The 60,948-nt window shown below is 47.2% G+C and overlaps 2 protein-coding genes across 3 annotated transcripts in view; both read right to left on the bottom strand.

The window, feature by feature from the left end:
* Nucleotides 1–3,037: 3,037 nt before the first annotated feature.
* On the bottom strand, nucleotides 3,038–45,910 carry TYRO3 (TYRO3 protein tyrosine kinase). Its single transcript, XM_074909564.1, has 19 exons — nucleotides 45,370–45,910; nucleotides 41,704–41,887; nucleotides 39,356–39,456; nucleotides 35,104–35,274; nucleotides 32,265–32,351; nucleotides 28,070–28,185; nucleotides 24,979–25,156; nucleotides 24,270–24,412; nucleotides 22,814–22,958; nucleotides 18,596–18,725; nucleotides 17,687–17,787; nucleotides 16,540–16,635; nucleotides 14,141–14,221; nucleotides 12,337–12,429; nucleotides 11,552–11,673; nucleotides 11,139–11,248; nucleotides 9,533–9,692; nucleotides 8,330–8,466; nucleotides 3,038–5,491 (listed from the first exon to the last, which is right to left on the bottom strand). The coding sequence occupies exons 1-19, from the start codon at nucleotides 45,905–45,907 to the stop codon at nucleotides 5,116–5,118; spliced, it is 3,069 nt and encodes a 1,022-aa protein (XP_074765665.1). The 5' UTR covers nucleotides 45,908–45,910; the 3' UTR covers nucleotides 3,038–5,115.
* A 4,101-nt stretch (nucleotides 45,911–50,011) lies between these two features.
* Nucleotides 50,012–60,948, bottom strand: part of LOC141961770 (transmembrane protein 151B-like) — a 23,457-nt gene continuing 12,520 nt past the window's right edge. For both annotated transcript variants that reach the window (XM_074909085.1, XM_074909086.1), the window contains one exon: nucleotides 50,012–53,314. In XM_074909085.1, the coding sequence (XP_074765186.1) occupies nucleotides 51,884–53,314 (1,431 nt within the window). In that variant the 3' untranslated portion in view covers nucleotides 50,012–51,883. The remainder of the gene's footprint in view (nucleotides 53,315–60,948) is intronic.

The raw sequence follows: 60,948 nt of genomic DNA, 5'->3' as shown, positions 1-60,948 counted from the left end.
TATTCTCAATTAGATCATTTATGCATGCAAACCCTCTTTCCTCTTCAAGAATTCATGCTTCCTCACACCACAGGCTGGCAAGAGCCAGCTCCTATAAAGACTCTTCTGGAAACTAGTCCAATCCCATAAAATCCCTACTGAACTCAACAAAGCTTAAATCAACAAGTGCTGTCTATTTCCTGAGGTCAAGCATTTCTTTCAGTTCTGTTTTAAGCCAGTGAAAAGAAACTGGAAGAAACAAAAGCTGTTTAGATACTAGATACTTTCCAGGCTGTGGCTCGTGGCTCCTGCCTGGAAAGCTGGGCTCAGTGGGAGCCAGCAACCATGCGGCCGAAATACCTGGTTCCTAATTTCAGTCCTATTGTCAAACATGACCAAAAGATGTTCCATTTCCCCAGCCTAACCGCATTTGGGAACAACTTGGCTTGGCATGCCTTGAGCTGGAGGATCCACGGAGTAATTAGTAAGCGAGGAGTTGATCATCTTTGTTTTGTCACTAGACCTCAGTGCAGTGACTGAGGTCTGATTCATACTGACGCCAAGTTGCTTTTGTATGACAGAGCAAATGCAATCAGAAACCATGTCCATCAGTCTTTTCTGTTCTTGGACCAAGTAATTGATTTTTAGCTCAGTTTCCCATGGTAACAAGGCTTTCTGATCACCAGCTGCACGTGTTGGCCCTAATAGCTTTTGAATCCACTGCTTCGTTTCAGCCAAGTGGGATGGCAAGATTGAGGTCTGAAAGATAATTAAGTTTCTACAAGTTTTCGGAAAGCAGCCTGTGTGTGGCAGACCCTATCAGTGCCACATCGGTACCTTCACCTCATATGGGAATTCAATCGCTCCGTATTGGACACCAGAGATTCCACCAAGGGATAAAGCTCTTGTAAAGTACCTTAACTAGGGGCAACCTTCACCCGGGGCTTGCAATCACCCGTGGATGCAAATCCACAGGAGACCAGGCTTCCTTCACTCTGAGTGTTCATAGAACATCTTGCTATTTTAAGGGAGCATAATGGGTGTTAAATAACAAATCAGTATAAAATTAGGACTGAGTATGAGGGTCCATCACAGAAATCCCTGGTAAAAAATACAAGAATCTGCAAAAGTTGGTGGCTGTTGAACATCAGAGGAGAATGAATACTGCCAGCAAAATAGAACGTAAATCAGGAAAATATCCATGTGCAAATACAGTTCCTTTATCTGATCAGCCAGACTCAAACTTTTACTCAAAATTAATTGCGTTTGACTTCAGGGAGTGTTTTTATTGAGTCATGACTGCAAGACTTCCCCCCAAGCCCAGCCTAGGAAGGAAGGTGGCAGGTCCCAGTGCAGCTGTGCATTAGCTCCCAGGTATATCCACGCACTGCAAGCACCTGCTGAGCCGCCAGCCCTGAGCAGGCCATTCCCCGCATGGCGCAGGCATCGGATGGGGCCGGAGCACCCCCGTATCTGCCGGCTGAGCTGCCGGCACAGCCCGCGGTCTAGGGCCCATCAGTCAGCCCTGGCACTGGAGCGGATGGGAGCATCTTTCCTTGTGCACCGACGACCCCTACGCAACACAGACGGCACTGTGAGCTTCTGCTCTGCCCTTGCTGGGCACGGTGGGGTCACGCTGCCTCACAGCCAAGCTGGTAACTGCCCTGAGTGGCTTGAGCCTGTGTCAGAAAGAAGGAGACCCTCTCCCATCCTCAGGGAGATGTGGTCAGGTTTACCAGTGCAGGACAGAGGTTGCTCCAGCAGAAACGTGCAGTGCCTCTTGGCTGTCCCCCCGCAGGCGATGGGGCAAGGGCTGTTGCCTGAGAGGATGGGAGGGACTGTGCTGTTGTACCGGGCTGGTGAAAAAAAAAAGGGTGGTTGTGTGGGAGACATTTGATTTAGTTAGGAAACCAGTGTGCCAGACTGGTGCCTGAATCAGAACTGGGGTCAGGATCACAGCGCTGTCACTGCATACATGCAGAGCCAGGCCAGCTGCATACAGCCTCTTTACAATTTAAGAGCAACAGGCTGCAGAGCACCTGTGCTGGACCAGAGCATCTCATCCTTTACCAAAACACAAAGCCATCTCCCACCCCAGACCCCTGCCTGGACCCAGCTGGGGCAATGCCTTCTCGGTTCTGGGATTTCATATATAAATTCCCCATCTTTCGGATTCCCGTGTTTGCCGTCTTCACAGCTCGTCCCATCTGTCCCCATTTTAAAACCTCCATTCCTCCCCTCTTTTCTCACTAGCTCTTCTTCTGGTGATGCTTCTCCCACCCACAACACAGCCTCATTTGTACCTGCTCTGACCAGGCTTGCGTGCGAAAGGATTAAATCATCATCATTTGAACCAGATCCAAGGGACATCACTGGGCAATGGAACCTGAAAATATTAACTAAATCAGCCACTTCGTGCTTCGGAAGTTGTTTTTCCTGCATTGCAGATGGGGGGTGAGCACTCGTACCATTTACCATCACTCTTCCTCTCTGTGTGAGCTGGCAGGCAGAGGGCGTGCAACATGCTGTTTGCTGATGAAGAATAAAAACATGAGGTACACCTTTTCTTCTCTGTGAGCTGGAAATCCAGCAGCTCTTTTATGTTGTGCTTGGAACGTTTGACTCAGCAGCTGAATTTTACCCACCGCCTCCAAGCCTCTCTTCCACAGAGAGCACTGCCAGGAGTTGGATGGGTGCAGGTGATGGTTTTCAGGCAGGAAGTGATGCAGAGGTTTTGCACTCTCAGGTAGGATGCAGCATGTCCCAGTAAAGGCTTCTTCCCAGGCTCCCACACAGTGGTGGCCACAGAGCCCCCATCTCTTTGTGAACCACTGGCCTGTGCCCATCAGATTTTGGCCTTCAGAGTCTCAAGGTTGGAGCAATGCAGAGTAACTGCCATCTGGGGAGGCTAAATGTGTTCTTTGCCTCCAAGAAGTAGCTTAATCCTGCTTGGTGAAGGGAGAAAGTCATCTTTCCGCTGGGGCTGACACATACCCTGTGGCCCCATCCAGTAAGTGAACATCATCACAAACTCTGCCACAGATAAAGAGGCTGGGACTCAGACACAGTACATGTTTTATTATTAAAAAATGCATAAAAACTAAACACATGCTTCCCAAAGTTAGAGTCTATATGTACATCTGCGCTTCCCAGGCAGCTGCAGGGAGCATAGCCTTCTGCCCTCACTGCAAATGTGCACCGCACAGGTTTTTGTTACCCATTGTTAGGTGTTATCTTCTCACCTGCATTTACAGCATTCCAGCTAAATGAAGAGAAAACCCTGTACCGCCTGGGGTAGAAGATGGTGCAGTTTGTATCTGCGACTGAGAAAACTGAACTTCTGGAGACAGCTGTAGGACAGCGCTGTTAAGTAGGAAACTTTACGGAAAGGAGCCATGCCCAAGCCCCAGGCTGAAATTCCCCTTCCCTAGGAAGTGTTCTCACTAGGGGCTGAAACCGGACCAGAATTTTGTAGTTAGCCCCGAACCTTATAATAAGGAAATACTGGGCATCAAAGAAAGGGTGGAGTGTTCTGACACCAAGTCTGCAATCTCATTTGACTTATTTGTCCCACCTTTGCCAACTCAGCAAACGGTGACGTTTGTGGTAATTGTTTCTGAGGAAGAGCAATGTGGAATCCTAAGTCTTATGATACAGCCAAGTTTTCAGCACACTGGAAATAAAAGAAATTTAAATCTAGCAAATATTCAGGATAAGTAGAGTAAGAGGTAACTGCACTTCCTTGCTGGGAACCATTGCACAAAACAAATGCTGATTTACAGTAAAATATTAAATTATTAAAAACCACACAAGCACTTGCAGTTATAGTGAGCCAGACATGCTGATTGGAAAACAAAACAAAACCCGAAGAGCAAAACCATTAATTTTGCCCTGTCTGGAAGGCTGCAGTGATAACTAGTCTATGTTCTGATGTGACTTTTACAGTGTGCCAGAAGACCTCCTAAACAGGAAGGCCAGTGGTTCTCAAGCCTTTTCACCACAAGGACTCTCTCTTCAGAAAGAGATCTCCCAGTTGATCCCTTCCCTCCAACACGCACACTCTCCGTGTTCACACCTTCACTACAGCAGCTACAGCACTTGGTTATTTGAAAATGTCATAGCACTGTTAAAGAGAAAGATTAAACAAATCCTATTTTAAAGCAAATGCTGAATCCTGCTCCCGCTGAAACTGAAGCAAGTCTGCCATTCTGTATCTAAGCTGTCTCCTTCCTCTCCTGTAGGGCAGCACTTAGCATTAATTAGCACTGTTTCCCCATACTGCTCTTAAGTCCTCTCTACACTGTTTCCTTTCCATCCTTTTGAAGTTGGATTCTGTCCTCACACATGCCAGCTGCTCTCCCTCCCCTCACATTTTAATGCCAGCTGCAAGTCTGGTCAGGCCTGAACTGGCATCAAACAGAAGAAAAAGACAGACATGAAAGAGGTACGTGGGGTGAAGAGGGATGCTGGGTTTTCATTTTTTCTAATTTCACCACTCATCAGAACACCTGAAACTCTTAAAAGAGCCCTGGACTGAGGAAGCAGCAAGTATCACTGCATGAAATAAGCCAGATGTTCAAATTCAGTGCTGGGTAGAAGCAGCTCCGCAGATCAGTTTGAGAACCACTGAGGTAGGCAACAAGTCTAGGCAGTACTGCTGAGTGAACACAAGGGGAATTTTGCCCTCTTGTCCTGAATGACAGTGTAAATACCCACTAGTGTTTTCAGAGGTACCAGTCCCGAAGTCACGCAGCCAGGATCGAAGACAACATCTACACAAGAGCGAGCACTGACTGAACAGAAGGTGTATTCAGCTCTGCTCCAGCAGTCAGTGAGAAGGAGCAGAGCACAGACTCTGACTGCCCACCTTAGCTTTGAACTTTCAGCGGGATGCAATCAACCTGTAACCCTTCAAACCCCCTCCCCCAAATCCAAGGGGTCGCTGGGGTTGCGGTCGTTCCAAGCCGTCCGCCACTGCAGCCCACACAGGTGGTGAAAGCTAGAAAAGCTGCCCAAGAGCTCTGGCCAGTGCTGTTCAAAGCCATTCCAGATCCGGCATCAGAGCCCCAGGCAACGTGGCACTGCGGCTGCACACATCCCGTCCCAGGGAAGCAGAGTGTCACTGCTATGTACAGGCTAACAACTTTTCTCTCCTTCTGTCTCCAGCTCATACAGAAGGCTTTTGTCCTCCCCTTCCTGCCCATCTGGATGCCTTTCACCCTCAGCATCATCTCCAAGGCACAAGGGGCTCATGATGTAGCGATAGTCACTTGTGACAGCAGCAGCTGCCCCAGCAACGGTCTCTTCACCGTCCGTGTTGCCAAAGGAGGCGTGCAGGGCAGGGTCACTCGCAGACGCCTCTTTGTCCTTCCCAATGTTGACATAGAGAGGATCTTGACTGGAAGAGAGTGTGGACATCCTCCCCCGAATCATTTCCAGCTGGGACCGGAGTACTCCAAAGCTGGGGCGTAGCTTGGGCTCAGGATGCCAACATCTGCACATGAGATCATAGCTGCAAAATAGAGGGAGACAAGAGCACTGAGAAGTAGAGCAGCCACCCCCTGCACCTCCAAACAAGGGCTCTGCACAGCACACCTTAAAAAGCACAGATACTTTCCCCAAAACCTATCAGCCTTGGCCTTGCACAGGTGACAGCACGTGGGAAGCCATTATGGATCTAATTCCTTGTTCCTTCCCACATACAAAGGCATTCTCATTTTGGTCACAAAAATTATTTAGACAGTACCAGAAAATCCAAAAGCCCTGTCAAAGGATGCTGAACTTCTTGGTAAAAACTTTGTTTCACTGTCTCTGAAGAGCTAGAATAGGAATGAGTGTGACACCACTTCGTAATAGCTTTTGAATTTGTTCACCAAAAGCATCCCGACAACCTCTGCTGCAGCTGAAGCCATCCCTCCAAATTCTAGTTCAGGAGCAGATAAAACACAGGAAGAAAGAAAACAGAGATCCAACTGTGGGAGGAGCAAGTTCCAGAATATTCTTTTTTCACACCGTGCTGGCTCAGCGCTCCTGGTGCAATGGAGTCGTGCTGCTGTTGCTGTCCAACAGGTTGGCAGCGGGACTGGAAAAAGGCACAGTGGGTTTGTTTAGAGGGCTGTGGAGGAATGCACAACAGCTTCACTCCTGGCCTTTCTACTACAAAGGAACCACCCCTATGCAGAAGACGTGTTCAGTGCCATTACCAGCCTCAGGCCCCATCCTGCAGGGTTTCTCCTCCTGGCAGTCAAATGCCAGCCACCTCAGCTCTGGTTGCCCAAGAGCCAGTGTGAGGAGACACTGGTGGCTCCAAGGGCCTGTGCTCGGGCAAGGGGGGCAAGGGGGGCAAGTAGCTGTGCTCCCCTCTGGCCCTCTTCATGGCTGGGCGCCTGCGTGGGCCATCCTCCCACTGGAGCCCACGGGGCTGGAGTGCGGCCAGAGCCATTGTCCTCCTCCTCTTTGTGCATCACCCACAAGACTGGCAGCTGCATTCCTATGGCGTTATTGTTGCCAGTTCTGCAGGGAACAGGGACAAAGCACTGTACTGGCACTGAAAAACACCACAGACAAATGAACCTCAGTTACACTTGGAAAAAATTTGATATGGCCTTTTCTGGGAAATAAAACATTTCATGACGGTTTTTATTTTACTTTTTGTGTCCCTTGCTTGCTATCAGCTTTACAAGACTGTTTTTGATCTCACACTAGTTTTACAGAAAGCTTCTATGGATCAGTTGTCCTAATCCTGATTTACGTCTCTCACAAACAGTAGAAACAACTCTAAATGCTCCAGATAAAAATAGAAACTTCCTATTCTGTGGCACTAAATTATTTTCTTCTACCCGTGCTGGCAAACAGAAGAAATTCATTTGGAAAAAAGTTAGAAAACTACTGGCTGTACTGAATCAGCCCAAAAGTCCATTTGCCCCAGTACCCAGCCTCTGACAATGGCCACTAGCAGATGCTTGGGGAAAGTACGTAAGGTGAGAGGGAGCATGTAGTGAGATCTTTCCGTGTATTCTTTCAGGTCTCAATACCCTGTAGCTCAAGGGCCCCTCAAAATGGAGGCTGTACCTTCTTAGTAGTTTTTGATGGATTGTTCCTCAATGCCTAGTAGGTTTTTGAATCTCTTCTCTATTTTTGGCATCTGTAACATCCTATGGCCATAAGCTACTCCCAGCAGTCAAGATGCAGACACGTAATGAATGTAAGCAGTGGTATAACACAGTGTTTCCATTTCAACCCCGGAACAGTTAAAATGAACTGCTGAGAAGATAAAAGTGTACAGCTTTAATAACAAGAGTACAGATTATTTCCTATGGGGAAAAAAGGCTGGAGAAAGGAAACTACGCGAAATAATCCACCATCAGAGCAGGAAGGAAGGGGGAGGAAAGAGGACTTCATGTTATCCATTTTACCAACAAGGCTTGAAAAGGCCACTAAACTCATAGTTATGTCTTGCTCTGGGCACGACACTGAGAAAACAGAGACTTGTTTGGGCACTCAAGTGAAATGATTTCACCTTGTCTGGCCTAGGCAAGCTTTTACCCTTGGAGAAGTTATGGTGACACTCCCCAGGGGACCTCAGCCCCGTGTTTGGACTCCAGAAAACTCCAGCCACCAGCCATGGAGCAAGGGTTCCTGAGCAAACATTTCATGTAACCTGCTGGCCAAGAATGGCCCCTTGGCTGCAGGACTAAGGCAGGAGCACAGACTGCAGCATGTGGCTGCCTGCTCCCCCATGGGCTACCTCAGTCCTTCCTGCAAGTCTGAAAATGTCCAAAAGCAGTATCTGCAGAGTTGTCCTGGTTTTGTTTCACCTGTAATTTAAAGTGGGACACTGATCTACAGAACCTTAGATCCTATCTGCTCTCTTCTCTTTCATCCTGCTATTTCTGTGAGAGTAGTAGATCCAATTTTGAAAACCAGGTTAAGCTTTGAAAGACACATGCACGCCACTGCTTCTGCAATCCAGTTTCCTCTTAGTCTGGCTAGATGACTTTTCTATTCAGTCTTCAGGGTATCCCATGAAACTCATTTCTTTTCTCAGATGTTGGCCTGAGAAGGTAGGGAGCAGTGAGTTTCTGGAAACACAGTTATAGTTTCCACAAAGCCTAATGTTGACAATGTTCAAACCCTTGAGCCAAGTTAGCTGCTCGTGTAGCTACCGCAGGTTCCAGGGGGCTCTGCCAGCAGAGTATCTGGTAGCTAACCCAGAGACTTTCTAGTGAATGTCTCTGTGTACTGGGAAGTGGACAGATTCAGATCAGCATCCCAGCCAGCTGCCCCTGTTTCCTTCCATCGAGCCAAACTTCTCAAGGAATCACATGTCAGCAGGCGAGGAAGTACTCACACATCTTCCAGGCACTCCGGCGGCTGCTTCAGCCTGTTCCCACTGATGAGGTAGTTGTAGATTTCTGCATTCTCAATGCCAGCGTAAGGGGTTTGCCCTCGGGTCACGATCTCCCACATGGTCACCCCAAATGCCCACTGAAAGGGAACAGCACACAGAACAAGTGAACAGACTGTTCCCTGCTGGCTGGGGTGGGGTTTCAGTATGCTCAGACTGTGCCAGCCCTCCCAGTCTGGGGTAATATCACATGAGCAGCAGTTATGCAAGGACTATCCAAACTCTAGCTAGAAAACAAAAAAATGAGCCATCAGATGCTGCTGATGCTGACACATCATCTTGGGAGACAGCTAAAGGCCCTGTCTGGCCCCATTCTGCAGAGGAGCAGGGGAAGGTTTGTGAGCTACTGCTGACTTCCACCTGCAGACCTCTACCAAGCATCTCCTACTCACAGTTCTTTAAGGTATGTGCTATCAGTTTTGTGGTTCCCAGCTACAGGAAGATTCTGGGTTGGGGCTCACAAAGCAGTTTTGTAATTCATTGAGCCAGATTCTAAGTTACTGGAAACATACAGGCACAAATGAAAGCAGAGTTTAACCAATAAACAGGGCAAGGAACAAACCACTTACAGTGCATGGGTCTCTTTTTGCTCTACCCTGCAACAGCTGTACTTCTACATTTAAACTAAACTGCAAGGTTTGTTAGGTGCAAAAAATTATTACTTTCACAAGCCCTGACCAGTGTCTATTGTAAACTGGCTGAACTAGCAATCACCAAACACTACTCTACAGTGGTTACTGCACCTCTGCTGCACTTGTACATGACTGTGTGGGTTACATGCATTTCAAATGCCGCCTTCAAACTGTCATGCAGAAGAGAAAGGAGAAAGAAAAAGAAGAAACTGTTTAAAGAGAGAGGGAAAGGAAGAGGAGAAGGGGAAAGGTGAAAGAGGATGGGTATAAGCACTTAGAAATGAAGGACCAAAGGACAAGAAGAAAAGGGTTCATGACTTCTGCCATAAACAACTCGTATTTTTAGTCTTGAGTTCTGGCGGCACCCAAGGCAGAGGTAGCACTGTCCCTCAAACACAAGGCAAACTCCCTCTCTCGTTACCAGGGCCTGTTCCCACCCTCAATGAATACAGAAGGATTCCTCCACTTCAGTACAAATACAAGTGGTCCCCAAATGCACCAGAGCAAAACTCACCACATCACTGTGTGTTGTGTACAGATTATCCGCCAGACTTTCCAGAGCAAGCCACTTCACTGGCAGCTTGGAAGCACAGCCCTGACGGTAGTAGTCTCCACTGTAGATTTTCTTAGAAAGCCCAAAATCTGCAACACTCACGTTCATGTTCTCATCCAACCTAAGGGAAATTTTTAATGACTAAGAAAAGTATATATTGGCCACCTCAGGGAAAAAAAGAAAGTTATGTCCAGGGAACTGAGGTATATAGTTTATCAAGTACTACCCAAGAGGATAATGACCTAATCTACTCAATGACCAACGTGAAACAGTTTATTGGTCTCAAATCAGTTCCTTGAGACTAACAGGAAGATAATTAGGACTAAGGAAATGCCTATGGTCAGATGGTCTACTCTGTTATGCAAAGTGAACTCAGATACTTTCTGTAGTTTCTGAGATTATCAGAGGACATCTGCAGTACTGACTGTTACCACCAAGGCCTGCACCCTGTATAGGCAATCAAAAAACCAGAAGGTGCTTGCCTAGACTGCCTATTACAACTGCTCAGACTAGATCTGCAACACCTTCCTTCCAGGCCCGGTTAATGGTCTCAATTGCTCTGTCACCACTTAAAACCCAGATATGTTGGTAGACAGTGCAAGCAAAGCCCACAAAGACTTCATGTTCCCAGGACTCATAAAGGATTCCCTGCTTTCCCCAGAAGGTGTGCTGAAATAGGCATTCGGCTTCCTCTGGAGGCAGTCTGTATTTTTCAGATGTTTAAAAATAGGAAATCAGTATGGGTTTCTCATAAGTGTCAAAGTAGGCTAACCTATCATTTTTCATTATGACTATCAGACTCCAGTCTGTACACCTGGATGTTCAAATGCCTTTGGAAATCCGTGTCTCATTGAGGATTTTACCGGTTGTCGTGGTTTTGTTCAGAGGCAGACTTCTGTCTGCTGGAATGGGTTGTTCCTTACTCCATTCTCAGGGAAGAAGCAAAGTGGAAAGGATAAAAAATGACTTTTCTTCCTTTCAAAGCAGGCAAGGCAGTTTGGGGACTAGAACAGCATCATGGGATCATACAGTGTGTTCACCATGTAATTATTTCTAAAGGCATTCTACACAGGCTTTCAGGGAAATTCTACACTTCTTATATTGTGATAATCAAGTCCTCAAAATAGATACAAGAAATACAGACTTCAGGCTACAATGAAAATTCCTTTCTCCTAGCACAGCCAAACCCATTCTCTCCTGTTGGTTACATTATATTGCAGAACAATTAGCCCATGCTGACACACAGCCATTACAGTGACTAATTACAAACACATATTGTAATCAAGTCTATGAAACTATATGTGCAGACCAATGATGGAAAGGTTCGTTATAAATAGGGTCCATCAGGAAGCTCAGTGGGACATTAGGAGTTGCTCCCTGATGCCAGCACCACCACCACACACCCCCACCCTCATGGCCATGGCTCCCCTATGCCTACTGTCACTTAAACGCAAGGACCAGCATCCTTGGACAGGACTTCTCCCCACTTCTGTTGCACTAAAGGCTTCTCATCCCTCTCTCACTCACTCTGGTCTTTCTTTTCTCTAAAAAATCATGGGTCACTTACATGCAGTTCCGAGCTGCAAGGTCCCTGTGTATGAAATTTTTTGAGCTCAAGTACTCCATCCCGCTGGCAATGTCAATCATGAACTTGAGGAGTGTCTGAACAGGCAAGTTCTGAAAGAAATAAGAGTTTAAGTTCTGTTCCTGGAAACTTTCAAGCATGTATGGCAAAACTGCAAGATGTACTGCTAGCTTACTGAGCAGGGATGGGGGATATAGGGAGGCAATGAAATGGAGGAGTTGGTCCTCAAAATGCATGAAATGAAATACTCCCAACATCACAACTTGCAGCTTTCTCTGGTATTAAAATCCAGTTATCTGCTGGTGCCTTTGGGAGACCAACCCTGAACTGATCCGAGTGCATTCTCTGAAAATCCATACTCTCCCAGAAGGAATTCTACAGTAAGACAGACTTACAAAAGGGTTTTCCCCGATCCGTGACATCAGCAGAAAAGCATGAAGGTCTCCATGCTTCATGAAGGGCAGGATCACCATGGGAATTGGGAGACGGCCCTTGGGACGGCTCCGTAGACTGACTCCTGATGAGGACACACACAGCAAAGGAGTTTTAGCAAACAGATCAGTCCCAAGGGGAATCTTACAGGCTGCTGTGCCTTTCTCTTACAAATTCAGAGGAAAATATCCAGTTTTGGCAGGTAGGTTCCATGCTCCAAGCTCCTTTGCATGGTGTCAGGCCAGAAGGTATTAAGATACCTCTAACCCTGTTTACTTCAAAGGCAGCACTCCCTTGGCTCTCCTTGTAAGACCAGCTATAAATGTCTCTAGGATCACTCCAGACCAGACAGCCTCAAACCCCAGGCTCGGCAGAGCAGTCTCCACATTCTGGAAAGGCACAATCTCCCCTGCCTCTGTCTACCAAACCACCTGTCCCCATTTCACAGCAGTTTAGACATACCTCAGCCAGCCACACTCTCCCTGTAGTATTTGAAAGAATCAAAGAAATGGTTTAAATAAGAGACCTTTGTTAAAAGCGTATGAGGGCAAATGTGAGCACCTACACCTGTTCCAACTCCCTGTAGGCCTGGGAAGGAGCAATGCTGATACATGCAGGACTCCAGGCAGCACAGAGGTGGCTGCACTAGCGCTGCGGCTGGACAGGACTGGGGGTGAGTACGTGAGGTGGTGTGGGATTGTGCAGGAATGGGACATGCTCTATGGCACAAGCACCAGCACTGACTTACCAATCAGTTTAGTGACATGAGGGTGGTCAAATTCCTTCATACACGCAGCCTCTCGCAGGAACTCCTCAATGTCAGTCGAGGTAAAGATGTCCGCTGGAAAAAAGCGACTGTAAGTTTTCTTCATTTGTGGGTGGCTCCAAGGGGCTTTACAGATAATGATACTGAGAAGCGTGTTCTTTGTGGCACAGCACATCCTCTCAGACCTACAGCTAGATGAACCAGTTTACAACAGAGCAGAGCCTGACAGTTTCTCCTGGGATGGGCGGCAGTAAGCACACAGCAGAGACATGTGGTAAACTGGCTCTCGGCAGAGTGAAGACCTGTCGATTAGCGTCTGTTTTTTTCACGAACAGCTTTCCTTGGAAGCCATGCAAATCATGTGTGGTTAAAGATGTAAGAATTAATTAGCTAAAAGGACCTAAACTACAATGTCAGGGAGAGGAGACATCACACAAAATTTAAGATAATGGTGAAACTGAAGAGATGACCTGGAGCCTCTGGCTGGCACAGCAGACCCCAATTCATCTCTGCTAAGGATGGCACGAAATATCAACACTTTTATGTCTCTTAGCATGATCAAGTCTTCTAAGGTGCTAGAGCTAAGATTTCTTAAATAACCACACTACTAGGCAGCTTGGACCAAATTCAGCAGTGACATACATCAGCATAAATTTGGAGTAAATTATTTCTCATTGCTTCAGATTTAAATCTCCAGACTTATGGAAGTATATCAATATAATCAAGAGCTAGCCCAGTGGACTACTTTCCCCACTGCTGTTGCTGAATTTAGCAGGAGTCCTCCAGTCCTGCTAAAATCAGACTCAGATCTGTAGGGCAGTATTCGCATTATCTGCCTGAGGCAAGTAATTTAAATATGATTCAGAAGACAAAAGTAGATTTCCTTTTTGCAGTCAGTGGATAAAGGAAGGTGCCTCTGGAGGATGACAGAGTTCCCAAGTTAGATGCCTGAAGGCAGACAATCTCACTACACAAAAGCTTGCAAACTGATTAGAATGATTGTTGAAACAGGATAAAATGATGCAACCTACACTGATGTGGTACTAGCGTATTTAGTAGAAACTAGTATTCTGTGGCAGCCAAACTCAGCTCCATATAAGTGACTGTGACTCCGCTTTTAAGTCAGTCACAGTTAATTTTTGCCTTAGAGGCAACAGGGGTGAAAATAACATAAGCTAACATATATCTACATACATTTATGCACATACTTGCTTTGACTTATACCTAATCTATTAATCGATTTTCTTGTTACAGACTTCTGCGTGATGAATGTGTTAGCTGCCCTTGTTATGTACACTCATCAAATGACAAATCACAAGGGAGTTAGACTACTTAATCAAATATGCCTGACTGAGATGAGTTAACTTGTCGCTGCATTCAGCCCAAACACTCTTCTGTTTATTCTAGGATTTATGCTTGGAGGAATACAGTCTTTCACTGCTGAATTATCAGACCAAGCAGAACTGTCTGAGCTGTCTATGCCACATGATGTAGTGCTATGTTGAATCAAGCAACTGAACGAGATCCTCTATATACAGAAGCAGCTGTGGCTATGACTTGGTTTTGGTTGCACTCACCACGTGCTAGGTGCTGTACAAGCAACTAAGGTGGTATAGGTCCTTCCCTGAAGAGCTTCCACCATAAAAAGACTGACATGAAACAGATGGGAGACAACATGGGTAGAGTGGGAAGCTCAGAGTGGAGTAAAGAGCATTAGGGAAGATAGCATTTAATCTTTCCAAGCTCTCTTCTCTTAAGCACTTCAGGTAGCCCTGCTCCCACTTACCTTTCAGCATCTTCACTGCCACTTTCTGGAAAGAGCCATCATCTAGCTTCAGTAGTGCCTCTCGAACTGACCCAAACTCCCCTGTGAAATGACCAGAGCAGGCAGTGAGGAACAGCTTCTTGTGAAGAAAGTATGATTCACAGCAGGTTCACTCCAGAGGTCACTGGTAAAGCTGAATAACTGTACGAAATGCAGCTACCAGCTTCATTTTTTGTTCTGCAGTTCCAACCAGCAGCTTTCAGCATATGTGTGCCTAGAAGAGGTAGCACTACCAGAAGACAGAGGCCACTCTGCTGGCAATCCAGAAGGCAAAGGAAAAGAGGGAAAGAAAGCAGTTCCCTGCCAGACAGATGATGCAGAGTCAGAGTATAAACTGGGATCCTAGGCAGACATTTCTGGGGACGCCATATCATGAAGGATGATTCTGAGTGAGGCTCCGGTCAGAGAGGGGGCTATGAGCTGGAGCAGCGAGTGGATGGGTTGGCTGAGGAAGCTCTCGCTGCTGACAGCCGTCAGAGCTCAGTAATGGCACCAGGACTCAACCATTTGAGACACAGTCAGGCTTTACCTCTCAAAACTCAGGGAATGACTTCTATGATCACAACTGACCAGACAAAATATAGAACACCTACTTGTATGTGCGGGATATGTTTATTCACAGCAGGAGGTGTTTACCAGGGTCTGTTCCCTAAGGGAAATCAGAGGAAATGCAACTGGACAAACCCTCTTCAAATTATTTTAGCTTGAAGTGGCTTTATATCACAGTGTAACAGCTGCTTTGAATTAGATCTGGCTCTAGATTTGCACTCCTTAATTTTGTAGCTGCTTACCTCACCCAAAATTCATTAGTATGAGAAACTCTGGGACTGAAAACAAAATATGGAACCCAGGACACCTACCCCAAAAGCATTATCTGTCCACTAGCTTTTCACCAGTGGACAGATTTCACCAGTGAAGTGTCCTTCATTGCTGTATGGCATGTGCTTATTTCACAATAAGCACGAGCAGTGGGTCTGACCACAAAAGAGAAAAATGGGAAGGAGAAAAGGCATTTTGTACTGCTTCTGTTGCTCAGCTGTCAGCAGAGCCCAAGGTAATGCAGTCATGCCATTTGATAACTTGCATGCAGAACATGGGTTGGGGGAATGGGTCTGAAAACACAGAGCAGATCCTGGCAGCTAGCATCCTCCCACCAGTGCCATCCCCAGAGGCCCCACTGCAGCTGGTTTCCAGTTTGTTACCTGCCACAGGGACAGCCCAGAAGGGTGGAAGCAGGATCCCAGGAACGGGCCGAGAGCTGACACTCACAAACAGATGGCACACCTATTTAATTACTTAGCATTGCTAAGCCCTCCGAGACCACTTCTGCAAGGTCATTTTCCTGCTCTGAAAGAAATGCATTTGTTCTAGGAGGGATGAAGAACACTCCCAGTGGGAAAGGGTTGGAGAAAACCACAATAAAACTAGTCTTATAAAGAAAACAGAAGCCAAACACTTCAGCTTCCTTTTGCTTATGACCCCTGACTTATGCTCTTCTCTTAGTTACTGACTTTAGCATTACACATTTTCACTTATTTCTAGAAGTAGGGAAAGATGATTCAACAGTTAGCACACTGGCCTGCCATTTGGGAATCCTAAATTCAAACCCACCTTTTCACACAGAGTTTCTGGGCCAACCTTTTAGCTAAAGGTAAGTGAGAAGATCCCACCTTTACTCTGCCCATCCCTCTTGACCTGAAAACCTCAGAGAAATGTTAGGAGCACCTGTGTGGGAGAGCCAGATGGAGATCCACAGTCAGAAGAGCTCCTAAGGACCTGAACTAATGAGGACAAACATCAGCGAAATTCAACACCTGTTCCAAATGTGCTTCTGTAAGAGCCCAAACTAAAATCTGGAGCCAAACCACCCCAGGCATTGAGAATATCTGAAACTGAATCATCTTTGTCTTTTTGAGGGATTAGTGTGTTTGAAGTAAATCATCTCTGTCTCTGTATTGTCTCAGCCCATTTAATACTTGACACATGCTTATGTAAATGGAAGGAATTCTATAGCACCGCTTTGCTAGTAGAAAGAGCAGAAGTTTAATCGAATATTCCTTTGTTTAAATCTCTGAAAGAAATTCACACACCAGTGAATCAACAGCACTTTGGAAAGCTGAGCACAGACTGCAGTTCATGACTCTGCAGAGCCATATTATAGGAATGGCTTAGCCAATATCCTCTTAGTTATGCTAAACCTTTGAGATGTTTTATCCCAGCGGAAGAGAAAATTCCATTTAAATTGCAGTCTACAAGCAGGAGAGAAAACAGGCTGCTTCTAATTGTTTTTCCCTACTCAACAGTCAAGGTAACACAAGTGGGATTTTCAGTGTAAATCCTTGTTCAGTTTTGGTTCTTACCCTTGCCCAACATTCTTCCCAAGGTGAACTGCTGTTCCTGGATTAGGACATCTTTGAGTTTCGTCTTTAGCTCATCACTGATCCCTACACTCTCCACTGGAAAAAAAACAAAGGAAGAGTCAAATAAGGGATACTTAAATATTCTGTCACAATATCTAGAGTCACCCATTCTAATCTCCATCTCCAATCCGATTCCCATACTGTAAGCAGGAAAATCTGAAAAAGACAAGAGTTCCCCTCCATGTCCTCTAGCCTCACCACAGACAAGAGGCCAATAACTTCCGACCACAAGAAAATGTACCAGCAGTACTGAAAAGGAGAGGGTGAGGTAACACCACCCTTAAACACACCCACAACAACAGGAATACAGATCTATTGTAAATAATGCTGAGAAGACAAAATTCAATCAGAAGGGACACTGATAGACACTGATTCATACAGCTTCATTTAAGTTGATGGAGCTGCACCAGTTTTTAATGACTGTCAGACTATTTTAAGTACAATACAAGTCACACGGTACCTGGCTGAGAGGGTGACACAAAGTTCAGCAGTTTATGGTCACTAGATTTAATGGAGAGACCTTTAAACCCAGGGAGTCAAAGACAGCTGGATCATCATCCTAACCCAGCCACGCAGCACTGCTACAGAGAGCCATGCCCTTGCTGAACCAGGAGACAGAAATGGATCATCCCAACTCTGGCCATTCCTGGGACTCAATCTCCTGTTTGAGAAGTTACTAATTCCTGGCCTTCCCAGACAGATTAATTGGTTCATGCTTGCAGCACAGCTCAGCATACTGAATTTAAAGTGTACTGCTAATATTGTTAAGCCATATTTATCTCACTGTTGCATAATATTACAGTCGAAGGAGTCCCTGTAGTGTGAAACTGGGGCAGGGGAGTGGCAAATTTATGCCTTGTGTTAATATACAGAATGACTGTAGCTGTAATTAGCAAGTGCTATGTAATTGGTATGGCAACAGCAATTCTGGCCTTTCACCTTCGCCATCCACAGTGTCTAAACCTCCTTGCAAATTAATCCCATGTTCTTGATCCGAAAACATCGGTTTCAGGAAAAACAAAGAGAAAGCATAGTACATGCATGAAAACAGCTTCTCAGGCAGAATCACTCAGGTCATTATACTTACATGTTGCTTCAATGAGCTCTGGGCCCTCCCTGTTGAAAGACCTGGCAGCTCTGAAATGGACTGCTGGATCCCCTCTGCCAACCACACTGCCAAAGGCATGGCTAGAATGCAGAAAAGACACACAGGGCCACGGTTACATGAGCCATTCACTTCTAAAGGGGTATGTTGAACAGTATGGATGATTTCTCAGCCCTTGCCATATAAATACTACAGACTGTTTTGTTAAAGAGGGTGCAGCTGAAAAGGAAGAACGATGAGTTTATGTTGCCTTTCTGATGCACCTAGAAGGGCTGGGAGCCTTCTGAAAGAGGGGAGTCACTCCTCACTGTGCCTCAGAGAAGCTGCAGGTTGGGGCAGGTTGCACAACTCACATAAATAGAGATGCTGTTGTGAGAGGGTGCAGCTGAGAGACTAAAAAGAAAGGGAACCTTGCTTGCAGCAGGGAGCGAAGTATCAGAGGTGATGAAAAAGAGACTTTCCTGGGGATCCAGAGGGTTCTGGGCAGTCAGGAAGTTAAAAGCAGCTGCTAGACTGAAAACCAGCATGAGATAAAAGGGCCCAGCCCATAAGAACACAGAAGTTGAGGGTCATTTCGAATCTCTTAAGCAGCAGTGCTAAGGACTTAAAGAATTAGCTTGATCTAGTTTATATTTCCATATTCTAATAAAGTGCAGCTATTGACATAAAATTTTTTCTATTGTATTTTTGGTGTTCTCATTTTGAAGAAAAAGTAGGGCACTTTCCTGCTAGTCTCTAATTCGGGATCGCCCCCAAAATTGTGGAAAAGTTATCCAAAGAAAGTGCCAAAAGTACCCAATCCACAATGCTTTGAAAAATAATTGATACGGAAACCACGCTAGAGGAGAAAGCGAACATCTCTCCAACCAGCACAAGGAGAGCCTCCCTTACCCAAACCGAGTTTCCTTTCTTCTTTTTCGAAGGAGAATAAGAGCCAGGGCAACAGCTGTGACCAGAGCTGTGAGAATGCCCAATGCCACAGGAACCCAGGATGTCCCATAAGGAGGTTGCCTCTGGCCACCTAAATGATGGAGAAAACATCAGTCAGGAGATAGAAGACTGTCAATGGTAAACAGACCATACGGGGATATTTCTTCTTTTTACTTGTAAATGGAAAAGCCATGCTGCTGGATCTGGTGTACACAGTGGGTCATTGTACACTGGAATTTGGCATAAACAGCCACTCAGTCAATCATCAGAAAAACTAGCTGTTTCACACAGCAAAGGCAGAGCACATGCATCCAGTTATCAGAACCTATTCTAAGCATTGAGCCTCAAGAAAGCAAAAGGCACTGCTCCAGATTATACAACTTTACATGAGCTCATGATCCGGGGTCCTTTAAACTGAAGTCTCAGGACAAAAAGGTTGCTTAATATGAGCATCGTCTGTGCAGGTTTCACCTTGGCCTGTTTGAGGCAGCCAGCAGAACCTTGACCAGGGTACACAGCTTGAATGCCAATCACATAACATTTTAACAGACAATAGAGAAAGACAATTGCCTCATCACAATCTGATTGAAAATATTTACTTCTCCCTCTCACCCCTCCCACAAAGTACCCTGTGGAACTTGGTATTGGCTGTAACTTCACAGTGTTGTTGGTTGGTTGTAATTTCTCAATGTCTCTCCACCAAAGAAAAATTCAATTTTAAGAAGTGCCCTGTGAGTCAAGAAATAAGTTAGTCAGCATGCAGGTTCCAATTCTGGTCTAATATTTGCTCCCAGAATATGTATACTTTTGACTACAAACTGTCTACAGAAGAAATGGGAGATGCTGCCAATCTGAGTAAGCCACCAGGGGAGGAAGATAAGCAATATTGTTATGAATAAAAGAATATTATCTATGCTTGGCAAACAGCAGATAAATCAACCCAATTCCCTGAGAGATTTCTTCTCCAAATACAATTACTAAAGATTAAATGTGAATTTGAATGGGTTTATTAAAATCTAGGATAGCCCTCATATCTCCAAATTGTTTAAGAACAAACAAGAACAGGTAACAGGTCCCTAAGCACCTCCTTCATCTTCATGCTCCCTTGCTCACCTTCAGTAGTTGACTGTGCTTTTCCAGAAGCTAAGGAAAAATCATCTTTGATGATGTAAGTAATCCTATTATGTTGTGACAATGTCATGACAGTATAAGTAAACCTGTCCTTAAAAGAGATATTAGGTTAATGGGCTCAGATTTGGATGAACCTCTGCACAGATGCATGTGAAAAGGAGTCAGACATCCTTACTGGCAGAGTCCCAGAAGGCAAAAGGCTTCTAAGGCTTGATTACTAGTATCACTGTCAAGCCTTATCATCCAAGTTTTTAAAAATGCAGTGTTAATCTAATTAGGTAGAGTTTATGGAAACAGAGTTCTGGATCACTGAGGAAGCAGACTAGTACTTCTCCACTTGAAACAAATTATCAGAGCTTTAGCACCCATTTTCCAGCACCTTATCTCCTTCAGTAACTCATATATTCTTTTCCCACCCAGGAGGCTTTACAGGCTCTGGGTTTTATGATATTCCCTCTTGCTGCACCTTTTGACCCGGCCTTCAGGGCTACTTATCAGCAGGGAGAGGGATCAGAAAGAGAAGTTGAACGAGAATACAAGAAAGGTAACTCCAACCTTCTCCACAATTCCCCAAGCCAATCACTCTGGCTGTTCCTGACAAACAATCAGGGTAGAAACAATTAACAACACTGATGTAAAAGGCCTTCTCTGATAGTTAATGATAAGGTTTCCTTCCCCCTGTAGTGAGACAAACCTCTCTTGGCCTGTTTTTCTAGTCTCTGTCTGCTAGCTGGCCTGGTGAGAGAGAGCAGGGATTTAGGTCACCTTCCCAGGGGTCCCTCCAAAAGGAGGATGGATGAAAAAAAACCCAGAACTAAATTACTCTCCGTGTTTCTAAACTGCTAGGAATCAGGAGCCTGTCCCACAGTTTATAGCAAACGTATCAGAAATAGAAAGTAATGTTGAAATTCATTGCTTCTCCTCCTCTGCCCCACAGATCATTGCTTCCCACTCATGCCACTGAGCTAGAGAGGATGGCTGCAGCCCAAGTAAAGACCAAATTGTCTCGCCTCCCCCTCTCCCATCTCCTGCACCCCCTTTTACCAACCAGCAAATGCCTTAAGACTGCACAAGGTGGAGAGAAGACAGTATTACTAGATGAGCTTAAATGAGTACGATGATGAGAGAACCCCTTTTCTTTCTGTAGCAGGATTTATATCACAAAAGTGCGCAAAGCATGTAATCCGAGAGTTTTCTAAGAGAATGTTTCTGAAAATAATAAAACAATGTTTGTTAATAGTGCAGAAGACCATAAGCAGGGTGGAGCTCCCACTAGCTTTGACGTGATGACACATACAACTTAACGTTTTTACAAGCTTACTCATTTTTACTGCCACTCTGGGAGCTGGTCAGAAACCACCCCTGGCATTTCTCACATAAAGGAACCAGTGCTGGTTTGCTATTTTAGCAAAGCAAGAGACTTATATTTTCTACCAGGCCCAAAACAAAACCACAGTCTTTTTGCAGCTCTGCTGTTTAAGGCCTGTCAGTTTTTCCACAGTGAACCTTTATTTCCAGTCTGTTATGCTTGTGAAGAAATATATCTGCTTCCAGACAGCATTTGGCCAAAACAAGTACCACTCCTGATGCTACTTTTTTTTTTAAAGTGGTTTGTAAATAAAAACAAGCAAACATACTGTGCTTTCAGGATTACCCTATTCCAGCTCCCTGTATAATGCGAACCCTATACATTCCCTGGGGCTTCTTGCCAGTGCTGGCCTTTTTCCAAAGGGATCTTCTAGCCCTTTCAGGTGCCACAGAAAATACCTGAGCAAAAAGCAAGAGAAAAAACATGGATGGAGCCAATTCCAACCTCTGGTAGATTCAGCTCTGGACCTCTGTACCCTTTGTTCTGCTTTAAATAATTTGAGGGCTTTGATCCCACAGTGACTCTGTGCTCACACATAACCCTTAGTACTGTCTTCATCACAGGAGCTGCGTTGCCAAAGGGCCTTTCTTAGTAACATGCCCATTAAAACCATTCATTAGATGCACTACTGAAAGTAAGGCTAGAGTTTTCTCCTGGCTACTTCGCCCCTATCCCCCACCTCCTGCTTGCTTGGAAACCCCACTCTAGGTTCCCCCCTGCCATTCTTAAGTATGGAAGGATCAGGAGGGATCAATGTCCATGTGATTCCTCAAACAACATGTGGAGTGAGGAGAAAGCAGCATCAGAGATTAGAGACTAATGTCTTGTCCTGCCACAGGCACTGGGAACAAAACCTCAGGAGACAGTGGGGTATTTTGCACAATCACACCTCACTGACTTCTTACCACCAATCTAAATTTCTATTCACGTCTTCCTCAAACTTTTTACAGTTGCCTCCACAAGCAGCATTCGTCTCTCCCTTCTACCCATCTCCCCATATAACATCCTGCCCTTCTCTATAGTGTGATTGCTATTTCCCACTCACTGTGAAATAGAAGCAGCAAGCAAACCAGTGCAGATAAGCTTCACTGCCCTTTATCACTTAGCAATGCACTCCACACATGCATGTTTTCACTCCCAACAAACCCTTCCACATCGTCCAGACTCCATGGTACAGGTTCTGTGCCATCACCTCCCTCTTCTACCACTAGCTCAGCTTTTCCATGGAGAGAGCTAAACTGGTTTAATATAAGCACATAAAACCATTACAGAACCCCATGTGGTCATGGTTTAAATTAGGCTCAACTGAAACTAGTCAGTAATGGCTTCAAATTAAATCAAAGTTTTCTGTCACATTTAGTCTTGTAAATGTGTGTGGCTTAAGGCTAGATGAAGGATTTCAAATCTTTATTTGCATCTTTTCTATTGTGTCTCCCCTTGCCCTGCTCTGCACTAAGCACAGCAAAAGCTGGTTTAAGAAGACACAGTAGTGGCCAGAAGCTGTTTTGTTTATACCATCTCTTTAAATATTATTTAATTTCTACTTTGCCTGATGAAGTGTGCTGTTGTATAAAGCCACGTGGCTCAGTCAGTTGTAAGCACTCAGTCAGACGAAAACCAGCAGCTTCAGTGCTCCTGACTGTTTTCCCCAAAGCGAAGAGAAGGCAGTGAACACTCACCCATGACCTCTTGGGCTTCAAGCAGAAAGATGTCACTCCAAGGCCCGCATCCTGCAGAGTTCAGCACACACACCCTGATGATCAGGTCTTTGAGAGGATTCCATGTTGTGAGATTAGCTTTTGTATCCTGTACAATCATCTCCCCCTGAGAGCAAGTGGCAACAAACTGTAAGCAGTCTTAAAAGGGATCTAGTCTAAAACTTCATCTTTAAAACTAAACAAAACAATACTGTGTACTTCACTGATCTTATAACAAGGGTTGGGAGTTGTGACTCCAGGGTCCTAGTCTCTGTTTTGCCATTAACTTGGGCTGTCATCTTGGGCTTTTCTTCTCCAAAATTGCTAATAGTTTCCCGGGGCATAGGGAATATATAAGGTTTAATGGTTTCTTCCTTTGAGGTCCTTCCATGAAAGTTGCCACAGAAATGTTTTTTTTTGGGGTATTAAAAGATACACCTCCTTCTTGTGGTTTAAACACAAAGATGCACTAACATACTCCAAAACACCTGACAGTTTTAATCCAAGAGAGGAGTTGTTTTAACTTGTTGACCAAATCCCCAACTGCTTCTGAATTTCATGGCAAATTTTCACTTAGGGTGGCAAGGCCAACATATTTTCAGTAATTTTGTGGATCTTATTCATACACATCATTTGCAGTAAACCCATGAAGATTAGGCTGCCACTACTGACATAATGTAAGTTCAATGGGAACTCAAAATATTGTTGTTCAAAGTCAATGATGTTGACCTAGTATGAAATGGGTCATGCAAAAAAGGAAATAAGTGCCTTTTCCCTCTAGCTGTCTATTATTAAAGGCTTGTTCATCATTAATAAGCTCTGGTTAAATACATCTTAAGAAGCATGAAACCATAAGAATTGCTGTGAACTTCAAAGGCAAATAGATACCTGGGAAAGATCAACGCTGAAGAACAAATGAAAGGCCTTCTACCCTGACAGGGTCCTTTCAACTCCCTACACATTGTAAATGAAATAAAAGAATCCACAACCTTCTTTCCATGATTTACAGTATAACTCATTCATTTGTTAAATACATGTTTGCTGCTAGGTTCTGGAAAGCCAAGTCCCGGTCACAGGGGAGAGAAAGCCCAGATTCTGCATTGTCTGAGCTGCCTTTGGGACAGCACTAGAAAGAGGCAAAGACAAACTGAATGCTCTTTACATTGTCCTTGCTGTACCAGAAATGGCAGAGAACTGGTCAGAAATATTCAAGTGAAGGAATTCTGAATATGCCAGGAAGGGGGAAATGGGCCTAAATCTTGAGGCCAGTACTGAGGAGTTGTTGCAAATCAGAACAAATCTATTTACACAAAAGCAATGCCAGCAATCTAGTCCCCTGGTATGGATAAGGGATGAGGGATCCTAATACCTAGAAGACTTAATATGAACAGTCACCAACTCTGTGCCCAATGGCTCAGCTCCCCTCTCAATTTGTTACCTGAGTTACATTATCCTGAATCCACTCCAGCCTGTATCCCAGGACATTTTCTTTCAGCACATCTGGAGCCACACCTTCCCACTCTAAAATCAGACCGGGATCTCTTTGGATAACATGGATATTTTGTGGGGTGCTGCTTGGAGCTGAAAGCAGAGGACAGAACACAATCACTCTGTGCAGGAAAATAAGGCACTATCCACACTGAACATGGCTGAAAAGACAGTTTCACCCTCTTTCTTGAGATCAGCTGGAAGAGAGAGTGTGAGGGGAGAGAACAACTTCTGCAAGCCACCAGCACTATGTTTGTTTCACGTGGAAACGATAAGGTGGGTCAGCATCTCTCATTTCTTTCCAAGACCCCAAGAGTCTCAGATAGTGAATGGGACATGTGCCCAGCACACAGAAGCCCTGTGGCTGGATCAACTTGTGTATCATGCATCACTGCTGTTAACCACATTTGACTGCACTAATTATATGTAACTTATATAAACGTAAATTAATTATTAATGATAAAACTAATTTTACGTTTCTATACATTACGTATCCTATTTTACGTTAGGTGTTAGGAGACCCTTAGAGCAGACAAGTAATCTGACAGTATAACATTTCCTGCGTTTCAGAATTAGCAAGGAGGAGTTCAATGAAATTTATCACTGTCTCATTTTGAGATTCAGAACTGCTTTCCTGTTCCTGTCTGCTATTTGCTTACCAAGCTCCAGGGTTTGGAAATAAACCCTGTCGGTGAAAGGGGAGCTGCCCATCTCATTGCTGCACTGCACGCGAACACTGTAGTTGGTGGAATGCTTCAGGCCTTGCACACCGTAGGCAAAGGGTGGTACTGGGGTGACTTCAGTGGAGACCTCCTGGCCATCTGGTGACTCGGCTACCTGTGCCAAGAGTGGAACAGAGAAGACTGTTATCATAAGTCACGTGACTAACAGGTCCATAGGGATAAGAACCCATTTCACGGTTAGTTTAGGAAAGTGTAAGAATAGATATGGTACCAGTGGTGTTTAAAATACTGAAAAGGGAGTTGTCAAACTCAGAATCATGAGCTATGTTTTTATTTGGCGTGACATCACTTTCCAAACTCTGGCAGTACAACAATTTTCCACCAGCTGAAAATTTGGTTCCTCTTATTTTAAAACATCTCCTTACTTCTGTTACAAATTCTACAGATGGTTATTATTTCTTTTAAAGAAAACTAAATCTGCTCGTTGCTCTGAGTGTTAGCAGCTGGCTCTGAGGCTTGACTAAATTTGGCCAATGAAAATTGGTAGATCAACTTCCCTGTTGCCTAGTGTCAACTTTTTCTCAACTCCTTTTTCAGAATTTTGTATATTTTCAGTTTTGTAGTGGATTAAAGACATGGTAGACACTGTTGACTTGGTTCAACCAAACCGTTTCAAATTAAACTGAAAAGAAACTTTTTACCACTCCTGCAACCCTTCTTTTTTATTTTTTTTCCAAATCTGAACTTTTAAGCAACATGAATGTTAATTGAAATCTGATATCACTGTGTGCTTTTAATGCACAAACAGGTTCAGCATTCCTGCTTTTGTACTGACAATAGCAGAAATCACTGCTTAGCTCCCGGGCTCAGGCTATCTTTTTTCTCAAGCGCATGTGAAAGAGCAAAGCTGGGAGTAAAAGCAAGATATACTGATGAAAGTAAAACACTCATGGACTTTATATTCTTTATACAGCAGTCTTTCTCCCTTTCTCCCTGCCCTTCTGCTCATTCTCATGCACACTTTGGGCCTGCTGATTTACTTGGCTAATAAAAAGGAAGAATCTCAAGTTCTCTTAATAGAAAAGCATATTGTTGTCATTAACAGTGTCATACAAAGCAGGCAAGGAAACAAGCAGACTTTTGTGTAAAACCCTGTCAGTTTGATGATGTGTTTCTGTTCAACAGTCTGAAGTTGGTGCTCTCACATCTGCCTCCTTTATGCCCCAGAGCATGGCTCGTGTTAACAGTTGGTAAACGTGGTGATTCCCTACCCCATCCCCAGAAGCAATCCGCCTGTCTGGACATGGTGCTCTTGGGACATCCGCTGCAATTCCCGAGTGCCAGAAAACCACAGCCAAGTTTCAATCCCCCTTCTCTTTCTGGGAGGCTCTGAGCAAAAGTGCAATCATGGAGAGCCAGGAGCATGTGCATCTTCACACAGAAATGTGGGTCAGTGTCTCTCACAAAATCTCTCAATGTGGGAGACAGAGGAAGCACAGATTTCTGTCAGCGGAGGGTTATTGCCAAGCTACCCTGCTCCCAGATCCAAACGCAGGAACTTCGTGCTCCGCAAACAGAACAGAGAAGGCTTAGAAAAAGGGTGAGAGACTGCTGAGTGGACAGAAACTAAGCTGCTCTGATTCAGCCTCTTTTCCACATGTCCCATCCCCCCCACCCCTGCCCCTGCCAAAAGTGAGAGGGGGAACTCAAAACCCAGGGTGATTAGCATTGCAGCGTGCAAACCAGAGAGAATAGGCTGTTCCAACTGGAGATAACTGTTTTACAAAACAGAGGAAGAAAACCATTTGACTGCTAACAAGAACAGAAGTAGCAACAAAAAACAGAGACTGGGGCCAGTTATATTCAGGCATTCTTTCTGTCAGTGAGTTAAAACTGAGGGTCTCTTTTACTTACGAAAGGGAATAAACATCAGAACATGACATTTCTAGTTTCCTTCCCAAATAAAAAGAGGGCTGCAAGTAAATGAGCTAGGCTGCTTCCAGTACACCTTGTGTTTATAATCCTCCTCACGTAGCTGGCAACACCCCACAGAAATTCCACTCCAGCTCAGGTTGCTGCTATAATGAGGTAGGGGAAGCATAGGGGCCCAATATACACACCTGGTAGACAAATCCATGGGGAATGTGCCGAGCTGTGTTTGCACAGCTGTCCTGCTTCAGGAGTTTCTTTCTGACACTCAGGTTACCAGCTATTTGATCTGACTTTACAGTTAAGTGTCCAATGCTAGATACTATCTCTGCCTGAAGTTGGACACGTAACCATTGATGCCAGGAACCTACAGAAGTAGATCAGTTTTTCAGAGATGTTGAGTACTCAGTACCTGGTAGAGCTAAAGGATATTATCACCCTTCATTTTCTGGGCAGAATTACGACTCTGACAACAGAAAACCAATCAAGATTTAGAGGCAGGGCTTAAAATTACTCTGAAATATCCAAATAGCCTGACTTTGTATCAAAAAGCCCAATCTGTCTCCTACCTCCACCATTCCCACCCCTCCTGTACCACATCCTATACTTTGCAAGCTCCTCATTCCTTGAGCTCAGTGGTATGTCCAGAGCCCAGCACTTCCTCGGACACCCCAAAGCACAGGGCTGAGCTGGCATGGGAGTCACAGGCCACTGCACTGCACTGGAGCAAGTTGCCATGGGCCAGCTGCTCCACACTAGCTCCACGTGTGAGCACCCTGCAGCTACTCAAGGGCACTTCCCACAGAGTGATATGTGCTTCCTAGGTGCTGCAGTGTAATGCCCTGCATGGAGTAGCTGCCACGGAGAAAATGATGTGGTAACCTCCCAGGAAGAAGAATGGGGCTAGCCTCAAATTCTCAACTGGACACTTCACATTCAAAACTTCACACCTTGCTCTTTGGCACCTATATAAGCACTGAGCTGCATCCTGTTAAGCTTCCATGTTTTTAAATTGTGAAATAAGATTTCAAACACTGCTACAAAGCAGTTAGGAGAACAAAAGACGGCCCAAGCAACATGTGGCTCGGGGGAGTCCCATTCTTCATGCAAGGCAGGGAACAACACAGAGGGGCCATACCTGAAGAGTGCAAGAATGGAGGGGTGCATGGCCATCAAATCCTGGCACCCAGACCACGCTGGCATTGCTGCTGGTGACTTGGCTTACAGTTACATTGAGAGGCTGGAGAGGCATGGCTATAAAGGAAACAAAGAGACCTTTCAGTATACACAGAACCGAGCAGGTATTCACATGGAAATGGAGAGGCTTGAGGCTAGAAATTATGCAATGAAATCACTAACAGAGATGGTACATTATCACATCTTCTGAGAGTGTCCCTGTCTGTTGTGAATTAAACTATTATTTTAACATTGAACCAGCTGTTGGCATCCATTCTTTAGTAGTCCAGCATACTTGCTTGATGCATATAGGCAGCGGTTGATCTCTCTGATAGCAGTGCCAGTGTGTGATGTTTACACCTTCGCCACTCAGCCCTCTTCCCTGCCCCCTCCATTGCAAAGCACGACCCAGCCCTGCGCACACAACTGCCTGCAGACCTCCATTGTGAATCAGATCAGGGCTTTGAAAATCCGCCCCCTGGTTCGCAGCCCAGCCCCCAAAACCAACTCTGCCTGCACCAGTCGAAGGGTGCTTTGCTGTAGTGACCCCAAAGCAGGTGGCCGCTTTGCCCTGTGAAAGTGCTGCCTCCAGGTGCCCACTACAGACTCTTCCTCCAACACCCTGGACTGAAAACTGTGCCTCTTCCAGGCTTGGGATGAACAAACTCGGAAAGCACTCTTGTTTCAGAGAGGGGCAATCCAAGGCAAAGGGAGCGCCTGTTACATGGCTGGTACCACACTACCAACGAAGGGCTGAGCCAGGAACGCAGTCAGGATTCCCAGACTGGCCATTGAATCCGATGTTTGTGCTTCCTACCACCACAGAGCAGCACCAGCATGCTGACCCTCTGCTCTCACTCTGAGCAGACACCTCCATCACCACAGGAGCCTCTAGTATGTTGTCGCATTAACCTGAGCTCTTTAGCTTCCCTTTAGGATCCCCAATACTTCCCTTTGCCCTCTCTTTTCCTCCCATTGTAATTCCACATAGTTACTTCCCATTCTTCCCCATACACCCCTCACCATCTGTTTTTCACTCCTGAGTTTGTTTTCGTTTAGGCACTTCACTCCTAAAAAAAATCACTTGAAAAAATTAGGCACCTCTCCTCTAACCTTTTGCTCAATTAAAAAAATCCTGTGCTGCTGCCATGAGTAATACTTTTCCAGCAGCATCTCAACAAATTGTACCCTCAGGAGTCCTTCAAAAACCCGAGGTTCTCAGGACAAAGCTCTGTTTGCAGGCCAGATTTTCCACCTCTCCCAATATCCAGTGGAAAGCAGCAGTGGAAAAGTAATTGCAAACCAGGATTCCTCCAGTTGCATCTTTTACTCTGCCAGAGAGCATCTCTGTCACAATACTGCCTTCAGCATCTCCACAGGGCCATTTTACAGGAGAAATGCATAGACCAAAGCCCCGTCCCAGGTCTCTGCAGAGGGGAGGATGGGGCAGAGAGTTGATGGTGCCACAGATTAACCCTATAGAGCCTTTGTTGTCTGGTTAACTAGTTACTAGGAGCCAAGGCAGGGGGCTGCCACCTCGATAAGAACAGCGTGGATGGGTGGGAGGTGGGGCAGCACAGCACAGGTCTGGGGTAGAAGATGGGCAACGAGTTCTTTGCCTTTCAGTAAAAGGGCTTTGTGAGTTAACTTCAGACTTTTCTGTGTCTTGGTTTATTTCCCTTTCAATGTTGGATATTTAGGTTTTTAAGCAACTTTTGTGGAAAAAAAGCTTGCTTTCAGTGGTTACTCAGGTATCATTAAAGCACTGCCCTCAAGTCTTAACCCCTCTTAACTTCTGGGTTCAGCAACACATAATTTTCAACACTGGACAGCAGGCCCAAAGGAGGTACGGGCTGTATCACCAGTGGGAATAAGTAATTAACTGCTAACACATCCACTCTCTAATGGAGACAGCCACTGAAGAAGACGAGCTTGCTTGCACCTTCCCCTAAATGCAATTTGTAGAAGGGACAGATGCATTTCCCCATCATCCATTGGGAAAAAACTGGGTGGCTGTTTCCTGTTATGCTCTGAAACACGGGATACAACCCTGGAAGTCTTTGCCACACACATGAAGGAGAGCAAAGCCAGTCTGAAAACAGGACCTCAAGTGTTAACATAATGAGAAGTAACTTCTGTGCTTGTAGAGTGGCTGGAACAATGGGGCTTTGTACTCGGCTGGGGACTGTGGGCTACAATAACAGTAATTTTCTGCTTGGAGTACACCCAGCACATTGTAGGCACTACAGAGAATAGATAATGAACAACAGCAGCAAATAGGAAGAAATGTTAACAGTTTGTAAATGTCCTAGCAAAAATATTTGCTTCTGGAAACACAGAAGAAACAAATTGTTTAATAAATTGTAGAAAGACTTGAGAGTTCTCATTAACAGATGGAGCTGTGTAAGAGAGGAAGGCCCTGATCACGTATGTATAGACAACTACTCCCAGGAATAATTTCACTGAAGTCTACATGTTCACAGGATCAAGGATGAAATAAACATTATCTGGGCCTGCTCCTGTTCCTGCTGATGCCCTTGTTAGGAGCTTTGCTTTAATTTTAACAAGGGCTGTACTAGATCTTCAAAACTTTTGCTCTTTAGAAGAATCTCATTACTTCCCCAAGTTTACAACTAATCTTTTAGATGTATCTTTGAGGCATTACAGACAACTTTTACAACTACAGCACTGGACTTGCTAATTAAGACCCGTTTTTTATTTCTAGGACATGCCACATATACTGGTGCAGCATTTGCCCAACCACTTAAGCCCGTTCTTCCTCAGCTCTAAAAAGTGTGTGTGTGTGTGCGCGCACAAGTGTGTGATGATGATGTGTCCCTCCCAAATAGGTTGTACAGATTCATTAGCTGATGATTGACTCCTATGAAGCACTTTTAGCTAAACATAGTTGCTGGGAAATGCAAGAATTCCAAGGCCTTTACACCATCATCTTATTAATGGTTTAAAAAAAAATGTCAATCTGTGTTGACATTAAAAAAACAAAAGAAAAAAGCTTCTTTATGCTAAATGTTATTTAGTTGAAATGTTATTTTAAATTACGGCTTGATGAGATTTTTTTTTTTAAAGCATAATAGCTTTGCAAACTATTCAATCCCAGGATAAAAATATCCATAGAAGTTATATTCTGCAATAACTAATTCCCCTGTGTAGAGAAGCCTTTAAGGCAACAACTCCAAACGTTTTTAAATTAAGTTATAAATCTTACTAGTCCAGCACACTGCATTCTTGGCATAGCAGTAACCACAATGTCCTGAAGAAAAATACACTGTAAGAGCAGTAGATAGATCTACAGCTGGATTTTAAGCTATCCTTTAATGAGTATTAGCTAATATAACTGTGAGTTTCTATACAGACATAAATGCTTGCTCTTATTCACACTGAGCAGTAAGTTACCACTCTGAACAAACAATTTTTGTGACATGCCTCTCCTGGAACTGATAATCATGCCATTTAATGCACATTAAAGCATGACTAAAAATTCAAATACAGAAGCATCTCAACCTGAAGAGAAGGGGAAGAGCTGATTGCTCTGATTATCCCAGTTTCAGTCACCTGGAGGAACAGAGGCAACGTGACATCAACTTAAGGACTTTCAAATGGCAACTGGTCATGCAAAGGCTAGGAATTATTTCTGAAAGAGTTTTTAAAGAGCACAGAATTTAAAAAAAAATTTCCATAAAAACAGTGTAGTGAGCAGACTTTACTGGCCACTGGTGATTGCCTTGTCTTTTTTCAGCATCTCATGTGATGCCAATAGAAGCAAGCAAAAGTAATGGCCTCTTTAGCTCTAACAAGACCCATCTATCTCCAAGAAGGAAAGATTTCCCCAGCTACAGATTCATATCCAGCTTCATCTCTCACAATTTGACTGCTCTGACTCTCTCCTTTTCAAGGAAAAACTGTTATTTGACATCACATTTCCACTCCTGTATCAGTTGTGGTTTATTTTCAACAGCCTGGGAGACGGCTCTGCATAGCAAGTGGGAACTGCTCTTAGAGCACAAAGCACTGTTTCGACTGCTGAGAGCTCCAAGCAGTGCTGGCAGCTTGGGACAACCGCTTGCATTAAGGAGCCCGACTTTCCCTCCCCAGAGAGCAAACCCAAGTCCCTTGCCCATTGTCTTTCACTCTCTCACCTTTAATTTGAACAGTGGCTGTCCGAGATGAAGACAATCCCTTTACGTTGTGAGCTTCGCAGGAGAAAACTGTGCTTTGATTAATACCTGGAGATCAGCCAAGAAAAGGAAAGGAAACACAAACAGCTATATAATCCAGCTTCAACCTTCAGCAGAATTTCAATTATGTGTGACATCCAGCTCAAGCTGTACAGGCAATTGGAGGGCTGAGCTGGCTGCCTATCAAAGGCACGTGGATTTCAATGTAATTTATGTGCTAAACACATTTTTAATGGGGAGATAGTGGCAAGGCAGAAAAGCTTCCACAAGAGCTTCAGAAAGCACAGAAAAAGAAGGATGAATCTGGCAGAAGAGCAGCTCACAGTGCTTGGTTAGTAGATAGATGTCCACTTTTCACATCCTGGTGAGCATCTTTGGAGTAAGGATCGTGCTGAACTGTGTGCTTATACAACGCTCAATGCTCTGGACCTCAGTGTGCCACCCGAGCAACAACCATCTTCTAATTGGGCTACAAGTCCAGGCGAACTTCCAACCAGATGCTGCAGATTTCAAGTTAATGCCCACCTGTCCCTCACCTTGCATCAGGCTTCTGAAGACATGCAAAGGAAGTGGAAGTTAAATGCTACTGTATCAGCACTGAGGCACCTTCCAGGGGTGATACAAAGGAGGATTACACTCCCTCTCTTCTATGAGCATCCATCCATCCCACAGGGCCTGAATATGCCATCACAGTGATGTCCAGCTGCTCCAAGATGCATATAGGTATTGCTAACTAATCAGAATTGAGACAAATATGCAGAGTTGCCTGGAGAAGTGTGTCCAGCATATGTTTTAACTTGACTTGGCCCTCAATTGTCTTACAGGGCTCTAGCTGAGAAAAGTTAAGGATTGACACGCTATGGGCACACAGTTTAGGAGAAAAAAGATTTCAGAGCTGCATAGAGCAGCTTACAGAGTGTCTAGTCTTTGCCCTTTGATTCATCTCCCAAGCCTGAGATTAACAGCATTGAGAAGAAGATGTAGTAGAAGAGAGGAGGAACGCTATAAAAGGAAAGAGAAAAGTATTTGAGCTTCTTCCACTCACCCCAGTGAACCACAGGAAAATGCTGCCAACAGGCTGAAGGCCAGGCAGCAGAGCAGCACCTGACATGGTAGGCAGTCCCAGAGACAGAACCAAACACGGCCCTGCCCTGAGGAAAACACAGAACACACCACAAACCAAGATCTCCTTGCTCTCTAGCACCACTGCCAGCACTGCTTTGTTCCAAATACAACAGTCCTTTTACCAAACCACCTGCTTGCTGAACTTTCTAAATGTTTGCTTTCTAGCTAGTACTTTACTATTATTTTCTTCAGAATTTAATACTTTCTTTAGCTAGCAATGCTTGTTTTCTTACCAACTGTCTTTTTTGACATGCTTTGGCAATCTGACCATGCAGCTTGTGTCCTGCTGCATTTTTTCTGTTGCAAAGGCAACATCTGCCCAAGGGACATCCCAAAGAACACTGAAAGGGGCAAAGAAAGGTGATGGTGATGAATATATATAATAGTAATTCATTTGGAGACCCACCAGGAGCTGATGCCCATCATCAGCCTCCATGCCACAGCCCCACAATAACAGAAGTTTTGTGAGGCACCATGGGATGAGTTCAGTGGAGGAAGGGAGACTTATTTTTTTATTCTTTCCCCTCTTGATTATCAATCTTTTCAGTTTCCATTTCAACAGGCAGATTATATCTTAAGGGAGCAGTTTTCATTTCCAACTTGGAACAGCATCAAGTGGCTACGTAAGAGAGGGAGCAGATGATAAAACCACTGCAAAACACATATCAGGTTTTGATTTGCATATAAATTATGTTCTAAGGGAAGGCTTAATAGGATTGGATAGCTCAAATGATGGCCAAAGATGTACAGAAAGAAACTCCCCCTGGGTGTAACTGTATTAACACTGATGAAGAGGCCCCAGAGATGACTCTTAGTCATAAAACCTTTTCTTTCTAGTTAGTTCAACTTTGGCTCAGGGCTGCTGAGAATAACAGAACAGCAGCAAAGAGAAGCAGTAACACAAAGCTGTTGGACAGCTAACTAGAATAAAGTTACCTTGAGGAGGTAACTGCAAGAACAGCTGTGGTCAGGTCCTAGTAGAGATACACTGCCCTTCCCTGGAATTGGGCTGAACAGAGAGGCCTGAACACTTCCTGGTTCCTGAGTTCCTCAGGTGACACTGCTGGGGAAGGCAGTCTTACCACAATGCCCCTAGTGCCTGCTCTGGGGCAAACCTTGGTCTCTGAGGATATCAACCAGCCCACTTCAGCACCAATACAACCACTCTGAAAGTGTCAAACAATTACATGAGGCAGTCAGGTTTTAATGCTAAGAGCATCCAGCAAGCCTGCAAGAACAGAGAAGGGGGGAAGAGAGGGGAAAGCAGCACATGACATGGCTGAGCAAAGGAGAAGGAGGTGGCATCTGTTACATGCAAACGCTTAGAGATTTCCAAGACAAAATGCCACCAACAGAGTCTTTTAATAGAACTATGAACACCCTCCACGAGGTGGAACAAGAGACGCACCCAATGCATCATCTGTCCAGTGGTATCTTTACCACAGTGCCAGCCCCACCCAAGCTCTGTAAGAGCCTGTGCACCTCAAGCCAGCTGAAAACACAGAGCAATGATCACCCTTCAAGATGATATGGCTTTGCATATGATCATGATCCTCAGCGTACAAAGACCATTCTCACACGGTGTGGCTATGCAGTGTCACTAGGCATGATCAGAAGAGAGCTCTCGCCCTCTTCTGATGCTCAGAGTGATCCCCTGCATTGGCAGCAGCCTTACCTGACACATTTAAGATGGAGGGGGAGAAGTCTGGAAGCCCCACTCTAGAGTCTCCCATCCACCAGACAATTGTCACTGGTTCAGGGGGACCAACAGCAGCACAGGCCATATGAAATGGGGCATTAGGGGACACGGACACATCCTCAGGTTCCACAGTAAAGTAGGGCACACCTAGAAAAGCAACAGACAAGTGATAATAACTGGAGGGACTCCTCCTGTCTCTTATTTAGTTCCACTAATACCAGTGCCCAACACTGGACACCCATCTGCCCTGCCCCTATGCCTGATCCAACTCCCTCTAAGCCCTTCACAAGAACCAAAGCTCAAGATATGCTGGATCACCTCAGGGCATGAATGTCGACATACTCCCACTAGAAGAAATCAGAGAGAAAAAGAGTGCTTGATTCCCAAAATGCCTTTGACAACCCTCTTCCGCTGAGTCTCCTTCAAGACTCCTCTATGAAGTAGCTTTTAGTGGCAGTATTTGCTCAATTTTTCAGCTGGATAGACTGGAGTTTAAAGAGGCAAAAGTCAATAACTTTAGCAGTGGCAGACACTACTTTAAAAGATACCTATTCCAGCTGCAGATACTTCTTGTCATTGCATTAAAAACTGAAGCTTGTGAATGTGTTGAACCAGCGGCTGTAACAAACCCATGAATGAGGAAAGAATCCCCCTGGTGAGAGCCTGGGATCATTTACAATGCTCTCTCCACAGCTTAATTGACAGGAGCCGCCTTCCAGCACGCTCCAACATCACAAGAACCAGGCTGCCTTGGAGTTAGGGGTAATTTATTTCAGAGCTGAAGGCTATCCATGGACACAGCTCTCTTGATAACTATCTGTTCCCCATCATGGAATGACTCCTGCTTGATACAACAGGCCTTAGGTCAGGCCCACAGGGAGTAAAATGTGGCTGCAATGCTAACTACCTCAGGTCATCTTTAAGTGACAACAGCTGAGCTTAACTCAACACATCAAGAGATGTGTGTCCTCTCATGGGCAACGCCAAAACTGTTGTAATTTCAGTGCTCCAAACCAGTCACACAAAATTCACCAGCTGTCAGCACCAGTGCTGACCCTGCAGGACAGCCAGTGTGTGAGTCCTGGTGGCTGGTGGAAGAGCTGAAGACCCAGAGAAACGCCAAGTTCCCTTTTATATTCAAAACTTTCGGTGTCAAGCGCAGCAGCTACCGCCTGCTTCTACATCAAAATGAGGTATTCTCAGCTGGAAAAAGTGTGTCCTGGAAACTTCTGATCTGCTGCCTCACAGAAACACAGGAACCAACAACACTGCGCATTCACATGCTTAAATTACACCGTCTGTCCCTGGCCAAAGATGACAGGCCCAAGCAGCTCCAGTTGGTGTGGGAGACGCCGAGCACCTCCAACAGCAGGCAATTCATCTAGGTGTCCAAATAAGAATTCAGAAGACTGATCCTTGACATTTCCTCTACACTCCAGCTGAAAATGGCGTCCTCAGTCTCTCATTGACTGTCCAGTCACTGTGTCTGTCAGGTGGGAGTTTCTCTGTGCCTTCCTCACCTCCTTGCCACTCCCTTCAGGGTGGCAAGTAAACAAACAAACGAAACCAGGTCTAAAAAATAGGTCACTGCAGGAATGATGGCGCCTATCTGTGCAAAGGTAATGCTCAGGACAGGTATATCCATCATCATGATTTACTGCTGGTTTTTGCTTACATGTTTTATTTTATTGTTCATGTATGACTGCAATAAAAGTGAATAAACTTTCCAGATACCAGATGTGACACCTCTGTATGCTTTGCCCTCCTTCTCCAAGGAAGATTAGAAGGGAAAATACTAGAATTTCTTCTACCTGTGAGCAGGATCCCTGCCTCCTGTCCCTCTACCATGACACTGGAGGAAACCTTTTGGGAGGATCCTGTCCAGCTTGGCAGGTTTTCTCACTTTGGGAGCAGCTAACCAGATCAGACAACAATTAAACTCTCATAGTTTAGGGAGTACAGCTGACTCATCCAGCTCAGGAACTTGTGCTGCCTCTGTATGTAACCTGGATACCTCACTGTCCGACACATCTAGCCTCCCAGTTCCTGGTACGAGAGGCAAATGCTTGCACCCCACTTTCACAAGTGCACCATGGAGGCACTGAGCAGCCGAGAGCCAGGAAATCAGTGGCAAAGCAAGGAAACGAGCCTGTCTATTCCCTGTTCCAAGCCCACATCCAACCTACAGGGCTGAATTTTTTTTTTTTTTCTACAGCTCAGTTCTCAGACAGCGTTAATTCAGGGGGACATGTCCATACAGGTGTGTCTGGGGCTCTGACTGTAGCCACAACAGGGTCTAGCAGCCCTGGGAACAGCCGTGCCATCACAGGTGTAATTTCAGAGGGAAAGTTCTGCAAGAAGCATAATCCGTATCTTTAAGATGGTCATACTCTGCAATGTGCCTCTTAGATCACCTCTCTGGGCATCAAATGCTATCATGTTCTCTGTAAGGTCAGAGTCTAGTTTCTAAATTAGAAAACAGTTTCAAAATAATTTTGGTTTTGTGAATTCTGAGAAGTGTTTCATAAGATCAAACATTCCAGCAGTATTGCAAAGACAGTTCAATACCACTGCTACATATTCTGCCTGATACAGACTCCCTAAGTGGAGCTCAAGGCAGGTTACCAGACAGCACAGAAATCCATTCGAGCTCACTAAGTCAGATCACCAGTAGTCCACGCTTGTTTTGCATGGCACACTGAAGGGTGTCAGCACCTACTGAAGGCTGCAAATGACTAGAGTAAAGATCCTCAGAGGGCAACTGTCGTTATCAGTACAGAAACCACTTCTAGACAAAGCTGGTACGCCCAGAGAAGAAATACACATGGAGGTAACAGTGAACATGGGACTGACAGGCTTTTGCATTCCCCAGTGTTTTCCTATGCTAACAGCTGACACATTTTTAGAAATCCTCCCCTTACCACTACTTGTTATTTTTTAATTTTTAACACTAACTCCCATTTCACATGATTACATGCTCCTTCAAGTTTAACTAGCTTCTGCCATACTTGCTTTTCTCAAAAAGGCAACTAGTTGCATTTTTTAGCTTCCGCTGTAAGCTTTGGCCTTCATTTTCAACTCTCCCCCTTATCCAGCTGCAACTGGTTTTTGTGACTTTGATATTTTTTGCCTGTGCTATCCAGAAGGGCTCCCTGGTTTTTCAGATGGCTTAGCACACTGAGCTACACAATCACCCACCTAATGCACCCACCATGCAAATGCAGCCACCTCTGGAGCAGGCCATGGTAATTGGAATAAAATTTAAACTGTAAACAGCGTTTTCCAGATGAAACTGCACCTGAAAATTTAGGTGGACAGAAACCTGGGATTTATGGAAGGCAGCAGGTAAGTGTTCCCTCTTTCTGTGAGAACTCCTATGGACGTTTCCATGGCTCTGAGTGAGTGAAACCTTTGCTGTAAACACCCAGACCATACCACCTCCCACAGCACCCTCCCTGCTCCCCCTCTTTAAGACTGTTGATTCAACTCTGGCCTAAAGTGTTACCGATTACCAAAAAGCCACTCTTGCTGCAAAAGCACTGTTCCTGTCAACTTCCTCATCAAATATTAAGCCATGCTATGACTACTAGCTCTTGAGGATCTAACACAACCATGGCTCAAGGGAAATGAAAATAGAGACAGCAAGAAGTCACCAATCCACACTGCCTTGGGTCACTTTTGGGCAACCATGTAGAAGTTATTCATATCAGGTAAGACTGGACAGAACAGTGCCACACGGAAGAGTCACAGCTATGAAGGCTGATGTACAGTACTTCACCTGACACACAGAATTGGGCTAAAACTGGGTCTGAGGCCAAGGTACGTTTGGCTGATACACAGAACTAGACTGTGACCCTGCTTTGAGAAGTGGGTTGGACCAGATGATCCCCACAGATCTCCTTCAACCCTGACTATCCCATCATTCTAAGAATTATTTGGAGATGAAAGCAACAATGGATCAAGGGGCTGGAAAGACATGTGTGTGCACAAAAGGATCTTGTTTTCTAACATGCCAAAGCAAAACTAGAAGGTAAACCTACAGATCCTCTCCTTGAAGCTACTATCCTGTTTCTTACTCCCGCTCTGTAGCGATCTCACCGCAGTCAGCAGCAACGGTTCAGAGCCAAGAAGCCTGTCACTGCAGCAATCTGCTCTCACCACTTCCACCTAGAGCATATTGGTGGGGCAGCCCTGAAAAGAAACCAGCACTACTACTACTACTCCTTACCTTCCACTATGAGCCACACTTGCTGTGATTCTTCCTTCTTCCCCCCGTTCTCAACCTGGCACCAGTACTTCCCAGAATCTGTCCGCTCGACGGATTTCAAGCTGAAAAAAGTCAAAAGCCATATCGATATTTTACGTGGATAAAGCATGGTTTTGCCCCAAAGGACCCTCCGGTGTTTGGCAAACCCACTGAGACGCAGCCAGCTCTGGGGAGGAGAGCAACAGCCAGCCAGCACAAAGCACGTGGCAAAACAGCAGAGACGGGAGGCTCCTCTCTAGAGTGGGTGGAGGGAATCCTCAGCAGAGCAGACAGCCTTCCTCTGAAACGTCCTTGCAGAAAACCCATCAGTTGTGTCCTCTGAGTACAAGAAACAGTTGGTCATCCCAATCCAGAACTGTGACTCTAGCTAGCCCTCAAGAGCGACAGCTTCGCCTACAATGTCCGAGCCAGCAGGAAACTCCAAATCACAAATCTCCAACAAGCCCAACTGTTTTGCCTCAGTTACGTGACAGTCTCATACAGGAACAGATGGGTCAGAAAAGGGCCCCCCTCACCTCAACTGCACTCACGTGTTATTCTTATCCCAAGAGCACCTCACACTGCAAAACTCCTTGGGCCTCCCAATTCATGATTTCAAGGGGTTTGGCTGGCCTACTCCAGCACAGGACCTCACCCTACAAACTCTTCTGTGTCCTCCCTTGCTCAGCAGCATCTCCCCTTCTGAGAAGATGCACCCAAGCACAGGAAGGCAGCCATGAGGACTGAGAACCACTCAAGTCGTAGGTCTCCGGTTCAGGGTAGAAATTCTGCTCCTTGCCTCTCCACTGGAAATCCGTGGTATCCTCACTGCTGTTAGCAACACAAAGCTAGCACGGTAAGGGCAGAATTTGGCCCCAAAGCAACAAGGTCTCAGCTACCAAAGGCACCAGAGTGTGGCTCCGAGTGCCTGTCAATGTACAAATGTTGATTGTCCCCCCTCCCGGGATGTGCAGCCATGCATCTGCTGCCATGCAGGGATCCTCAGCAGACCTGAGGCCCACCTTTCTAATGCTAGCAATCTGCCTTGGGGAAGAGTGTCTCAGGAAAGAAGACAGAAATGGGAGTGTTTTTTGCTGAAATGCACAAAATGGACCACTACAGCCTGATTTTCAGAGCTGTACCTTCAAATGGCATTAGCTGTCCTGCCCATCCAGCTGCACGTTTCTGAAACACAGCGATTGCAGCAGAGTCACACAGTGGGTGGTAGAAACGATCACTTTAGAAGAAGAAAGGAAAAAGGAAAAAAAAGATACAGCCATATCTAGATTTAGCACCCTAACTTAGCCCTGGTGCTGCAGACAGTTCTCAATGGAGGAAAACAAGAGGTGAGAAAAGAGATCAGGCAGAGATTGTGTGGGGCAAAGAGAATTAACTAGTGGAACAGGTAAATGGTAGAGTTTCAAGATAAACTGTTTCCACAACATAAAGTTATGCAATACTTTTACTGGGCACAGATTTTTTTCTCCTATCAAGACGTTTCTTACAGACAAGCTTTGGCACAGAGACTTTTAGTTGCTGGAATTGGAGACTCCGTGCAACGTCAATCCAAGAAACCTAACAGGAGATGAAGCTTGAGAATTGCTCTTCCCTGAGCTCCAGTCAGTCAACAGTTTTGAGCTCTCACAGTGATGGCACGTTTGCTTGTACAAGCTCTCTTTACGCATAGAAAAAGCCAGAGCAGTACTCTGGGTCTTATTTAACTCAGTACTTGCAGACCTAGTTGACATCCCTCTTCTGCTGAAATAAAGGCACAGAAAGCTGCTTTGCAGGACTGATATCATGTAGTGTAAATGTATTAGAAAAGCCTCTGTAAAATAACTCAGGGATGGTTCAGGTGATAAATGCTTCTCCCCAAAGAAAGGAAGGGGATGTATCCTGGGAGTCTCATTTCAATTAACTACCCTCACCCTTTCAGCAGATTGACAGCTCAAGAGAGAGAGTAAGAGAACAGAATGAGAGAGAAAACCTATTTATATAAGCCAGACCTTAGTCTTCCTGCTGCATGGCAGAACAAGATGAACAAACAAGGCAAGAACATCCTTTCACCTTGAAGTCACATCTCAAGCATCACAAGCATTAGCAAAGCACCTGTCACCACAGTAGCTGGGAAACCAATATGGTTCTAGTGCATAAAAATCTCAGCCCTCAATGGCTTCAATTCTGCTCTCAGTTACGCCCTTGCCACACACTAAACTGCAGACCTAAGGACCCTGCCCCACCGAGGGCACTGCAGTTGCATAGATATAGCTGATAGCAGAAAACTGTGCAATAGTTTCCACGATATTCTTCCTTCTCTGCATCTGTTGTACCTGAGGAAGCCGATCCAGTGTTCTTCATCTACTGGAATGTACACCTGGTCTACGCTTTGCACCACTGCTCCGTCCTTGATCCACAACATCTCGGGATCTTCCATTCCCTCGAGGCTGCAATTTAGTTTCACGGGTTGACCCTGGGACACCTTTAATTTGATTGGAGATCCTGTAAATTTCATACCTAAAAAAAAAATACTACTCCGCCCCACCCCCAGAAGAAGGGGGGTTGGAGTACAGCAAATTACTCTAGGTTGGTGGTCTGGAATTGCATACCCTACCAGCACACGCTGCAGAGGGGTCTGTTAGTCTCAGCACTGCTCTACTACGCCTGCTAAGCAATAGTCAAAGGCAAGCACTGAAAGCGCAATTGCTGAAGAGAAGTGGTGGCTCCGTGTGTACGTGGGGCTTTTTTCAACTCGTGTAACAGCAGGGTGAGCTTCTGCAGAGCAGTGCCCAGGCAGAAGCCCTGGGAGCTTTGCTGTGTCAGTGATCCGGCAGCGCTGAGCGCGTTCGCTCAGCATGGTACCACACCTCCCTCTTTACCCCAGGCTTGAATTTCAGCTACGGTGTTCCTGGGCTGCTAAAAAATCATCCTGCTAGTTCCATTGTATGCATTTGTAAAGAGCTGGGATACCAGAAAGAATCAATTATGTCTCCTTATTCAGGATACACTGTTCCTCTGCATTACAGAAAGCTTCTCTGCAATTTGCAAAACCCATGAAAGCAAAGCCTACTCCACAGCATACCTTGCGAGGAGCAGAACTGTTTACAGAACAGATATTTCTGTCGTGTGACGTGGGCGCGTGCTCAGAGGAGCCTCCCTGACCCTTCAAACCAGCCAAAGGGCCACGTTGTACCCAGAGTTGTATCGCTGCGACCCCAAGGCAGCAGGGCCAGAGTCGGTGGCGCTGCTCAGATTTACATGGACACAGAAGCAATCAGAATTTGGCCCAGAGCACTGTTACATGTGTGGGTGGACAGGGAGTGTTTCCCTCAAGCAGAAGTGAATATATGGAATGTGTTACCATGAGAAAACACGGAAGCCAACTATGTAAGCACGTTTAAGAACGAAAGGCATATAAAGGAGGAACCAGAGGATCAAAGGAGATCGTGGGAAAGCAGGAAGGTGGAAAATAAATGTAAAGCTAGTTTTGTTAGGGAGAGTGGCCATTTCCTATGCGGTGGCACAGGACTGACAGACCAAAACAGATCTAGCCTAGCTCAATATTATGTCCTGGCAGTGGCCTCCACACCCTCCAGAAAAAAGTGACTCCATCACTCTTGCCCAGCCACATATCACAGTACGTTAGAACTTCACCCAGTTCACTGGCTGGTCAGCTTCTCACAGAATGCCTCACTAGCCTACAGAGCCAGACAGAAAAACGCCAGTAGTGAAATCCAGAGCGCTGCTAAGTAAGCAGCCCTGTTGCTCTCAAACTCTGTTACAGCCTTACCGGTGATGAAATACAGAGATCCCTCATGTGCCGCTTCCCTTCTTGCCAAACCGCCACCCTCCCACAGCCAGGAGAGCACCACCTCACAGGGCAGAGCAGCAGCAGAGGGGCTCGCTGCGAGGTTGTCACTGCTGGCAGGAAGGAGCCAGCACTGTGGGACCAGCCGGCACGCTGCCACTGGCAGCAGGTACCCGGCGGGGCACCAGTGGTCCGGGAGCCACCCCAGAGCACAGGCAGGACGACTTTATTTCTTTCCTTCACGAGGTCCCCCAGCCCATTAACAGCTGGTCTCCCATACTCAGTCTTTTGCCTTTCTATCTGCTGTTATTAATTTAGCAGATTCACAGAGAGCATTGGAAAACGGGTAAGATGATAATCTTAGTTTAGTTGCTACAGCTCGTTTGCTGGGCTAAGGATTTAATCACCTTGGGTGAGGATGATCTAACCCCGCATTACTTAACTCATCTGTAAAACAAATGACATGTCCTAGTGCATGCCAAAAAGCAGCCTCCCTTTCACCACTCACAATATTGGAATAAAATACAAAAGCTTCACAGCAGCTCTCTCTGCTACAGAAAACTGATGCTGAACACACGCGCAAATGGACAGACACTTTTGTTACAGGTGGGTGCCCTCATGGAAAAGCAAACTACTCGGCTTTCCTCAGGCTGCCCTGCTGAAAAGTTAGCCACAAATTGAACAAAGAAGAGGTGTTGTATGGGAACTGAAAGCCATGAAGGGTCTCCAAATGGATGATGTAGTAAATTAATATACAGTACAAGCGTTCAGCCTGAGTTGCAATTCTCCACACCACCCAAGTATAATCCCTCCATCAAGATCAGCTGAAATGAAGAGATACAGATCACAGATTTTTAATAGATTCACAGTTTTTCCACAAAAATCCAGTTTTAGCTGCAGCATCTCTTCCCACAGGTATCTGGAAGAAGCACATAAGAGGCCAATATGGATTTTAATTTCCACCTATTCCTCCTTCTACTCTCCCACTCATGATTTCTCATCTGATTATTTCTTGCACTGACAAGAATGTTATCTCATCCAAATAGGTTCCTCCTGTAAGAGGAGCCTACCTGTAGGAGCTGCAGGAGTTGCAATGTATAGCCAGGAAATAAAATCGTATTCAATTTCTTATCAAGCAGTTGACTGACAGAAGTGACAGCAGACGAACATGCTAGTTGTCAAAATACATGACACATCTGTTTGCCTGTTTGTTTTTTAAACTTGCCACCTCTGAATATTTTTGATTCCTAGGAACAGAAGTATGGTTTTTTGTGAAGTTCTTCAGGGAGTGGAGAGCGAGGAAGATGCCGACTCAGGCACGCCAAGGGAAAGGCTTTTCGCTCCTCAGGCTCCTCCGGCCGCTGCTCTATGCCCCAGCCCGCAGCCCAGCCCCTCCGGCCCCGCACACACGCCGCTCCACGCGTGGCGGAGAGCCCGAACTCCCGGTGAAAGCGGCGGGCGGCTCGCCTGGGCGCCGAGAGCCTCCCACACGCCGCCCTTCCCCGCCGACTCGGGGCTGCAGCTTCGGAAAGCGAGTTCGGGAGGGAAAAAACAACAAAAGCCGCTCAGGAATGCGTTAGCGCCCGGCTTTCCTCGGCGGCCAGCCGCGCTCGGCAAATACCAGAGCAACGCCTCGGCCAACAGCGAGGAGGAGGATTATGTGGGCTGGGACTTGCGACTCGGTACTTGCCGGCGGGCGGGCGAGCCTCGCAGCGCCGGCACAGCCCGCGCCCCCCGCCGGCTCCCCAGCGCCACGGGGCTGGCCCGGCCGCTGGCCCCACGGATGCGGCGGAGCCCCCCCGCGCCCCGCCGGGAGGAAGGAGGAGGGGGGGCGACCCCGACCCCCACCTGTGGCTGCCCCAGGCCCCGCGGATGCCACACGGGGCGGCCCCGCACCCCGGCGGCCGGCCCCCCGGTCCCGCGGCCGGTGCCGGCGGGGCGGCCCCTCGCTCGCCCTCAGCGGGCTGCCGGCTCCCGTAGAGGCGGCGCGGCGGGGGCTGCCCGCGGCGGGACCCGGCGGCGGCGGGGAGCGGCGGGGCAGCACCCACGCCCCCTCCCCTCCCGCCCCCTCTCCTCCCGGCCCGGCGGCGGGAGCCGTGCCCCGCAGCCTCTCCCGCCGCGCCGAGGGGACTCGGGGGAAGCTGCCCCGCCGCCCTCCCCGCCCGCCGGCGGGCTGTCAGCCCCCTCTCACCTGCCACGGCGGCGACGTCCCGGAGCGCCGCAGCCCACAGTCCCAGCAAGAGGAGCCGCGGGATCGCCATGCTCCGCTTCAGCTCCATCGCTCCCGCACCACCATCCTCCCCACCCCAGCTCCCGGCGCCGCGGGGGGCTCCCACCGCCCCGCGCAGGCGGCGGCGCTGACAGCGGCTTGAGGCAGCCCCGCGTCGCCGCTCGCCACCGGAGCTCCCCCGGGAGCCTGCGGGGACGCCGCAAACTTCTGGCTGCGGGTCCGGCCGCGGCGGGCGGCAGGAGGGTCCCGCGGCGGGGGTACACGGCGCGGGTCGGGCGGGTGGCGGCCGGTCCGTAGCCGGGCTCGGGTTGGGTCCGGTCCGGGCGCCGCCGCCGGGCGGTCTCCCTCCGCCGGAGGGTCTCCCCCTGCCGGTGCCGGCGCAGCCGCCGCTCGGCGGGTCCCTCCGCCCGCCCCTCCCGGGCCGCCGCCTTCTCCTCCAGGAAATGGCGCTCTCGGGCGGCCACCGCGCGCTGTGCTCCCCCTCTGACATCACGCTCATGAATATGCATGAGCCGGCGCGCCCGCCGCCCCCGAAGCGGCGAATCACCGCGCCCGCCGCCCCCGCCCCGGACCCGCACCGGGGGCGCGCGGACCCGCCCCGCGCCGTCACCGGGGCTCGGACCCCTCGGGAGGGCGCGGGGGGGGCGGCCCCCCCGGCTGCTCCGCCGGGCGCCCTGGTTTCCAGAGCGGGTGACCCACATCGGCGGGAGCGGGGGGGCGACAACGGGTCGCTAGTTCCCCTCCCTGCGCAGGGGTGGAAGCAGGCGGCCAGCCTGGCCCCCCAGGAGCCCCCCGCACCCTCCAGCCCCCCGCCGGCGCTCACCCCCCCCAACCCAAGGCTCTGCCGGGATGAGCAGCGCCGCCAGCTCCGTGTTCCCCGGCCGGCCCTCTCCGCGCCTCGGCCCCCCCAGCCGCGGCCCGGCTCCGGGGGTACCGGCCAGCCCGTCCCGGTGGAGGAGCGCCGGTAACGTGAGGAGATGCACCCGTGTCCTTCGAGCAGGTTCAGCTCGGCCTTGCCCTCTTTTCCGCTAGTGGAAAAGTAGGGAGAGATCCGAGGAAGGAGATCTCTGCTGCCAAAGAGTTACTAGCACAGCGTGGAAAAAGTCACCGACCAACAATTTAAAAAAAAAAAAAAAAAAATATCTGGCGCTGCCTTGTCGTCGGAGTTACGGTGAGAATCTGGGTTGAAAGGCGCCGTAAGGAGCAACATCGTCACAACGCGATGTGGCTTTCAGCTCTGCCACGTCCCGGTGGCTCCTGCAATACTCTGGAAGCCTGGCTACACGGAGGGCCGCGGGGAAACCGCCTTATCCCCGTTAGGGGATGGAGAAACTGAGGCACAGCAAGCTCACAGAATTCCCTCCCAAACCCTGATCTTCACCCTCACCCCCCCTCCCCAGCCATTTGCATTTCTGATAGGAATTCCTAGGGGACTGGAGCAGCGCCAGGAAGATTTCATGACTGGAATGGAAATGTCACTCCCTCCCCAGTGCCTCCCGCCGTAATGAGGCGACCGGGAGGAGACACTGACAAGCCGTTGGCCCCAGAGCCTGCGGGAAGCCTGGGTGCTCTCGGGGACAGGAAATCGTGACAGGGCTCTGTCACTGTCGTGATCCTGGGCTGGGTTCTGCGCCAGTGTTTGCTCAGAGCTTCGCGCGCGCTTGCTGTGGCGGCTCCCTCTCCCCCGTGTATCCATATATACCCATCTATCCGGGCGCGGCGTGTTTCTGCACTTACTCATGGCGATAGCGCCTTCCAGAAAGTAGCTACTTCTGCAGAATTTAGTTGTCTCGTGAGAAAAAAATAATGGCCACTAGAATAACGCTGTGTTTCTACGGCATTTTCCTTCTAAGAATTTCCTCCAGCCTTACAATTACCGAGGCTTACAACACCGCACTGGCCCTGTGGGCTCAGGAAACGCTCCGCTCTACAAGCAGTAGAGAGGAGGCACAGGCAACCGCCCCTACTTGGTCAAGCCCGTCCAGGGAGGCAGCAGCCGAGAGAGGCTTGACTCCATGCTGCATGCCCGGAACACGCCTCTACCCCAAGAGGCATGTTGTTCTTCACCCAAATGTCATAAGCGGTGATCCCAAAGGCTTTGGGAAGAGGGAGGAGAAGGGGAAGGGAGCTTTTATCTGCAAAGAGGAGCACCCGATAGAAAGTTGTATCACGGCACAGGCCAGACTCTGGGCTGGTGTAAGAGAGCAAAGCTTTGCTGGAAGCAGTAGACCAAAGGGAATTTTCTCCAGCGGGGGATCTGGCTTCAGTTCTTCTGAGAAGGGCTTTGTGTCAACAGTGATAGGCAGGAAGAGCCATATGAAAATTGGACTGAAATCCTGCACGCGCTGCCAGTTGGAGTGCAAACTGCTGTGGGAAAACTTACAGAGGAGTGCAATATTGCCATGCAGAAACCAAAGGAACTGGTGAATCTGAAATGCTTTTAGGAAATGAAGACAAATAAACTCTCAGCCTCCTGTGCCACTAAATTAAGCGATGTGGTTTTGTCCTACAGGCCATAACACCAGCGACAGTGCTTGGTGCTCATGTGCACAGGACACAGCACAGTGGCTTATAAATAAGCTGGTGCCTCCCTGGCTTATGTCCTTCCCTTACTTCTGTTGCGGTAGTGTGTTGTCACATCTCACCAGACTTGCTGGGTGGTGTAGGCATGTTCTAGAAAATGCCTGAAGAGCTGTGTGATAATCAAGAGGTGAATTCCCAGTGCTGGGAGACTGCTGGAGATGAGGGAGAAGGAAAAAGGAAGAAAGGAAGAGAGGGAGGGAGGGGAGAGCAAAGATAGGAGGAAGAGGAGTATTTGCTGGACTTCCTCACCTTCCTCTGCTCTTCAGCCTCTTCTAATTACTGAGATCCAACAGGGCAATGATGGGTTATCCCCGTGAGAAATCACCCCAAAACACCCATTTCCACATGAGAAGCTGTAGTCCTAAAAGTTCAGCACAAGCTGCTGACGCATGCCACTACTCCACTGTCAAAGTAGTCAGTCTGCACATGGATACCAAATCCCTGTGTTTTGGATCAGGTGTTTTCCATGGAGCTGCCCAGTTTGCACTTGGATTTGAAAACCTGTCCTCGAACTTGGGAATTGAAGACCAGCGTTATCCCCTCCATTGCTAGGGGACAGAGCCTTCATTCTGCATCAGGAAGCTGCGGCAATGGCAATGACGATGATGAAGTGGCATTCAAGAGTGGCAGGAGTAGCTCTGCTCTATGGTGTAGGAGACCCAGGACGGCTGTTCAGGTGCTTCCTGAGTGGGTGATCTGTTGCAACCAGCATGTTCAGCCCCAGGCCAGAACAGGAGCTGCTCCCAGATTTTCAGTCACCACCAGAGGCTACAGCAAGTGACAAGAGGGAGCTCCATGTGTGTGAGGGCTTTTGCAGCTTAGGGATGGCTTCTCAAATAAATGCCCCAAAGCTGGGCCAGAACACAGGACATGAAGAAGCAGAAACCCTCTGGGCTTTCCAAACCCTGCCAAGGACATGGCTTGAGAGCTGCTGGATATTGCAGTGGCTTTTGAGGATACTGAAAAGGTTAAAACGGGCATAAACCATCTCCATTCTCTGCCCAACCCATCATAATAATGGGATTGCCAGAGCTTGTTCATGCCGGATAATAATACTGTTTAAAGTGGCCACTTCTGAGGACCCAAATATAACTCTCCATCTTGAAATACATATGGGACTAAACTGGCCATGCCAAGATCTTGGACATGGTGTTTAAGGCCACAGGTGGCTGCAGCAGTTCACAAGACTGAAATTCATCCTGCCTGTGTCTGGGCTAAGCTTGCTGTAACTGAGTTATGCTGCTCATTTGGGAATTATCTTAGCTGCAGCTGAACTCTGTTCTCTTTTAATTTGTATTATTCTACCATCTCTTCCTTTCTTTCTTGTCTTCCTCCCCACCACCTCCTTCAGTAAGCAACTGTGTTGAAATATTCCAGCCTCTCTGTTTCATGAATTTTCTGCCTCCTCCAGCTCTTACATTTTCCATATGTGCTGGTTTTAACTTTCTGTGTGAATGAAGATAAGAACAGGGAACCATATTAAAGACTTGCATTTACTTCATCTTCAGAATACAAGTAAATCAGGAATGAGTCTGAGCTTTGAGTTCAGTCCTGATCCCTTCCTAGTTCCCAAACTCTCCTGGCTCTGCCTGGGGGTGGTAGGTGGCACGGTGTAGATGGAGGACTAGGACTGGGTCACTGTAGGGTGGATCTAAGTTTGGATTTTTCTCTAAGTTTCAATGTTATCCAGTTTGGCCCCAACCCAACCATAATCATTACCCTGAGCCCAAACCTGGTTCCTCCATGTGTCTAGGATGGTTATGCTTTTTTAGAGGTGATAAACTAACACATCATATGTGTTATCTATCTTTTGTGATAAATGCCAAGCTGTCAGAATGAAAATGTCACATAAATCATACATAAAGTGTTTACATTAAAAGAGATTGACTCGTACGAATTTAAACAACCTTTCTGATTGTGCCGTCATTTGCAGCAAGTTAGCCAGGTACTGCCAATGTTTCAGTTTCTGGAGTTGAAATAAACACAGCACATCAAAACGGAGTCATCAAACCAAAACAAAATGTATTTAACATGGTGCAACAGTCAATGCCATAAGAAATCACCATATAAGTATGGAGTTATATATAATCTACACATACTGATATGACTTTACAAATCTCATATTACACGTAGATACACACAGAACGGACTTGGGAGGAAGCATTTGTTGCAGCCCCTCTGGGGGCTCGGTTTCTTACCTACTTGCTGTAGGGTGTGACAACACTTTGCTTTTGAAAGTGACTGTATTGCGATCGTATTGCATTCTCCTGTGAGTCGTGGTGGATAATAATCCACACAAGAAAATGGTACGGGGCTTGCTCAGGATACAACCATCTCTTGTGGGCTGGGGGTTTGGCGGGTGCGAGGTCCCTGGCGGGTCCTCAGTGTGGCCATAAGCTTCTTGGGTCAGTCCCTGGCTCTCAGGAGGCTGCTGGCCAGGCCAGGAGGGCAGCCCACAGCTTGGCGTGCAGTGGTCTGCCCCGCCAGGACCAGACACCTCCTGGGTTTGACAGTGCTGGGACTAATTCTGGAAGGTGCTGTACCTGCTCCGGGGGAAGCCTTGCGGGAAGAGCCCGGAGCTCCAGCAGGAGCGGCCGGTGGGGCTGGCTCCCAGCTGTGCCTCCTGCCCCGGGCTGGGGTGGCACCGCATCTAGCCGGGAAGGTGGGAAGGCGGCAGTGGGCTACGGGCCAAAAGCCCTCCCCACGGCACATGGAAAGCTGAAAGATAACAGAGAGCAGTCCTGCAACTGCTCTAATAAATGCTGTGGGTAGAAGAGCTTCCTAACAACTCCAGACTATTCGTGGGAGGGTTAATACCATATTTACCTTTTCCCTCGCCAGCCCCTCTCCCCTTGTCAAGCCCATGCTGCTTTGAGCAAGTAGTAGGAATGAAACAACCACAAACCAGACCCACAGTCCTAAAAATAGTGGCACTAACAGGGCACTGATCTACATTATGGCTCTCAACAATTGCTAACAGGGGTGGAGCTGGACAAGGGTAACTACAGCTGGAAATGCAGCAGTGTCTCTGCTGCAGACCAAGCAGGGCAAGGTGAGCAAAGGGCTTTTTGCTTTATTGGTGTATGTCACTGCTCTGGAAAGAAAGACCTCAGCACTCTTCAGGGGCATAGTCTGTGGTTGTGTCAGCAGTCAGTGACATCTGTGCCACAAATACCTCATTTTTGCCCAATGGAAGGCAATTACATGCTGAAAGACATCCTCACCGGCAAAACCACAGAAAAATTGGGAAGCAGAAGTGAGAAAACTGAAAAGAAAAAAGGAAAATTAGGGTAAAACAAGAGGAGGAGAACATGAAGAAAGCAGAGAAAAATATGACAGAGGAGGAGGGCAAAAGACTCAAAATAAAATAAATAAAAAAGCACCTCATTTGGGATTTGCAGGACGTGACTCAGTGCCTGCAAATCTGAATTCTCTTGACTTGACTCTGCCTGGCCGCATGCCTTTTGCCTTGCTCTGAGTTTCTTACCTTGCAGGGCACCCAAGAGGGCAAATACACTGCAAAGCACCGGCTTTATAAATCCTTCAGCAGCAACAGCGGTCAAATGCTGTGACTGAAATGCAAAAAAAAGGATTGTGGGTGGGATGAGAGGAAAGGCAGGGAACTGAGGAGCAGAGAAAGGGTGAGGAGTGAAAGAGCAAAAGGAAGAGGGGAACAGAAGACTAGGGAGACCAGCTGAAGGAGGGGAAGAATCTCTCAGAAATGAGGTTAGCTGTTGGTCAGAGTGACTACGTCCTCTTCCAATGGCAGGGGGGAGAGCCGAAGCTCATCCTGCTGACCTGCTGTGGAGACCGATGCTTGCAGGCTCCCCGCCGGCGGCACCCCTGCAAGCCCTGTCCCGGGGCAGAGGAGCCGAGAAACCATGGAGGCCTGTCACAGAGAGGTTTCTAGACAGGAGGAGCGCCTGACGTAGAAATGCTGCCCATCGTGCCCCTCTGGCCTGTGCACAATCAGGACGGGGAAGAAGCGGGCGTCGTGGTAGGTTGGGGGGTTTTCATTGACAGCCAGCTGGCTGGAGTAGGAGCAGCACTGCTCGTCCTGGCAGCCCCGGTCTGCGATGCTGCTGCTGCGGCTCCTCCAGAGGCCTGTCCTGTGGGAGCCGTGGACACGGCAGAGGGAGAAGCGGCTGGTGTTGAGGGAGAGGCGGGAGTTGCCGCTGCAGCTGTGGAAAGCGTGGCGCGAGAAGATGGAGGAGGTGCTGGAGGCACGGTTGCAGCGTTCGCAGCCATGGGCCGTTTCGCCATACCGGCACACCGCGTAACTGTTGTAGGCTGGGGAGTTGGCCAGGTCCATGAGCATGGCCTCCGAGTAGCTGGGGATCAGCTGCCGGTTGGTGCAGATGTGCCACTCCAGCTCGGTGCTGTCCTGCGTGGCGTCTCGGGGCATGCGGTACCGGTACAAGGGCTCCTCCGCCGCTGTGGATGCCGTGTACTCCAGGCCCAGCAGCTTCTCCACGTGGTAGTGGACATAAGCAGTCCGATACTCTATGAGCACCCTGAGTGGCCACGAGATCATCAGGATAGCTGCTACCCAGAAAGCATAGTGGGACACATACCATGGGAGGTGATCTGGGTCCCCGTAGGCCATCATAAGCTCTTTAAAGTCCACGTTTTTGAGCTGCATGCCTTCCCTCACCTCCATGTAGTCATCCAGTCCCTCAATCTCTGTGAAGAAGTGAGCCCTCTGAGTCAGGTAAGAGTTCTCAGACTCAATGTTAGCAAAGCTGAAGCACTTGGTGAACCTCAGCTTGGTGGCTGTGTAGCTCTCCAGGCCCAGGAGCTCCTTGGAGATGTCCTTGTATCCACAGTGAGAGTAGTCAAACTCAGCTTCAGCCACGTGGGTGTTGACCCTCTCATGGTAGACCTGCGTGGTGGTGTAGGCATCACCGTTGCGGTACCGGGTCACCTGCCGGGTTCGCCGCACAAAGTGGTAGCTGATGGCCTTCCACCAGATGCATGGAGTGGCTTGCTGCATGCGGTTGATGCATTCGTAGACACTGTCCACGTCTGCCTTGTACTGCAGCTCTCTCTTGACATGGCAGTGCCAGCACTCCACCAGGTACACCACGTACAGCATAGAGAGGAAGGCCAGTGGGATATAGACATAGCCGTCCGAGCACGGGCTGTCATGGTAGATCATGGACTTGCCCTTGAAGGAGCTATCGAAGCTGAGCTTGGTGACCCGGGCCAGCTGACACCAGGCCACCGCACCCAGGCAGCCATACATGAGGATGGAGAGGAGGAGGCATTTCCAGTGGGACTCTCGGCACATGCAGGCGCTCAGGGACTGCTTCACGGGGCGTTGCTTCAATCACACCACCGGGGAGGGGGAGAGAAAGACAAAGAGAGAGCAAGGAACCCATCAGTCACACCACTTTGCATAATGCACACAGTGACTGTTGCCTTCAAGACCGTGTCTGGCTTCACTCTCGACCGTCTGAGGACTGGGACACCACCCTACTTAATATAAATGTGAATATAAACAGAAACACCCTGCCAGGAACAGAGGTCTCTGGACAAAACCCCTTCCTTGCCTCCTCCTGGCTCTGGGGAGGGAAGCTGTTCACACAGCAGTGACTCGCTGTGCCCGCACCCCAGTTGGACGGCCCCCATCTCAGTGGGCAAGACAGGTCCCCATCTGTTTCTCCCTGCCTGGAGCCAGCATCATCAACACGCCCTGCCATCTTCTGAGGCCAAGAGGGCTTAGCAGCACGTGAAGTGTGGGGCTGTGGACTTGCCCCTTTGCTTTGCAAGTGCTCAGCGCCTGTGTTCCCACACGGTGCTGCTGGGGACGTTCAGGAGCAGTGTCCACCACAGGGCTGTGGCTCCATGGGTTGTGCCAGCACAGAGGGACCAGTACTTTGTGGAGCTGGAGCTGCTGCCTGACTCAGAGCTGACTCACACCCAACCCTGAAACCTACCAAATGATCGACACCATTTTTCTTGGAGGTGAGCCATCGGGAAAATTACTAGATTCAAGTACACTTAGTTGAAAAAATTGTCAGGATTACAGCACAGTGCAGCATAGCTTCAGGCTGGTTAGAAGACTAGCTCCGACCTAAAATACGTGAAAGCTTAAGCGTTGAAGCTAGGGGTGTATGCGTGAGTACTTAAAATGTAGCACATCCCTCTCTTTCAAGTCCCGAAAGTCGGGCTGGGAGTAGGGCTGGAGTTTGCACTCCCGTACTCCCACTGCATCGCCTGAGACGGTATGCTTGCAGTCCTTACCCCAGCCATGGTGCAGTGAATCAGCTGCATTGTCATGCTATGTTAGGCTACAATAAAAAAATGCCAAATCGAGCCAAGCAGCTAGCGGAAATGGAGTTGTCTCCCTGCAAGGAGCATCAGCAGCATGAATTACATTACTGGCTGGCAGCCGCCCATCTGTAGAAAGTGCGTGAAGCAAGACCCCCGCTGTCCTGGTAGGTAATGCAGAGGGCTGCCTGCGTCCCTCCTGTTACTGCCATCCTCTGCCTCCCCCCTAACTGGGGAAATGACAGCGAGAAAGCAGATACACACTGAAATTCATGCATCATCATGCCCTCTGCTGAGCCTGATTTCATGCAAAAATAGAAGCACACTGTTACTCCTTCTCCCGGGGGGCCACATCTAATGCATCAAACTGCTCCGTAGATGCCAACAGATTATAGGTTTGGGAAATGTCTTCTCTTTCTTTCCCCATGGATAAAGTTCTCCCCTATTATAGCTCATCTTGGATCCACAGCAATTAGGATTTAGTAAGTAATCTTGAACCAGCAAGGAATTTAAGGAGCAGCATCTTATGACTTGGGAAATAATAGCACAGTGCCACTAGAAAGAAGAGTTTACTGTCTTCTCTATGAGATGGAAGCATTGGCATCTAACCTTGCAGGGCTATCAGGTCAGATTTAACACTGCTGCTTTTTTTTTTTTTTTTTTTTTTTTTTTTTTTTTTTTCTGGGACAGAGAACCACTTCTAAGTAACTATAGAGGGTTTTATGGCTTGCTGTGAGCACTGTCAAACTAGACTTCATGGGGTTTGGTTTTGATTTCATAGCTTCTAATCTGACACTGTGTAAGTGCAGAGTAATTTTATTGATTTTAGGGAGCTACATCTGTATTCATCTGCAGGGACTAAGGGCAGGATCTGGCCCCTGATTCTTCCTGATGCATCCAGCAGGAATCTGTAAAGAATTTCTATTCTTATCCCAAACCTTTTGTATGTGTGGATGTGTCAGAAGAAAGAATAATTATTCTGGGCTGTATTCCCTTTACAGTGGCCAAAATAGGTGTTGAGAAGCTAAGTGGGTTATAAAGGACACAGTACCTAACTTCTCTGTAGGCAGGGCAGTGAAAAGACCTTAGTATGGGTAAGAATAAGGCCATTTTCCTTAGCGTTTTGCAGGAAACCTTGAGGAAAGCCCCAAAGAGGCTTCAGGCAGTCCTCAAATCATCCAAAAAATAACTATGGCAGTTTTGGGGGAGAATCCCTGAGTCTACGTGCAGTCATGGAGAGTTTCATCTCTTGAAACTCTTGTCAAATACCCATCACTCTGTCCCGGTGCATTAGTGCCCCAGTGTAGGCTTCTGCCCCAGCCATCCACTGAACCTTGGGTCAGAGCCGCAGGCTCTCCCAGCTCGATTCCACTGGGAATCGTCTTGTATTCTTTGTCTCTGCTTGACATGGAGCTAGAGCTTTTAAGTGCTACAGTAATGCAAAAATATGGACTGTAATGAAGAATTGCAAACCTTTACCCTTTTTCTCCCCTAAAGGTTTTCTGAGGTGAAGAAAACTCTAAAAATGAACATCTCTCTACTCCAGTCACTGGGACTGTGCAGAAGAAAAAAGCTGGACAATACTCTAGCACAGGAATTTAAGTCCACACCCATATTTCCACAGGTACTTATCATGTAAAAATCGTTTATGGTTAATACTGTGAAGAATACCAGTGGACCCAGCAAAAGATGCCCAGCAGTCAGTTTTAATGTCAGGTGAGTGCTTAAGTACTCCGTGCAGCTCTGGGAATCCTGATTTTTTCTATGACTTGTTCGAAGAGCTGTCAGGCTGGCCCTGGGCACAACCATGCAAGAGGGCTGGCCCATGTAAGTTAAGGTGCTATTTGCCAAAGGCACTGCAGTCCCCACCTTCCCTTTATCTCACTTCCCTTGACTAACAACTCCTCTGCTCTCTGCAGCGATGTGGTCCAACTTCCAACTCACAGCCTGGCTTCTGTCCAAGGGGTGATTCAGCCAGCCCTGCTGGTTAGGGCTATCAGTGGCCATATCGGAGCGGGCAAATGCCTCTTAATGTGCTTAGCTCCATGAAATGCCATCTCCCATTTGGGGGAAGAGATGGCTCTGGTCTCGCCAGTCCTGGAGCAGCACCAGGCTGGGCTGGCAGCAGCTCAGAGGCTTGCAGGTCCAAGATGACACTTCTGTGTTCATCCTCTGGAGACACTTCAAAAATGGTCTTCAACCCACTGCACTCAAAGGGCTGGATCAGCCCGAGCCACGTTACCTCCACTGTTCCCACTGCAGCCTGTAAAAAAGGCAGCTTCTCTCCTCCTTTCATTAGTGAAGACATGCAGCCATAGAGCCCACTGCCACATCTGTCTGATTCACACACCTACCAGTCCAGTTCAGCAGGGCCTTCATGTTCAAAACCCTTCAGGAAAAATACAATTATTTTCTCCTGTCTCTTCTGACCCACTGTCTCACACCCTCATTTGTTCCTAAGCAGATCCCACTCTCCACAGGTCCTCAGTTATAAAAGGCTCTCTCTTCCAGGGTCTACTCCCACAGCTGTTCCTCCTATTTCAAGTTCTGAATACATTCATCTGTCCTATATCCCCTAATTTCTCCATCCCTTTGCTGAAATATTATCTAACACAATTATACTATTAGAAACACTTATTAGAGGGTTTGTAAGAAAGACATGAAATAGAACATAATTACAATAAAAGTATCAGACATTCAAAAATCTAATAAGGAAATATATCTTTCCATCTCTCTCTGCATAACAAATTCATTAATATGTTAAACCAGTGGCTCCCAGCCTTTATTAATTAACATACCACCTTCTTGCAAGCATGATGTCTGTGGTACTACATGGAATTTTTTCCTTTCCAAGCATAGTGTTTCAGATCGAAACAGGGCAAGCTTGTATTTCTGGGTAAGTACAATAAATGCTGAAGGAAACTAATAATTTCCATGATAACTTGGGGCCAGCCAGCAAACGGGAGTTGCATCCTTTGAGGAATGCTGCAGGATCTGTGTTGTTCTGTTGCAGAACAAAAGCATAACCCCTGGAAAATGTTAACAGAGAAACATAATTGAAGAAAGCGAAGACAGAGAGCCTGACAGAATGCCAGAGCCAAACAGACTGTCCCAGAACAGAGGGAGGCTCAGTCACCAGGCACTTTGCCTGTGAACTAGGACTCATGGGTTTGGGTCTCTAACCCAAATCCTGCTTGTTGGGGGCTTTGCTTTGCGCTTTGCTTCCAGTGTTGACCTGAGAAGCTTCTTGACAGAAGATTAAATGAGACCCGGATTGCCCAGAGCAGCGGTGGCTGCCCCCTCCTGGCAGTGTTCAAGGCCAGGTTGGATGGCGCTTTGGGCAACCTGGGCTAGTGGAAGGTGTCCCTGCCCATGGCAGGGGGGGGACGGGACTAGATGGTGTTTAAAGGTCCCTTCCGACCCAAACTGTTCTGTGATTCTGCAACCACTTCTGTCAAAAGGGATGGCTTTGCCAAATCGAACATTTCATCCAAAAGGTCCCAACCAGCTCCGATGACAGTAACAAATTGTAAAAATCTCCTGGTTTGAATGGAATGCCATGAAGAAGCACAGCCGAGCTGTCAATATTATTGTTTATGAATTTCAAGTTGCGTTGAAAACACACGCTGTAAATAATGTCTTGCTACACTCTGGCATGCAGCTGAACAGCTTTCAAAGGCGTCCCTTCTCATTGCACCTGACTGGATTGGACACTCCTGTTAACTCTCACTCAAACTATCCATAATCACAAGCCAAAATTCACTTTATTCTTCCACACTTAAAAACAACAACAAAAAAATATTTCCTAAATTCTTTAGTAGATCTCATCATGAATGATAAAAATGCCACAGGCAAGAGGTGGCGAGCGTGGGGAGGGCTGAGGGTGCCCATGCTGGCAGCCTATTTCCCAATAGAGGGGAACAAATAGTCTGTGAGGTCCAAAGGAACTGGACCAAACTATTTTGGAGTCACAGTCTTTAAAGGTCCAAAAAGCCCCCAAAAAGCTTGGGGCAGAGCTGTCCCCCCAGGCAGTGCTGCTCTGTGTTTGCACTGGGGTATTTTGGACCGTCATTTCCAGAAAGCTCAGGCAGAGTGAAGGATCTGTGTACGATGCAAAATGAAGAGGCAGCTCCACATCCTCCCATGGTCTGTTTTCTGTCTGGTGGCGTGGAGCCTTTCGAGACACTAAATGATAGATGCTATTTAATTTGTTGCTGCAGTTGCTGGAAAATAGTCTGGAAAGCCCTAACTGCCGACAGAGAACTGGAATTTCAACTGACACCTGTAGCAGACAGGAGTTTCCAGGCTGGCAACATTTCGATTATTTCTCCTTCAAGAAAGTTCTGTGCAAAACTTAGTTTGCAAATGATAAAACATCCAGGCAGTGGCTGAAAGGGCAATTGCCTTCAAAGACACCCTCCAACAGCAGATGCCCAAGATCAAAAGCAGGTATGCAAGGACTGGTGTGGAGCCTCTCTCAAACAGGCACACCCACCCAACAGCAGTCAGGTTGGGTTCTGGCTGCAGCAACTGTAATTAAAATCATTAAAACGTGCTCTGTGTTGTAGCAGCATGCAGATTTGGGCTGTTAATCAAGCCTGGTTTAAAGGGGTGGAGAGAAAGCTGAGGGGTAGTGCATAGTCAGGCATGTCCCCTGCTTAGCAGCTGGAGCCGAGCGTGCTCTGGTGGCAAGAGCAAAGGGCTGGTGGCCAGGATTTCGGCTCTCTTGACCCATCCCTTGACTCCTTGCAAGCGACCAGCATTAAGACACATGCAGATAAGTTGTAGCTGGTAACCATCCTAAGTGAGCCTGCAAGTAGCTGCACTGGGGGTGGCTAAGAATACAAAAAAATTACCTCCCCTCAAACCCTGATTTCTTCTTCAAAGGTATATTTGATATGTAAGATGGATGCTAGAGAACCAGAACAACATATTTCTGGGGGAGTAAATTGGGCTTGTGTCTCTAGGTCTCTTCCTCCTGATGAATTAACTTCCCAGGGCACAGGTCGAGGTGGTCTGCGTGTCCCTGGTCTTCCAAGCAAGCCCCACCATTAGCAAGAGGAGGAAGGGCCATGCTCAGAGAAGCCCAGACTGATTTCATCAGCCCAGGTTTTTGGGTACCAAACCTGAAACTCTGGTGCCTCTGTTTTGCCCGTGATGAGTCGCTGCTTTTGCTGACCTCTGGATACAAGCAGGTCTGACAGCAGGACTCAGCCACTAGCCACGTGGCTGTCCCTTGGTGCTGGTGGGGATACTTAAAATATAATGAACAGATGGTTCTTTAGGATTTACACGTAGCCATAGAAATTTCTCCTATCAACTTAGCAAGACTATTCTGGATCAGAAGGTTCAGCTTCTATTACAGCCCAAACTACATTTACACCTTGACTGGGAGACACTTACACCTTCTCCCCATAGCTTCTTATCTCACAGGCGATGCAATTTCACTCTACAGTCCTATGTACAGCCCAGTAACTAGTGGTTGGTAAAAGCTCATCTTCCATAAAGACACTGCTTTGACTGATAAAAATAAAAGAAATGAAGAACCTGCAGTCCCCTTTGTAATTTGTTCTGGTGATGAAATTTTACTGCCATTGTAATTTTGTCTCACTTCAGCCCCCATTCATGGCAGCAGAGATGTCCGTTCTCCAGGTGATGAAAGACTCCTTTCATATGACTGCCTTCTCTCTCTGAAGATACTTCTCCATTCTAATTAACTAGGCACCTCTCAGCCTTCTTTTTGACAATTTAAATGGGTCAAGGTCTTGGAAGTCCTTCACTGCACTGCCCTAGCTCTGTTTGGTGCTCTGCTCTCTCTCCAGCACCTGAGATCCTTCTTAAACCTGTACCCTGCAAGTGGATACAGGACTTCAGCACTTATTTCACTGGTTTCATACCAAAACATAAAATCACATCCCATTCCCACTCATTCCCCCTTTCTACTCTCTCCAAGAGTTGCATTAGTAGATTTTTTGCACAGCACCACCCTGGGAGTTCATGTTCAACGACTCACCCACTTTGTTCCCAGGTATTTTTTGAGTCACTGTTTCTGAGGACAGCTGAAGGGTTGGCTGCATTCTCCACCCTGAACTGTGTAATTTAGGATTTGGCTTTGGGTTGAATAATGAAGTTATCAAACGAAGCAGATCCCTCTGTAGGACTGTGTTTGTCTCATCATTACAGACCAGCCTGCTAAAGTTTGTGCCAACTGTAAATGTTACCAGCAGTGATTTTATACTTAATTCCAGTGGATAGTGTCAAATCTGGTAATTATTCCTGTAGCACTTTGCCAATCTAATGGCTAAATACCCCATTAACTTATACAAGATGACTGTCTTCACAAAGCCAAGTGTCAATCATAAAAACAAGGCTGTGGGCATTATGTGGACATCAAGGTGCTCCTCACACTTCCAGTGCTCACTGCCAGGAGCAATCCCACACGCAGCTCTACATACAATACTAAGAGAAACCCTCCCAAAGCTTCAGTGGAGCACATTATCACCTTGCTTGCTGTTGCTGTACGCTCTTCATCAGTAGCTAGCTGTATTTTACTCCAGAAGTAGCTGTATGGCAGTGTGGGCTTGAAGCATCTCTTCTTTTTCGAGCTGCCTCAGTACTGCTTACAGCATGCAAATGGTTACAGTGACAATGATAAACCCGTTGTTCTGTCCACTTCTGATTTTG

Source organism: Athene noctua, chromosome 6, assembly GCF_965140245.1.
Source record: "Athene noctua chromosome 6, bAthNoc1.hap1.1, whole genome shotgun sequence".
Classification (NCBI taxonomy): domain Eukaryota; kingdom Metazoa; phylum Chordata; class Aves; order Strigiformes; family Strigidae; genus Athene; species Athene noctua.
Note: the sequence above shows the minus strand (reverse complement) of the source record. Positions and strands in the feature narration are given on the sequence as shown.

Coding starts and splice junctions, on each gene's coding strand:
- TYRO3 (XM_074909564.1), bottom strand. CDS start 45,907: ATGAGCGTGATGTCAGAGGGGGAGCACAGCGCGCGGTGGCCGCCCGAG. Junction 14,222..16,539: donor GGGAAGAATGTTGGGCAAGG/GTAAGAACCAAA, acceptor GTCATTTCACAG/GGGAGTTTGGGTCAGTTCGA. Junction 11,674..12,336: donor TCATGTCACTAAACTGATTG/GTAAGTCAGTGC, acceptor TGTCCTCATCAG/GAGTCAGTCTACGGAGCCGT.